Raw genomic sequence first — 72,089 nt, 5'->3', positions numbered from 1 at the left:
GGAAAGAAGAACAAAAAGGGAAAAGGGGTAAACAATTAAAAATGATTACAGCACCAACAGTTTGTGATTCCTTATTTATCTCATTATTTTGTGCCATATTTACAATTAATCTTTAGTGCAAATATCTAATTACTACTATTAACACTCCTCATTCACAAATTATTATTGTTGTTGTTGTTGTTGTTTTTGTTGTTGTTATTATTGTTGTTGTTGTTGTTATTTAAAGTCTATCTTCGATCAATCCACTCATACCAACAGTTCCAACTCATATAGTATCTGATACTTCTTTATTTTTTTAGTGCTAGAGTTAATTTATCCATTTCTGCACAGCTTGATATTTTCTGAATAATCATTCCCTCAGGTGGAGTATAGGGTTGTTTCCAGCATTGTGCAAAAGCCAATCTAGCTGCCATCAATATATGTAGTATTATATATTTAACTTTTGGGGGGAATTGTCTGTTGAAAATCCCTAACAGGAAGAATTCTGGTTTAAGTTCAATTTGCTCAGACGTAATTTCCTCCATCCATTTTTTTTATTCTCAGCCAATATCTTCGGGTACCACCACATGTGGTAGAATGTTCCTTCTTTCTTTTTACACTTTCAGCATTTAGGGCTCATGTTGGGAAACATCTTCGCTAATCCTGAAGGGGGTAGATGCCATCTATAGAACATTTTATAAGTGTTTTCTTTATATGATGTTGATTTTGTAATTTTGATATTGTCTGAAATGAATAGATGAATTTAGGGAGAATTGACATTTTAATAGTAGCAATCCTCCCTAATAGGGAATGTTGCAGTTTGTTGCATGTCCCTAGATCTTTCTTTACCTGTTGTAATAATTTGTCGTAGTTATTTTCCATTAACATCTTACATTGTGCCGTCACCCAAATTCCTAAGTATTTGATTTTCTTCACCACTTGTAGTCCCATGGTCTCTTCTAGTTCTGATTTCTGTTTTTCTGTTAAGTTTTTAATTATTAATTTCATTTTCTTTCTATTAATTTTAAGTCCTGCAACTATTCTAAATTGTTCTAACTCATTCATCAGTTTCTGTCCTTTTTCTATTGGGTCCTCAATAAAGAACATGTCGTCCACAAATGATTGCAATTTATACACTTCTTTATTAATCTTTAACCCCATTATTTCTGGATTCTGTCTGATTCGAGTTAGTAGTGTTTCCAAAGATAGTATGAAGAGCAGGGGAGATAATGGACATGTCTAACTCCCTTCTCTATTCTTACTGATTGAGTGTATTCTCCATTTATTATAATATTTGCCTTTTGTATGGAATAGATTGTAGTTACAATATTTTCAAACTTAGTGCCTAAATTCATATTATAGATTTGATGGGCTAGAAATTGCCAATTTAAATTATCAAGGGCCTTCTAAGTGTCCAGGAATATAAGGGCTACTTATTTGTCTGGATGAGCTTCATAATATTCCAAGACTTCTAAGACTATTCTTAGATTGTTTTTAATTTGTCTGTTGGGGAGAAATCCATTCTGATCTTTACGTATATATTCATTCAAGATTCTTTTTAGTCCATTTGCTATGATGGTAGCGAATATTTTATAATCAGTGTTTAACAAAGAAATTGGTCTGCAATTGTGAATAGATCGGGAATCCAAATCCTCCTTTGGAATCAGCGAAATCAGTGCTTCCCTCCATGAGCCTAGCATTTTAGCTGCAAGTAGAAGATCATTGTAAACTTCCATCATGAGGGGTCCTATTTGTTCTATTGCTTTGTAGAGTTTCCCTGGGATCTCATCTGGTCCGGGTGCTTTGTTGTTTTTCTGTTTTTTTATTGCTATTTCTACTTCAGACCAAGTGATATCTTTAGTTAGTATTTCTTTCATCTCCTCCCCTATTATTTTAGCATTTGTTTCACCCAAATAGTTCCTTATCCTATCCTCATCTACTTCCTCCTTTTTTATATAAATTCCCAAAGTATTTGTATATACGTTCTTTTTTCTGCTCTATCCCATGTTGGATATCTCCATTTCTATCTATTAATTGGTAAATTAGTCTTTTTTCTTTTTCCTTTTTGAGTTTGTAGGACAGCCATTTCCCTGGTTGTTGGCCTGTTCAAAGTATATCTGCTAGTTATATTCAAATTTGCCATCATTCCCTCTTGTTCAATTAGATTCAATTTATGTTTAGTTACTGTCATTTGATTTTGCAATCTAAGATCTTTTGGAGTACTTTGTAATTGGATTTCTAGTTCCCTAATTCTTTGTTACAATTTGTTTTGCTGTGCATATTTTTCTTTATTCCTCTTGGTGGTGTACGATATTGTTATGCCCCTTATTACTGTCTTCATGGTATCCCAGATATTTTGTTTCATGGTTACCTCATTACTATTTTCTTTTAAAAAGTAATTTAATTCTTCCTGAGTCTATTCATAAATTCTTTTTCTTTGATTAACAGAGTATTTAACACCCACCTTTTCTTTGGCCTTTTCCTATCTTTCCACAATAACTGAATTGGATTGTGATCTCCCTATTCATTGGGTAAAATTTCAATCTCTTTTAATTCATTCGCTATTTTTCCATTCATCCATGCCATATCTATCTGAGTCCAAATTTGGTGTGGGTTGTAATAAAATGTAAATTGCCTTTTCTCTTCATTCAGCTTCCTCCATATATCTATCAAGTTCAGTTCATGCATCATTTCCACACATAATTTTGGTACCTGTCTCTTTTTCTTCCCTTTCTTCCCCCCAGTGCTATGATCTTTTTGATAATCCACAATGGCATTAAAGTCCCCTAAAATACAAATGTTTCTTTTTTTTTAAATCCAATTATTCTTTCATGTAAATGTTTAAAGAACTCATTTTAATTTTCATTAGGGGTATAAATTACCACTAATAGCATTGGGATTGAATTGATCCAGATTTGCAAAACCAGAATTCTTCCATTGGGATCCATCAGGCCAAGTCATTTTCAACATCTTCATAAACTATTTAGATGAAGGAATAAAACTCAACACATTTGCAGACAACATCAAGTTAGGGGAAATAGTCAACACTTTAGAATACAGGATCTTGATGGACCTGACTTCTTGGTCCTATCCAACGAAAAGCAATTCACTGGTGAGAAAAGCAAGGTTTTACACCTAGACAAGAAAAGCCAAATGCACAGATATAAATTAGGTGGTATGTAGCTCATAAGCAGTAACTGTAAAAGGAACCTAGGGATCCTAGGACAACCACTTAACTATGTGCTGCAGCTGCCTAAAAAGCTAATGCAGTTTTGGGCTGCATCAAAAGAAAGATAGAATCAATATCACATGAAGTCTTAGTATCACTTATAATGATTTGGTAGGATCACACTTCGAACATTGTATTGATACAAAAAAGATGTTGAAAGGCTGAAGAGAAGATAAAGAAAAATGACTAAGGGACTGGGGGCTAAAATGTATGAAGAATGGTTTCAGGAAAGTGGTATGAATAATGAAGAGAAAGACTAAAGGGTAACATGAAAGCAATCTTCCAATACTTAAGGGACTGTCATAAAGAAAAGAAGGTCATCCTATTCTCCAACATATTTGGAGTCAGGACAAGAAGTAATGGATGGAGACTTATCTAGGAGACATGCAACCTAGAATTAAGGATACATTTCTTGACAGTGAGAAAAATTAATCAGTGGAACAGCTTGCCTCCAGAAGTTGTGGGTCTTCAATCACTGGAGGTTTTATTTTTAACAAAATATTGGACAACCATTTGTCTGTAATGGTATAGGATCTCCTGCTTGAGCAAGAAATTGGATTAAAAGATCCCAAGCTCCCTTCTGACTCTGTTATTCTGTTATTTACAATGGCTATTTTCATCCATTTCTACCAAGACAAGCAGATTCAGGTATCACCTGCGGGCAAATCTTTTTCAAATCAAATCTCAAAGTAGCTCAGTTTACATCTGTTTCCCCTTGAGTCTGAAATCACAAGCTTGGATCAAACCATGCCCTCTTCAAATCTCCAATTCAAATTGAATCAAGGCTGATTTGGGCAGAATTAATCAATATGAGAGATGCAATGCAAAAATGAATACTTAGCAATTGGACAAAAATAGCACAGATCCTCTTGCATGTCAAGAATGGGGAAGGGATATAATTTGTTTTTTAATCACTAGAAGAGCTACCCATGGTTTGCGAATCAATTGACAGGGTTATAAAGGATGCTGGCAGAATTATGACTGCTGTTCATGAATCTCCAGTGTATTGGGGAATTAGTAGTGCCTCCAGGAAACAGACACACAAATGGTTTGTTTGATGTCAGTTTTGCACGGATGGCAAATACTTAAGCAAATAGCAAGAGAGAAAGTGATGCATAATTAAAGGTTTATTCCAGTTAAACTCCAGCTTTATGTTTATTTTAGAGGTGGCAGCAAAAGACATTTGCACTCAGGTATGTTTCCATAGGTGTCAATTTCACACATCTGCACAAATAAAGCTTATACACACAATGCATCATTAAGTGGGGAATGCATTTCAAAGGGATGGAGTGTGCCAGGCCAAAAAAATAAAAATCAAACATTTAATTCGAAGAACATGGAAAAACCCTATGCAGTGAAACCTGGAATAAATTTAAATAAATGTCTTGCAGATGCATGAGTTCAAACTGTTAGCACAAGACTCAGATTCTTGAAATTAACAGAGAACCATTTCATACCTAAACATACTGGAGCAAATTGAAATGTTTCTAGAGTTCAAATCAAATGCCAAAAAAAGGGAGTTTAAGCACATTATATATAAAAGAGAGTTTTTTCAAAGGGTAATCCTGAAAAATCTATGAGCAGCTTGGAAATTGAAGCTGCTTATGAGAAAGAATAAGAGAAAACTGAGTTAGAAGGGACCTGTTCAGTGAGGAAACCCTATGCCATTTCAGACAAATGGCTGTCCAATCTCTTCTTAAAAGCTTCCAGTGATAAAGCAACCACAACTTCTGAAGGCAAGTCATTCCACTGATTAATTGTTCTAACTGTCAGGAAATTTCTGCTTAGTTCTAGGCTGCCTCACTTCTAGGTTAGTTTCCATCCGTTGTATCACCTTCTGGTGCTTTGGAGAACCTAGAACTAGAGGAAAATTTTCTTAAAGTTATAACAATTAATCAGTGAAATGACTTGCCTCCAGAAATCCTATCCTAGAGATATGTGTGTGTGTGTGTGTGTGTGTGTGTGTGTAGGTCTAGGTATGTTCAGGTCTTTTCCCATGTAAGGTTAAGAGTATCTTGGTGACGTTTCGGCGAGGTCCCACTCGCCATCCTCAGGCTGGTGCTTTCGGCTTCGTGTGAGTGCAAGCTTCCCCTCCCCACTTGAAAAGAACTCTGTTCCAATTGCAGTTGCCTTATATTAACATGCTCTGATGCTAAGGAGCTAGGAGTTCAATCAGGAGTAGCCTGGGACTCCTTCAGTACTAAATGTCAGTACCTCACCAAAATGTCTATGCCTTCCACTGGTTTTGGACTCAAGGAAGTTGGAGCGATAGTCTCTTATGTGTTTCAATCACTAATCACCACTGAGCCAATGGATTGATAGTGGCAGAGATCATATTTAGGAGGATTCACTCATCCATGCCACTTGCCCTTTTCAACATATTTTGGGTTTCAGTTACATCAGGCCAAAGAAACATGAATAAAACTAGTGAAGACTGTTGGCACTTGTGTCCTCAAATGACTTGTTGGACTGAGTCATCCTTCATTGCTTGGACATTATATCCTATATCCTGCAGCAAAGGATGGTAAAAAAATAATCATTTCAATCTGCTTTTCAAGCTTTTCTGTACTCCAAAATGAAACAATGAGCTATTATTTAATTACAAAGAAACAAGAGTTATAGCCCAAGCATAACTTACCAACAATTTTAAGACTGTCTTAAAGATGTATACATTTTAAGAAGCTCTGCATTATGTTTCCAAGCATTAAAATAGATTCCCTCTGAAGTTGTATTGGGCATAGGTCTATTTTTAGGAAAGAAATTAAATGTGTCCTTTTCTTTTGGTTTGCAGTTGACTACAGTATTCATAATTGTAGGATTCCCTGAAGTTCCAAAATTTGACAAAAACAGTTCAATCAAAGCATTCCTTGGATATCAATTTTCAAGTGGGTCTCTTAAAATCTTGTTAAAGTGGCAATAAACTTCCAAACATGACTAAATACATTTTGATCAACTCAGTTTGAAGCTTCATATTAGTCCTGATCTCAGGGTTGTCTTTTAAAAAAAAATGTTTTAAAATGTTCCTGTGTTATTTTATGCTATTATCGTAGTTTATGGTTGAAAGGCAGAGTAACAACTGAATAAATCCAACAAATAAAACTGGGAATGACAGTGACAGTTTTACATGGCTAGGAACCAATTGAGTTACTTTATATTATGCTGGTCCAGAAGGTACACTTATTTTATTTTATTTACTTAATTAAATTTCTGTACCACCCTTGCCACCTAAATGACTTTGGGCAGTATGATCATGTAAGCCAGAGAAAGCACTTTAATAGCAATTAAAGCTCATTTCTTGGATTGTCGTTCTGTTCTGCAACCAACAGAGAATGCATCATTTCTCCTTTCTGAGGCGCACAACCCAACAAAAGCTTTGTCTGAGAGTGCAAGGGGTCCAGGTGTGCAAACCCATGATTGTCACTTCTGATACCAGCAGCCTGCAATTAAAATTCAGTGTTATGGCTCTTCACTGAGGATTCAAAGCCTAGCCTTCCCTGCTTCAAATAGAGACATTTATTTCCAAATATCTTTTTGGCAGCTTTCCTATTCCCAACCAAACGGAACTCTTTGTTATATTTACTAGAGAATCAACAAGCTAATCAAGACAGCACTTGTCTGGACTGCCATTTGAATGCACAAAAGTCCCCCTGTGTTAGATGTCTAGAGATAATCAGAATATGAAACCAACTGTGTCCACAGGCAATGGCAAACAGAAAAGAGGGAGAGAGGGTGAAGGGGGGGGTATATTCTTTCTTCGTTAGTTCTTTGTTCATTTTTGGTGTTTATCATCGACCATTAAAAATGGGCTCAGTTCCAATAGATAATTACACATTTCACAATAAATAGCTGCCATGTGTAGCGAAAGAGGAAAGAAATGTCCCTTAAAAACAATCCAGAAATTCCTTCTTACAAATGTGAATGATCTTGCATGTCTCAAAAGTTTCTGAGGATTCCTCATTTTGGGTATTTTTTTTTGTTTTTTAGAATTACAGGGGGCATGATGTCTCAGTGGTTAAAGAAGCTAAACCTGTCACCTGGAAAGCTGACAGTCTGGGTTCGGGACCCAAGCACCATATGATGGAGTGAGCTCCTGCCCATATAGCAGTTTGAAAGTATGCAAATGTAAGTAGATTAATAGGTACCCTTTTGGTGGAATGATAACAGCTTTCTGTACACCTTTGGCATACTGGCCAATGACCATTGAAAATATATTTGGAGAATGCTGGCTCCCTCAGCCAAGAAACATAAATGACCACCATTCCCTAGAGTCAGACACAACTGGACGGGGTAATATTTTTTTTAGAATTACAATTAAATTGAAACGTTGCTCACCATTGGTTTAATTCAAAGAAGAAATTTTGTCACTTGGATCATGTTGCTCAAACTTGCTGTTATCTGGCACAATGTTAGCTTGTGAAATAAAGGAAGTGACATCAGCCATTTCAGGATGGTGTGAAGCTATGAGTTTCATTAAAATCATCTTCATCATCAGACAGGAAGAAAAAAGGAGAAGAAATATGGATGTCTAGTCAATTATTCATTGCTATTTCAATGATATCTGTCAACAGCAATCAATAGCTTACTTGGATATGGACTAGCCAAGGATACAGAAACACTGAAGGTTCGATTGCTGTTAATTCCAGAGGCTGTGAACATTTCCTCTCATTTACTGCTAGCAATTATCCAAGATGAATATCCAGCAAGCAAGCCAATTTGAGAAAAGCTGTATGAAATCTCCCAGACAAATATCATTATAAGGAAAACAAATAAGTGTTGTGGTGGCACAGTGATTAGAATGAAGTGTTGCAGGCTAACTCCCTGCTCACTCCAATAGTTCGATTCCAAGCAGCTCAAGGTTGACTTAGTCTTCTATCCTTCTGAGGTCAGTAAAATGAGGACTCAGATTGTTGGGGGCAATACGCTGGCTCTGTAAACCACCTAGAAAAGTCTATAAAGCACTATGAACCAGTATATAAGTCTAAGTGCTATTGCTATTAAAATATATCTTCTTTGCATGAGATGTTCAGTGCTTAGAAAAAATTACAAGTGCCATCATTCTGCCAAACAAATAATTCCCTCAACACTGCCCCCCAAATTTATATAAAATCTGCACTACTATTACTATTAACCTTCTCATCACTCCTTATCACCCATCTCCTCCCACTTGTGACTGTATGACTGTAACTTTGTTGCTTGTCTCCTTAAAATCTATATTGACTGTTTCCTAATATGATTTGATTGCTTATTGTACCCTATGACTATTATTAAGTGTTGTACCTGATGATTCTTGACTCTTGACAATTGTATCTTTTCTTTTATGTGCACTGAGAGCATTTGCACCAAAAGAAATCCCTTGTGTGTCCAATCATACTTGGCCAATAAAGAATTCTATTCTATTCTATTCCCTAGACTCTAATGACATAAACATTAAAATCTGACATTGGGGATAATCATTAGAACTAGGCTCACACTTTCCTGATGCTTGTATTTTTGGAAGGCTAGCAGAGTAGAGTGTGTCAAGAGGGAGGGTTTTCAAAGGACAAGGAGAGCCACCTAACCCTTTTACTGTGGCAACATTATTGATTTAACTTTAAAATGTTGACAAACTGCATAATTTTGTGCAAGTCTAGATTTGTACATGTATCACCTCTCTTTTGGAAGCTATCCTGATTGCTCATTTACTTTCAGATCCAATTCTAGGTCCTGGTAGTCACCTTTAACGACCTCCAGGTATACCTTGGGGCTAGGTTATTTGAGGAGCCATCATTTTTCAGTTACATCTACCCAATAAGCCAGAGTGAGGAAGCAAGACATGCTCTGGTTCCCTTAATTCATCTAGTGAAACCAAGAAAGGCCTTCTCTGTGGTGGCTCCCTCCCTGTGGAACATCATCCCTGCAGAGATAAGATTGGCATCCACCTTGATACTCTTTTCAAAAGCCCTAAATATATGGTTTTGCTAGCAGGGTAAGGACACAAGTTGTTATGGAGCCCATCAAGTGATTGGTTTGATTGTTGTTGCCAGGGAAATGGGCATTTGGGGGGGGGGGTTGTATTTAGAATTTTATTTCTGTAAGCTGCTCTGGGATCACCTTAGGTCAATTGGGTGGCCCTATAAATTTTCTTAATAAATAAACAAATTTGAAGGACTGGGATGCATCCACCTGATATGCTGAGATTTGGTACTTTCCAGTACATCATCTTTGGAATAATACCCCCCCCCAAATGTATGCGTGCATGTGTACGTGCATGCACATACACACACATAAACACACACATATATACATACAGAATTTTCTCCCTTATTTTTGCAATCCAGTGCACTTTTTTCTCACATTCCTCCTATGTAAATGAATTATTAAGCCTTATTTTCTGACATATTTGTGAAAGAATGCATGTTTACATTCTCTGCATTCTTGTTGTGATAACTTCATCACTTGACAGGTAAAAAGGAATCTGAAAGACCCCCCAAAAAATCTCCTTCTAAAACTATGTTCAAATAATCACTCTTTTGGTATGTTCCATTCTCCTGCTAAAGATTTACTAGTATCATTTCCAGCCACAGCATGTCCAGAGTTGCACTGCCAGCTTGGCAGGACATCAGATATCCCCAGGTCCTACTTGTGAGCAGAAAATATTTTCTGATTCACAGCCTAATGGGAACACAGAGAAGGTGGCTTTCAGCCAGCCACATATGTCACCACTTTGGAACTGCTTTCTCCCAGGCCTCATTGAACAGCCTTCCATCTGCTAGGTTGCGAAACAGACTTGATAGAGCCCCCTGTGAGGGTCCCACTTGTCCTTATGACTCATGAGTGGTTGAAACAATTGGGTGTGATCCTGTAATGCCTCAAACATAATATGGATCTCGGCAGGAAACTTGTGATGCTTCTGCCTGCAAATTTTCTTAGCTACCCAGATCAATCCTTCTCACCCTTTTAACTTGCAGACAGGAGGGCTGCTTTAACCTCTCAAGGAACAATGTTTTGTGCAGTGAGCTATAGAGTGTGGCAGCAGATAATAGGGGCTCTCCAGCAAAACAGGTAACCCCACTATCTCAACAATATTGTCCCATTGTTTTTATGAGATTATTTATTTTAATGTGCTAATATATCTTGACTATGCACTGTTGATTGTTTATTGCCTGGACATTTTACCCCTTGTGGGTTATTTTAAATGGCTTTAGTTATAATGGAGCATTCATTCATTCATTTGTTCCACCTTGCTTAAAAAAATACTCAATTGGAATCTAACTGTTGTATTGAAGCGATGTCTTCCTTACTGTGCTTGATGCTGGACAGCTCCTCGGCTAACCTGAATTATTTCCATTTCGGTGAAACAAATTTGAGTCACAAAATAGGTATGAACATGGAGCCACCTCTGTTTGGCATTCAGTTATGCATGTTTGTTTTATTTTTTATTTATTATGGATATTAAAGAACTAAAATAAGAATCTGGCTAATTTGCTTTTTTTCCAGTAGTTAATGATCTGAACAAATCTACTTAAGGAATGGGTGGAGTTTATGTTTTTGGCCAATGTTCTTGCTGGGAGTCTTAAAAGAAATCAAATCAGATTTAGAAATCAATCTAATAACCAAGGGGAATAAATATTTTGTCTCCTACAATGAAGTCTGTGCTGTTCAACCAAATGGCTGCTTTTGAAATCTGGCTTCTTTACCACCTGTAGTTCTGTCCAGGGAGACCCTGGACTTTAAAATTGAAGCATTATTGGCCAAGATTGCAGCACATTGCTAATTACATTGTTATCTTTATATAGGTTTTATTTGAACATATTGATACACATAGATGCCTATAAATAGTCCAGTGTTTTTCAGCCTCAGGAACCTTTAAGATATATGAATTTCAACTCCCAGAATTCCCCAACCACCAAGTTGGGGAATTTGGGATGTTGAAGTCCTCATGTCTTAAAGTTCCTGAGTTTGAGAAACACTAATATAGCCCTATGAAGATGAGGGATAATAACATTCAAGTTAAATGTCAGTCTCTCCAAGTTATTTATGGTTGTAGAGGGAAGAGGGAATGACCTTGAGGGATAGGAGGAAAACCTGCTACCAACAAAATGGCCTGATAAAAGAGGCCTGAGTCCAGAGCCAGAGTGTAGTATGAGTAAACATCTCAGACAAGCTCATTAAGATAAAGGGGTGGGAGAAGAAAGCTACTCAGACTTACAAGATTGCAATAATGCTGTTGCATTATTGTCATGCATTTCTTTCCACCAAATATATGCTTTTGTGTTTGAATAGCAATATTATTATATATCTCTGAACTGAAAATATGAATTTTAAGGTGTCTGTTTCTCTCTATCTCACTTTCTAGCCTTCTCTCTGTGTGCATGTATATGTGTTTTCACATGTATGTGTATCAGTGGTGGGATTTAATTTTTTTTACTACCGGTTCTGTGGGTGTGGCTTGGTGGGCGTGGCAGGGGAAGGATCCTTTAAAATTTCCAGTCAGAGATGGTATTTGCTGGTTCTCTGAACTACTCAAAATTTCCACTACTGGTTCTACAGAACTGGTCAGAACCTGCTGAATACCACCTCTGATGTGTATGCGAACATACACACACACATTGTCAACCTGGAAACTGACCTGGCTGTGGTCATTTTGGGACTTCAGTGCTGCCACAACTGGAGCCATCTCTGAAGTAGAGACCACTGGGGTGCTGTAGCCAAAATAAAATACTTTCTCCTGGGAACCAAGGACATTCCCACCAGGTGTCCAGAAGGAAAAGACTGGTGTCTTCTTGCAACTGGACTATATTCTGATTGGACCATGTGACTGATTGGAGAAAGTGAAATAACTTTTACTTTTAATTAGATGAAAACCACAGGAACAAAAAGAATTTATATAAAATGTGGAAAAAGAACTGACTTTTTCTTTAAAAAAAAACAACAGGAAGGAAATAAATTTTATGGGATACCATGAAGATCTATGCCAGAGGTCTGATTATAAACTATATGAGAAGAAGAAACATTAAAAAAAGACAAATGCAACAAATAGAGGAATATTACAAAAAAAATCAAGAAAGAGCTACAAAAATATCCACAAAGAAGAATATTAAAAGTCAATAGAAATAGTTAAACACAAAATGGGGTTGATGGTAAAAGAGGAACTAGCTCAAAAAATTAGGAGAGCTAAACAGAACTTCTTTGAAAATGCAAACAAACCAGGCAAATGGTTGGCATATAAATTGAAAAAGGAGAGAGAAATGAAAAAGATAATACATAATACATGAAGAAGAAAAAAGAAATAGTACAGAAATATTATGAGAAACTATATGATCAAGAGAATATTGAAGAAGAAAAAGTTAAACAATATTTGCAAAAGGCAGAATTACCCCAAATACCTGACCACATTAAGATAATGTTAGAAGGGAAAGTAACAATGATGGAACTGACTGAGGTGATATATAGACAAAATACTGGAAAGACTCCAGGCCCAGATGAGCTACCAGTAGAATTCTACAAGATTTTACAGGAATCCTTAAGTGTTACAATGCTTGAAGTAATGAATGAGGTTTTGTCAAAAACTAAAATACCTAATTCAAGAACAGAGACCTATATTACTCTTATACCAAAAGAGGACACTGACCTGCAGCAAATAAAAAATTACAGTCCTATATCCCTGCTAAATACAGACCATAAAATATTTTGCCTCAATAATGGCAGGAAGACTTAAAAGATATTTAAACTACTTTATACACACTGATCAAAATGGATTTCCACCTAAAAGGCAAATTAAAGACAACATGAGAATAATCTTGAATACACTGGAATATTATGAAACATATCCAGAGAAGCAAATGGCCTTGGTATTTTTAGATGCGCAAAAGGCCTTTGACAATGTAAATTGGCAAATGGAATTGATGGACTTTGGAGAAAGATTCATTAAGGCAATTGAGACAATCTATTATAAACAATCTGCAAAAGTGGAGATTTGACAAATAATATTAACATTAAAAAAGGAACTAGGCAAGGATGTCCTCTGTTGCAACTGCTGTTTGTATTGACTTTGGAGGTATTAAATAGAAATGTCAGGGATAACAGAGAAATAAAAAGAATGAAAATAAAAACAGAAATATAAATTACAAGCATTTGCAGATGATTTGGTCTTCATATTAGATAAATCATTGGAAACAGTGTCCAATTTCATAGAAAAGATTGAAGAATATGGACAGGTGGCAGGATTAAAAATAAATAAAGATAAAACTAAGATTTTAGTTAAGAATATGATTGAAGACAAAGGAAAGAATTGACAGACGGGCTGAATATTCCAGATCACAAACGAAGTAAAATATTTAGAACTGCAATTAACAGCAAGATGTGGAGCATTAAAGGAAAATAATTATTATAAATTAAAACAGATTGTGACAGATTTGAAAAAGTAGGAAAATTTACAACTATCTCTAATAGGGAGAATATTTACAATCAAAATGAACATGCTACCAAGGATATTATATTTGTTTCAGATAATTCCAATTAAATTAGGGAAAGAATAATTTGAGGACCTAAATAAGTTAATATTGAAATATATATGGCAGAGAAAGAAGGCAAGAATTAAATTAAAAGTATTACAGGATGCTAGAATAAGAAGCAGCTTTGGTCTACCCAACTGGGAATTATATTACCAGGCGATAACATTGATGTGGGTGAAAAAATGGATTGTATTGAGGAACACTAGATTGTTAACTTTGGAAGGTCATGATTTGCAATTGGGGTGGCATGCATTTTTATGGTATAAAGAAAATAAAGCACATGGGTATTTCAGGAGACATTACATTCAAGATGCTTTATTGTCAACTTGGGAGAAAATAAGGAAACAACATTATATGAAAATACCAGTCTGGTTATTAACTAGAGGCATTTGCGTATCCAGTTGTTTTTAAAATAGATCACATAGTTAGATATAGTGAAATATTAAATGAAAGGGGTGAGCTCAAAACAATTAAAAAATTATATGGATATTTACTTGGAGTGAAATTAGAAGAAGAATAAGTTAAAGAAACTATGATTGTTCAGGGAGAAATTTGGAGGAAAATTTTTGGATACGGGATAGATTTAGAAAATTGGCAGAAACTATGGATTTGAAACTATAAGTTGACTATGTTGACAGCATATAAAGAGAATTTGTATAAGATGTTTTACAGGTGGCATCTACCCCCAGCAAGAATGGCAAGGATGTTCAAGGATAAATTGGTGAAATGTTGGAAATGTCATCAGATACCTGGATCATATTACCATACGTGGTAGACGTGTGTGGAAGCCAAAAGATACTGGACTAAAATTCACACATGGCTGGAAAAAATGACAAAACAGCATATAACCTTGAAATCAAAGATATTTTAATTGGGTATCTTACCTGAAGGATATAATAGAGAATTGACATATTTGATTATTAATATTTTAACTGCAGCTAGAATTGTATTTGCTCAAAACTGAAAAAATCCCAATAGAAGAGGAGGTGATTAAGAAAATAATAGAATGTGCAGAGATTAGTAGATTAACCCTGGCAATTAGAGAGCAAGAAGAAAAAGAACATTATAAAATATGAGATTTATTTTATCAATGGCGAGATAGAAAAATGAGAAATGAAATATATTATAATATAAATATAATACAGTAGCAAATATAATAAAATAGTAATGATATGTTATAATTGATTAATATGAAATGAATTATAACATGAAATAGAATTAGTTAAAACTGAGATTTGCTCTAAAAGGGTAATGTGAATTTATCTAATCAAAGTCTAATGATGATGTAATAATAACATAACTTGACCTGAAAAGTTGATTAATATAAAATGAATATAAATCTAAATCTAAGAGGGAAAGAATATAGATACTATATTCTATCATAAATATAGAAATACTGTATGTACCAATTGACACACCATACAATTGAAAGAAGGTTTTATTTGTTGTTTTTTGTTTATGTTTGTTTATGTTGTCAAAAAATAATAAAAAATCTTTTTTACAAAAAAGAAAAGAAAACCACGGGAACATTCAGAGTCAATTTTCACCGGCTTCTTTCAATGTGACATATCCAATAAATTTATTATTCGAGGAATCGAATTGCCTCAGCATTTTGATTGCTATGGATGTGTTACCTGGAACCCTGACAAAGAATACAGAATATATATTTTTATTAAAACTACAAACATAAACCTTGCAATTGAGCAGTATCCATAGAATAAATGCTTCCCAAATCATCAGTTGGCCAGAGAAGCATGAAACAGGCCAATTTGCCTAAAGTTGCAACCAAATCTTTTTATTCTTTCTTTTGATTGGTTTTCCCATTTAAAATAGATTCATTTACTACAGAAGATCATTTGCATTAAAACAAGGCATATGGCACACGTGGAAAGAATAAGTATAATTATTACTATTATTTTCATGATAGCATCATTTTCATTGCTACTTGTTATGTTAATTTGAATTGGGCTATGAATGCAATATAATACATATTAGTAGAGTGAGAACAATTGCCAAGCACCCTGTAAACTGCTAGGAAACTTAATCTTCTCTGAAACAAGATCATCTCTGCAGGGCATTTTGGTGAGGGACATCCCACTTCCAATTCATGTCTCCGCCTCACCTCGATAGGCCTTCTTTTATTCAGAAAGAGGAAGAGAATGATTACACCCGTAATCCTTATTTTTGCTTCCTGAAAGAAGTATTGTTCCTTATTCTTTCTGTATGGAAAAAAATATTTTTCCAGGAAGGCAGGTATTTTTTCAAGGAAGGATGAAGTTCATAGAAAGGAAATTGGATCGGAATGGCGAAAAGCTTGGTGTGAAAACTGAGTCCTGTTTTATTTGCAGATTGAAGATTTATGATCCCTGCTGCACCTTTCTGGGATGCAAAGAGAATAGGCTTGTTTCATAGATTCTTTCAAATATACTTATGAGTGGCGTAATAGTTAAAATGCAGCATTGCAGGCTAACACTGCTCACAATTGCCAGGGGTTCAATTCCTTTCATCCTGGCCAGCTCAAGATTGACTCAACTTTCCATCCTTTTGAGGTCCTTAAAAGTAGGACCCGGTGTCAGCATTCCAAGTAACAACCTCCTTGAAAGAAGACTCTGAAGCTAGCAATTCCTCAAAATTTCATTTTATTAGAGATATATTGACACATCTGGGAAACCCAAATTTGAAAGTTCCTAGTTTCCCCTCCACTGAAAAGAAAGCCAAAATCCAATCCTTGTACCCATAAATCCATCACCTGGTCCAATCACATTGTCATCCCTACTGGGGACTACCCCCAGTCACTCCTCTCCAGGTGCAGAGTAAACACGCTTGACTCCCAGAGAAAAGAATATTGTTGTGACTAATCTTCCACTGTTCCATGCAATCCCCTCTCCCAATTTCCCAGGCACTAATTGTGGCAGACTTGAAGCTCCAAAAGAAAAAAAATGGCTTCCAAGGCTGACACTCAGATTGTTTGGGGCAATATTTCTGTAAATTTCTTAGAGTGGGGCTGTAAAGCATTATGAAGTGGTATATAAATCTAAGTGATATTGCTATTGCTAATCTATTAGCTATTAATTAGCTATTGCTAATTATTAAAATATTGTCCAAAGATTTCTAGTACACAGATACTACCATAATGTGACCCAGATACTTGGTTCATTTTTCATAATATGTTACTGAGGTTCAAAAGGTGCTAAGTTGCTATTTAAAGTGGTGATGGACTGGATCAGGACTGTTAAGTTTGCTAGATGTGTTAGGTTCAATTTGTTCTTTGCAATCTTTTCACTAAACAAAATCCTCCAACATCACTGTTTCCCTGGGATACTTAACCTGGACGTAGCCTTAACAGCTTTCTTTCTTCTTCTTATTTTTTCTTAAAAAGCTTATTCTCAATCATGTTCTATCTATTGTTACTTTTGCTCTGTCAGTTTTTATTCTCTCCATAATCTGGGTTTTATTTATTTTTTATTTATTTTTTGCTCTTTATGATGTTTACTCTTGTGTTGGACTATTGTATTTTTAATTTGTTATTTTTATATGGTGAGCTGTCCAGAGAATGTCTTGTTATTTGGTGGCTTATGAATAATATAAATAAATAGACAAGTAAAGAAACAGCAAAGAATTCAGGAAAATCTCAACCTAGCATGTTATACAAGACTAGGAGACCATTATTTCTTTTTATCTGTCATTTAGATATGAATGCTGCTGACATTTAAATTTTCAGAGGTAATCTTTGGGGATCCCTCTTGAAGGGGATGATGCAGAGAAATTGTATCTCTTGCACTGTTTTTGTTTTAAGAATAAAATTTTTGATGATGAATTGCCCAGGTGATGTTCCATTGAGCAACATATTTTCCAGTGACTAGAGTTGGAAAGTTATTGACTTCACACTTCCCCACACTGTGAAATCAACCACTTTTTAAGTGCATTTTGGAGACTTGCATAAAGAAAAGTGGCAATAAAAGTTGCTCTCCTTGCCAGCATCAAGGTGTCTTTGATCACTGCAATAGGACAAAGGATTAGATAATACCTTGGACAGCATCATATTTTATGTCTGAAGCAGTACATTAATGAGACAGCTTAAGAAAAACGACAAAATTCTCAGCATTTGAAGTCCATAAAGGGATTAACATTCTTGATGGAATACCAAAACCTTTACTCCAGTGAATCTCCCTCCTTCCCTCCCTCCCTCTGTGTGTGTGTGTGTGTGTGTGTGTGTGTGTGTGACTGAATGTTATTAATGATTCTGCTTTGTTGGGTTGCATATTATATTTCTGAAATTTAGTTTCTGAAGAAGTCCAGCAGGAAGGGGGGAAGACTTCCCCTGGAGCTAGACATGACGTTCAAGTCTATGAGTCTTATTTGAGGGAGGCAAGTTCATTTCCAAGCCAAAAATAGCAGATGGGCAACCCAAACAGCTACCTCAAACCTAACAGCTCAAAAAGAGCTTATGTTCCTTCCCTTACACATGTACTCGTGTACACACATAAACACCATGCTTGCAGTCTTTGCATTAGGACTGAATTAGCATCCAAATTATCCATTCAAATCTTAGTGTTAGAGCATCAAACAATAGAACTTTATTTTGGCCAAGAAAGACACTGGGTGCTGGCTCATACAATTATTTATTTATTTTTATCCCACCTTTACATTGTTTTTGTAAGTAACTCAAGGTGGCATACATACCTATTAGTCCTTCCTCTTGCTTTCCTCACAACAACCCTGTGAGGTGGATTGGAAAGAGAGAGGAGGGAGGGAGGGAGGGAGGGAAGGAGGGAGGGAGAGATTGGCCCAAAGTCAACGAGCCATGCATAAGATGAGATTGAATTTCAGAATCTCCTACTGGTAGTAATTAGTCCAAAGTCCCAGCCAGCTTTCAGGCATAAGGCAGGATTAGAACTCACAGGTTTGTGGGTGACTGACCCAAAATCATCAATCAGCTTTCATGCATAAGGCAAGATTAAAACTTTCAGTCTCCCAGGTTCAGGTTAAGTCTGGTACCAGAGTTCCCCAATCTTTCCAGATTTTGGACTGAAGGTGACGGGAGTGGGGATGGTTCCATCTGAGCAGCGGGCAAGTGTGCAGATGTGGGATATGTGGATGCACTTGCCCGCCATTTCTCTAGCCCAGTTCCAAACCTTCCAAGGACTGGTAACGGGCCATGGCCTTGCATTAACTCAAAGCCAGCAAATACTTGAATGTGCATATATACAAGAGTTCACACAAAGCCTCTCAAATTATTGATAGATCATCATCTCTGATGCTAATGTGGTACTTTTCTTCTCAGATTGTTATTTCTGAGAAGGAGAAATAACAATCTGTTGCACCTATTTGAAGGGTGTGGAGGAAGAAAAAGTGCCCAAGAGGATGGAGCAAGAAAGACACGCAGAACACCATTTCATAAAATGAAGTCTAAATTTTATTCTTCTCAGTGAAAAAAATGTGAACATTTGTCAATTCTTTTACATGACTAATGCATAAAAAATGATCTGATAATGTCTCCTGACATTGAATTTGTAGTTGCCTTCATATTCTGGAACTTCCAATAAAGAAAGTTAATATAATTCTAAAGGAAGCAAAGGTTAACAAGATAAAAATGAACTTATGCTAAAAGAAGACATGAAAGGGGAGGGAGAAAAATGCACCTTTCTTGATACATGCAACAGAACTATGAGCACTAATTTAAGTTATTATAGAGGATCAGTGGATTTGGAGATTGGAAAATAATGCTCCCATCAAGCTACTAATGATGATGTACAAGACTTAAAATGAAATCTTCCCTAACTGACCGTGGGCTGAATGATGTTTGAAAGTTGATGACAAATTAATAGGTTCCAGGATGCCTTGCCAGAGACACTTTTTTCCTGCAGGGAAGTCCTTAATTAACTGCCAAATTGCCCATAGCCTGACTCCTGTTGACCACTTTTGCTAATTATTTACCGAGAAACTGTAATTGTTCTACTTTTATTTGAGCTATATGGCAAATTTATCTGCTGTTTTAAAACTTCTCTTTGGTTCCTTCCATGAAAAGATCTTGCACAATCATATACTTTGCGCACACTATGCTTATTATTAAGGTATATTCTCTTGCTTTTCCTACCCTTATTAATTAAATTGTCAATTTTTAAAAATTTCCTTGTCAAAATTTGAACCACAAACTCATTAAGGCAAATTCTTATATATATTTTTCCCTGTTATTCTGTACATAATTAGATCCAAGGACTTCTGGGGATGTGCATTTCAAAATTTGTAAAATGAAACATTCAGACTTGACCTCTTCTGAACACTTGTATGTAACATCACTGCACATTCAAAAGGAGTGACCTTGAATCAGGACAGTGTGCATATTCTGCCTGCCTGCCTGCCTTTCTATCTATCTATCTATCTATCTATCTATCTATCTATCTATCTATCTATCTATCTATCTATCTATCTATCTATCTATCTATCTATCTATCTATCTATCTACCTACCTACCTACCTACCTACCTATCTAGCTATCTAGTTATCATCATTTAGCATTATCTATTTAACCTATATGCCATCTTCAGTGTCTCCTGGTTACAGTGACTCTGGGTGGCTTTCAGAATAATATTAAAAAAGTTAAAAAGATAACGCAGTTATCTCAAAGTTAGGAAAATTAAATATGAAGTTTAAAAACTAAAAGGACAAGTAATATGTCTAGAGAGATTTTCTCTCTAACCCCATCAGCCAACCCCAGCCTAGAACACCCTTATCAGAGCCTGAAGCCAACTTTTTACCTTCTCTGGGCAGTCAGGAGTGCAGGAGCTGACCTCACTTCCAACAGAAGAATATTCCAGAGGGCAGGAGAAAGACAGGATCCAAAGTAGGCCTTTTTTTGCTAGACGAAGTGGAACTGGTCAGTCTCCTTAGATATATACATACAGCAATGCTACTGACTGGATAATGTTATACTATATTTAAAAAATCTGGGTTTTTTTGTACTTTCTCAAAAAAATGTTTTCATTTTCTACCTTCTTCTTACTCAACATATTCATCATTCACATTTCTCTTGGAGGTGCTATTGATGTAAGTGAACTGTTGGAAGTACTACTAGTGTTAATATTCTTTTCTGTTACATTATGAGCATCTACTCACTTTATGGGAGGAGTTCCTTCATCTGTCTCCCTACAGAAAATAATAATATCCTAACACAAATGAGAAAAAGTACACAATATTTATAGTGATGACATATAGCATAATATAATAATACAATAAGAGATATTTAAGACTAATATATACATAAATAACAGAAAATGTAGCAAACATCAATTATCTACTGGTAGTTTGCTTTGCTTTGTTTTTACCGTATAAAAGTTAAGGCTCAGTTTTAGATAGGGCAAATTAGATTAGTGCTAGGAATTGAATTTGGATTTTTTTTCCCTATCATAAATAGAAAGGGAGTTGCGTACATTTAAAATATTTTTTGTCCTGCAGCCCTGTGCTGGAGCTGACCATCTATATGTCATCTTTATGAGCATGATTTGTCCACCAGTGTAATTTAATTCTGTATAATCAGATGAAGAAGCATCAGGGAAGACTAACAATTGGGAAATAAATTCAGCTGTAAATTCACAATATCATAAGAGTGAACACAGGGTACAAAACTTTTGGAGTAATATTTCAAGTTTCACCAATTATTTCCTCACTTGTGGAATATTTTTTTTTATATAGAACTATCCTATATCACCAGGGATAAAGGCAACATTTACTGACTACAATTTAACTTAAAGGTCATTTAAATTAAATAAATTAAAATAATGTTTGCTATGAATGTCCAAAGTACTGTAAATAATCTTTCTCTTCAGTGAGCATGGAAACTCAGGAAAAGTACCGGTGAAGACTTTTGTTTATATGATAATTTCCTGTATCTATGCTATTTTTAAGAGATTGTTTGAAGAGAGAGAGAGAAAAAATAAACTACCTTCAACTTAAGCTTTTTAACAAGGTGATGTAGATAGAAGGAAAGAGTAAATATTTGTTGCAAGTTTTATCAGTTGAAATTTAACTACAGTTTCAAACTTGTATGGTTTTATCACACTAGCTTCCAAAATTGATATATTTCTATGTTCTCCATACATACCAAAAAATGTCATACAGTAGTATTAAAGTAAAGTGAGTTTTAAATCAGCAGTGTAATATTAGATTAAAAAGATTTTCTGACATATTTATAAATTTCCCCCTACCAAAATAAGTGATGAAGTTAAACAGCTATTTTCTCTGTTGCAACTTCTTCAGGCAAGCAATATCCCATCTGCTGATCACCAGGAATTAGTGAGACCAATTATTAGAAATTCTGTTCCAATAACATAAAGGAATAAAGCAGAAGATTGAAAATGGTGAATTAAGAGAAACAAAATGTTTCTTTACACAGTATTTCTTCACAGCAATATTTATTCACCAGATTTATTATATTACATATTTTCTGTAGTTTAAGGTCAGAGCTATCATATCTCCCCTGGTCCTTCTCTTCACTAGACTAGCCAGGCCCAGGTCCTGTAACCATTCATCATATGTTTTAGTCTCCAGTCCCCTAATCATCCTGGTTGCTCTTCTCTGCATTCTTTCTAGAGTCTCAACATCTTTTTTATAGTGTGGTGACCAAAACTGGATGCAGTACTCTAGGTGTGGTCTTACTCAGAAGAGATCCTCCAGGAAACTAATGGTTCCTAAAATACCTTTCAAATTCTTGTAGGACTGCAGCCTCATCCATGTGTCCCTTAAGACATATCTTGATTCAAAAGCCACATAGAAAAGTAACTGTGTTTGTAACAATAATATTATGAGCTTATGTAGTTTAATTTATATTTACTCACTGTGAAGTTCCTCTGAAGAGCAGGAAGATCAACAAGATATTGTCAGTATTCCATTCAGAGAAGGAACTGGATTATTGAAGGATCTGGCTTTTCTTTGTTATGCACCATACAAGTCCTCATTAATGCTAATCATGTTCAAAGCTGCGCATCGAAGAATAAACCACAGAATGTTGTAATGTGATGCTGTACGTGAGAAAAATACTAGAAGTTTTAATTAGCACTTTAAAAACTTGTTGCCACAAGAACGACTGCATAAATCATGAATACTCTTACTGGGACAATGTAAACCAGTGTTTAGTTTAGTTTATTTTTAATTGCACCATTTGGATAACTGAGTAATTTGTCTTGGGCCTTCTGGGATGCAGATGGGAAGAGTCAGATTGGTGCTAAGGGTTCCAAACCTTGGTGGCTGAATTTTCACATATGTTTCAGCTTTGAAAATGTTGGCCAGCTCTGAAGCAAAAGCATGATGAACTTACCGACTCCCCATATGTTAGCAAGGGTTTAATATCAAGACATCAATAACAGCTGAGGACAAGGGAGATTGAAATTCTGGTGCATATTTCTGGAGATAAAGAAAAGTTGGTGCCTAGTGTAAGTTTTGAAAGGACAAACATTTGAAAAAAATCTGTGCCCATTTATTTATATAAGAGCATGTTGAAGAATTAGGGCATTTTCAAACAGCTGGAGACAAGGGATGTAAAGCTGTTATGAGATCCTTTCCATTTTTTGGAATGGTAAATCTTAAAGGCCTCACCCTCACTCTTACCAGCTCTTTGTTAGGGTACAGCTGAGCTTTTAATTCCCTGAAAGAAAATCCATTTAAATACATGTCATAACAAGAAAACTAATGCTCCATAGCACATTGGAAAGTGGAATTTTTCACCACTGGCAATTGCTATTTTTACACTTATACAATTCTCTTTGTCCTTCTCCAACGTGCAATGCTGACAAAGTTGGGAATATATGTGTATAATTCCCCCTTCTTCTTTTATTGACCCAGTGTCAATAAAAGTTATACAATATATGTGTATAATTCCCCCTCCTTCTTTTATTGACCCAGGATGCAGCAGCAATGCCATTGGCTGACATTTAGAAACTTGGATTACAGATGAAGTCTATGGAGATTCTCAGTCATCCAAGGATTCCCAAAGGTACTTTTTCAAGAGGCATCTGGACTTTCTGGTTTTTCCTTGAAGACTTTCCATTTCTCATCTGAGAATCTTCTTCAATTCAGTTATCCAAGTGGCACAAAGTAGAGCTGAAGAAGCTTTTCAGATGAGAAGTGAAATATCTTCAAACAAAAACCCAAAAGTCCAGTTGCCTCTTGAAATAAGCATCTTTGGAACATTACAAATGAAGGATTCACCATTCCCAGACCTGCTTGCTTCACCCACTTACCTTTTACTTGTAAAAGAGAATATTTTGTAACTGAGGGTTAAATTGTGAGATCCTTGGTGTTCTCTGAGCTTGGAGGTTTTCTTGCAGATGTTTCATTACTCAACAGTACTACTAGCCTGATGAAGTTACTTAGTTTGGTAATAGAAAGTATCTCACAGTTAGTTGCCTCTTATATTCTTTGAGGTCCCAGCCCTTCTTAAAATACTGTATGTAGTTTGAGTCTATTATATGTTATAAAAAACATGTAAAGTATTAAAGTGGATAATTATGTTTGATTTCATTTTTTCCCCTATCGACTAAGTCTCTATGTGTGGATGTCTATCACAACAGTTTTACAGTTCTATACATTTCTTGATATAACATATTAATTTATATTAAAAATTAACAAATATTGAACAATTTCCTCATGAAAGAAATATATTAAGTACATGGTCCACTATGCTTCCAAAAAATAAATGTGAGGAAGGGAGCAAATTAAACATTAATACTTTCCACATGAAATTAAACATTCATGAAGCTTTAAAACTGAGGGGTCATGTCAGTCTAAAAAAAGGAAACCAAGCTTTTATTTTACTCTTGACATTTAAATTGTAAGGTTGGTCTACATACTTCTTTTGAGTTGCCTCTGGATCCGCTAATTATCATGCTGTAGATTTCTTTCTATCTTTTCGCACCTGTCTCTTGTACTAAGTCAGGGAGCTGAGATTAACTTCCCAGAGTGTCCTTTTATAATTTAAGAATGAAGTTATTTTAAGAGAAAGAATTATTCTGAGTTTATTGGGCTCTTCAATTATGTTTATAAGAGTTGGAGATCAGTTTTCTTAAGGTGATGTTGTAAGAAACTTGAGCATAGTCTGACTCAAATGCTTTGCTCATACCCGGTTATGACCCCCATTATCTTTCTGCTTATAATATATGTTAATACAATCTTGAGAAAAATATGGTAGATGTTGATTTAAGCTCCTAGAATACGAAAGTTGACATTTTATGAACAGTTTTAGGTTTATGAGCTTAGAACACAGCAAAGTGTGAACCTGGTGAGATTTGAACTGCCAAATTGCAGGCAACCAGCAGTCACCAGAAGTAGCCTGCAATACTGAACATTAATCATTGTGCTACCAAGGCTCATTTAAAGATATGTATCCTTTATCAACTGTTGAAATATCTTTGTGGTCTAAAACTAAGATAATAGAACACTATGTTTTTAGATTTAATAAGAAGATTGAGATCATTAATCTTTTCATTCTTTCATTTCTTAACTGTAATTTTAACAAATCAGGACTTTTTTTAAGGAATATCTTCTTCAATAGTGTTATCTTGCTATGGATTTTACCATGCCACTCAGAACTTGGCTACATCAAACTTGTGTGCCACATGTTTCTTATTATCATAGGGTTGGAAGAGACCTTGGAAGTCTTCTATCCAATCTTTTGCCCAAATCCTTATATCATTCAAGAAAAATAATAGTCCAGTCTTTTATTGAAAGTAGGTTAGGAATGGAGGGAGGTCCACGGTAGACAGTTTAAGGTTAAAGTAAAAGTTAATGTTTAAGGTTAAAGTTTGCCAGAGCTCTACTGGCATAAAGGCCTGGCAGAAGCAGCACAGCCAAGGGAGTCAAACAGATCAGGAAGAAAAGGCGAAGGCCAAACCCACCCACCCCATCTTTTCCAATGCCTTTCAAGGCCGTTTCTGCCTCGGAGAAAAGGGCATCTCCCTGCGCCGGGCGGCGTTTTACTCAAGGGAAGGGAAGGGGAAGAGAAAGAGGGGTGGGCGGCCCATTTTCTCCGCTCCTCCGGGGAGCGAGACCCTCAAACGACCTTCTCCAGCGACTGAGGCGCCCGACGAAGAGCGCCAGCTCGCCTCTCCCCGGTAGCCTTTAAGGCTAATGAGCCCCATTATATCAATCACTCCGCTCAGCGCGGCCCTATTAGCAAACCTCCAGTAGGTTACTTCAGGATTCAAGCTATTCCACCACTTAATATTTCATACTAGCTGGAAATTCCTTCTTATTTTGAAGTTGGATCTCCCTGTGATAAATATCTGCTAAACATTCCTAGTTCTTTTTCTGTTTTTCATATAATTTAGCCTTCTGAACCTTTATCATCTTTGTTGCTCTTCTTTGCATCCTTTCTAGAGTCTAAGCATTTGGGGGATGGTATTGTGGTGACTAGAACTGGATGCAGTATTTCAAACATGGTCTCACTAATGCAATATTCAGCTGTAGTATAATTTCTTTTACCTTGATACTAGTCCTCTGTTGATGCAGCCTGGATCTGCTTGGGTTTTGGGGGGATCTGCAGCACCACACTGTTTCAAACTGAAGTAGTGGTCCACCAGGACATCTAGATCCCTATCACAGGTACTACTGTTGAACCAGGTACTCTCTGTCTTGTACCTGTGCTTTCCTGCCAAAGTGTAGAAACTTACTTTTGAATTCCTCTTCTGTCTTTCACAGTGTTGCTTTGGATAGGTTGGATTTTTTTTTCATAAAGACTGATGTGAAAAAGAAATTAAGTCATTCTGCCTTCTCCTTTCTGACTGTTACCTTCTTGCCATTTTCTTCCTCTAGTGTACCAATCAGTTCCTTGACTTTCCTCTTGCTCTTTTGATATCAACTTTCTTTGGTATTTTTGGCATTTGTTACAAGTCTTCATTCATTCTGAGCTTTAGCCTTCCTTTAATCCATCCTTGCAGATTTGGGCTATTTGCTGTTATTCTACTCTAGTTAGAGTAATTACTTTTTCCATTCTTTCCATTTGTCCTTTCAGCTCCTCAGCATTCATCCATCTAGTCAGGTGTCTCTTTTTTTCTTTGTCTGTGTCCCAAATGTGCTTTTTCAGGAGGCAACTGGATTTCCAGAGAAAAAAATTGTAGACTACAGGAACACTACTCAGGCGACACTACTCCAAGTGCTTCAATGGTCCTCTAAAATGATGCAAATGATGAGTTGCCTGCAAGGAGTATAAATCCTTCCATTCCCCACCATCTGTCAGAGCTGAAGAAGCTTCTTGGGTGAGAAGCAAAATGTCTTCAAAAGAAAAAAAACACGAAAGTCTAGTTGCCTCCAGAAAAAGCACTTTTGGGACAAGCATGACCTGAATGACTGAGAATCTCTACAGATGTTCTTCTTCTGTTACATTCTTGTTTGGAATTTTATTATCTCATTTTTCAGAGTTTGCTCAATTATATTTGCCTCTATTATGGTAAATTCTACCATATGACATAGTAACTCTCTCCCAAAGTTCCTACCATTTCCATTTTCTCAAGCACTTGATGCCTATAAGTAAGTATAGTTGACCTCTAGCTTTCTCTCATCCACCTTTCTGACAATAAAGTTGTCAGTTATACACATTAAAGAACCTATTAAATGTCCCACTTGCTGTTTTCTAATTGATGTCAGTATATTTAAAATCTCATTTACTACTGAATTACTTCACAGTTTTGATCACTTGATAGGTTTTATCCATATGCATATAATTTTGTACATCCGATTTGTCAGGAAAAAAATGAAGGCCACTCCAGAACATATAAAGAAAATATAGATTAACCTATGGAGGGAGGGAGGGAGGGAGGGAGGGAGAGACAAAGAGAGAGAGAGGGAAGAAATTTTCAATTAACGTATTTTTAAGAAGTGTCATTGTGTTATAACACAAAAAACATAATTTAATATATGGATAATATCATTATTCCTGGCCTTTCTTGGCTTTACTAGTAATATTTTTTAAAAGGAGAGTGAGACAGGGTGCAGGTTTTGTAAACCTTTTCATGTATTCCCTCCCAAACTGCTTGTCATTCATGGAGCCTTTAAACTCGTCTTTAATTTTTTTTAACAATGTGATTAATTTTTTACAGCACCCTTTTTTCCTATCTTAAGGCAGATTGGTGTCATGCATGAGAAATGGATTAATCCATGCTTTGATGAAATAAAACATAACAGGAATTTTCTCAGATGCTAAGTGTGGCTAAAATACTAGTATTATTAAATTAAATTAAATTAAATGAACATATTAAAATACTATGACTATAAAACCCAAAGAATATCCCACAGAAATTAAAATTATGATGAAATATTAATGGGCCTGTATTAATGTCTTTTGGTTAAATGTTACTTATTTTTAGTTCTTATCTCTAAATTCATCCAATATATATTCTTTTCATTAATTCTTTGTATAATTTTCCCTTGTCTACCAGGCACATAAAGATGTATTTGTCATAGCAAAAAACAAAAATGATAGCACTGTGTACATAATTTCCAGATGTTCTTAAATAAGACCAATATCAATTATGCTAGTTAGGGTGGGTAGGGTTTGAGCCCCCAATTTCCAGAGGCCCACACCATCATAAAACTGATGATTGGAGTACATTAGGGTTATCAAACTCATGTCATCATGGTGGCATCACGTGACATATCATGACTTTCCCCCCCTTCCCTAAAATGGGTGTGGGCATGGCCAGCACATGACGCATCTGGTCCGCAGGCTGCAAGTTTGACAGCCCTGGAGTAGATTGTGGAAAATTCCAAGGTAAGATGAGATTTTTTTAAAAAAGGAAAAAGGAGGGAGATGTCAAGCTTGTCTCAAAGGTGCTTTTTTCTTCAAAAGGCAACTGGACTGTTTTTTCCCTCATGTAAGAAAAAGAAAATGTTTCGCTTCTCATCCAAGAAGCTTCATCAGTTCTGATGGCAGGAAGATGGAAGGATAGGTACTGATAGTTGAGACTGGATGATGGGGTGGAGGATGAAAGCATAGGTTCAAATGGGATGGTGAGGAGGATGGAAGTATTGAATTTCTTTGTGATCAGATATCTGGCCATTAGCATTCTCTAGAGGTATTGAGGTTAGTTGGGTGTTTATCTGTGCCCTCACCTGAATCAGGGTGCTATCTTGGAACTTTTTCTGCTAGGGCTGTGTTGTAAATTGAAGATAAGTGGTCTCTTATTCTTCCTATATAATGATGGAGAGGTGTTTAATTCTAACATAGATGGATTATTTTACTCTCTTTCAAACCAATGGTCCTCTCTATCCAAAATGTGGACTTTCTTCTTTCTTCTCCATTAAGGAAAAAGCAATCTGGTTGCCTTTTGAAGGAGGAAAAAAAACACCTTTGAGACAACTATAATCTGGATGATTGAGAGTCTCCACAGACATGATGTCAAGCTTGGTTTGATCTGTCATATAATTTAGCAGCATCATTATATTGTATCTTCTGTATCCACCCCAGCCAATTATACAGAAGCTAACAAAGCTTTTGAGATGTCCAGAAAACATCTAGTCATAGTCTCTCCAGCTATTTTGTGAAGGAACTCATCCATCAAGACAATCAGTTCCATTTCTACCTAAGGCCTAACTTGATTCATGCTCAGAAAGAATGTGTGATGAAATAACCAGACCAAGTACTGTAGCACTGCTATTACTTCTATATAATTTTCCTTGGGAAGAAGATCAAGCTGTTACTTAAATATATTTAAATACATTATTCATACTTCCAGTGATAATGATAAACAATATGGTGGGGGTATCTGTTAAAAAGCAGTTGCTAGTGCCACAGAGCCCTGTGAGTTAATATGCTAAGGGATGAAATCTATTCAGCATTATTACTGTGTCACAGCAGGACAAATGTGCTATGCTAATTCAGCTGAATGAAAATCTGATGGTTTCGACAGCAAATAATATTGCTGAAGAATGAAAGCCAATAATATTAGAACAGTGAATTTTATATACAGTTGAAAAAAATTCATCCCAGGCTGAGGTAGCATCTGAATTGTAACCTGACAGGATGATTTCAAAAAACGCAGGCTTTAAAAGTCAATAATGCAAAGAAATTAGAATTGTGTTTGCAGTAACGAAATGTGTTTGCATTGCAGAAATTTGAAAAGCCTGGTCAAATTTTGCAATATTTGACCAATTTTGCAAGATTTTGAAAGGGTATCACAAGCTTGGGTTTATCTAACTTCTAACATGCACATGTTTGTAAGAAATCTTTATCTATATTGATAGATAGATAGATTTTGGATAGATAATGTTATTATTCATTTGATTGATAATAATTTTGTATGCATATTTTCCTAGGTGAGTGAACTTATTTGAAAGACAAACTTTGGAAAGTTTAGCTGCAATTGCATTTTGGTTCATGTATTAGTGGTCCCTGGCCACCCTCCCATCTTCAGGTAGCCATGGTGGGCATGGTACCTCCATTCCAGTCCCCCATCTGTTTTCCCCCACAACAGCCAGACAAACCTAGGCAAAAAGCCAGCCAAACAAGGAGTGGCTGGGAGGAGAGGGGTTGGGGCAGGACCAGCCAATGGTGTTAGCTACCGGTTCATGTGAAATGGTGTGAATGGACTGAATTCCACCACTAGTTCTAACAGTAAGTCAGGATGAGATCCATGCAGAAAATGAAGAGAAGAGGCTGGGGAGTTACAAAATGAATATCCCACAGTTTTTTTAAGAGAGGAGGGTCTAAAGTGTGATATGGGGGAAGTTCATCCATCCTCTGTATTATTGCTGATTCCGAACCATCTGTTGAATTGAAAAAGCAAAGATTAACTACTTTCTATGAACCGGACTCAACTGGCTAAATGGCATCCTTGGCCAGAGTGAATACTGTGCAGGATTCTTCTCTATTAGATAACCTTTCTCTCCCACTTAGATATTCTATTCACTCTGTGCAGCAGGCAGCTAAAAAAAAGCAAGAAATAATAATTGTCAGAGACCTAAATTGGTTGCAAAGGGGTTTCAGAACTAGCTCGAAGTTCTATTTAATTAGCTTAAGGGCCATTGGTGGTCATCAAGACACAGGTTGCTAACTTCAGGAAAGATTTAGGAAGCCCACTGAATTTGAGTTTTTTGCATCCCAAAAGGATAAAAGAAATTATCTGTTTTAGCAGCAAATCACCACCTGCAAGATTGTGGCATTTACTCCTTTAGTTTTCACAACAAAACTCATCCTGTGATAAAGTCTGTATTGTCCATGGAATCAAAAGAGGCATGTTAAAAAAAGGACTACCTTTCATTGCACAGATTATTTATAGCCAGATTATTTTTTTGTTTGTTTGTGTATGGGGTGCAATGGTTTGTTTATGGGGTGCTGTTTATGAGGTGCAATGGCTCAGACAGGCTGACTTTGAGAGCCGCGCATGGCACAATGGAGTGAGCTCCTGATGCTTGCCCCAACTCCTACCAACCTAGCAGTTCAAAAGCATGCAAATGCAAGTAGATAAAGAGGTACCACTTCAATAGGAAATCAACAGCATTCCATGTGCTTCAGTGAATAGTCATGCTGGCTACCGAAGCATCTTTGGACAAAACTGGCTCCCTTAGCTAAGAAACAGAGATGGACATTGCCTCTTAGAGTTAGACATGACTAGATGGGGAAAACCTTTACCATTGATTTGTACAAGAATTCCTATCAATTTTTAAAGCGGGGAAATAATAACAAAAGTAATTTTGCTTAGTACTGTGCTAATTCCTCATATTTTAAAAAAGTATAAAAGAAAACTAAATTGAATATTTTTTTAAAGACAGGCTTCAATACACAACCCTACAACTCCTGCTCTCATTTGAGAGAAAGGTCCCTGTTGGCTTAATCAATGGTCAAAAGCTTACACAGAGAACTTATATGTGATATCTTCTCCATCCAACTGATGTAGACTACTACCACTATTATTAGATTGATTTTTATCCTGCCATCTCTCTCTTTCTATCTCCTTCAAATATTCATAATTCTCTTGCTAGTTAATAATTAATTTTATTTTTCCTACAACAGCAACCCTGTGAGGTGAGTTGGGCTAAGTGTGACTGACCCAAGATGATCTTCATGCCTAAGAAAAATCTAGAACTCATAGACTCCTGGTTCCTCCTGGTTTCTAGAGTGGCAAATTTACCACTATGCCTAAGTAGCTTTCTTTCTTACACCAAACTATGTGTTCTTTCGTCTATGTATTTTTGTTTGCATTTTTTAAAAAAATCTTCAGCTTGGTTTTAGAAATGTAAAAAGTACTTACAGTAAATACGGTAGCAGTGTCTGACAATACTTCAGTTGTAGGTTTCCTTGCCAGAAGAAATTTCTCTAAAGTAAAGAATAGTTGTTGTTTGAAGGCTAGATGTTGATAAGCCATGTACAGGAGAACAAATTATATCACACCAAGAAGAAACGAAGAGACATTACAAGAAGAAAAATTAAGCTTTTATTTTTTCTGTTTGCTACTTATTCCTCTTGAGTGTTATATACTTTGAATCAACATGATTTACTTACGTGTTTATATGCTTTGCATCAATTTGTCAGTGGCAGATATTTGGAGAACTGGGAGAATAACCAAGTTTTCACATATCCATTAAAGTGGCAATAAATCCAGAGTTATCATAATATTATGTCTGCAGACATAAACTTCAAATTTCCAGATGTTTACTCAAACTGATAAATAAAATTAAGGATAGAAAATAAATTAGATCTTTCCCTGGTTGAACTTTCAATGTATGATTAGGATACAGCAAGATTTATTGCAAATAAAATACTAAAACCCATGGCTGCATGCTTTTCTGCTAGAATTAAATAAGATTGTTTGGCCCTGAAAGTTTTCCTTGTTTTATCTGGATGTGTTTAAATCTGACATTTGACCAGTTTCTCAATGTAGTTTCTTTCATCATAATTTATAAAATATTTAAATATCATAGACAAGGTGCATTTTAATCAATTTATTAATATATACAGACTTTATATATTATCTAACCTGGTTAATATATTCTACATAGGACTTACTCATTATAGGCAAGAGACTGAAAATTATTACCAAATCTAATTTCTTTCCAATAGAAGATAATATATGTAGCTTAGGGTTTAACTGTGGATTCTTAGTACACTCTTAGCTTGATACTTACTTAATGCGGAGAAGAATGTTGATAAATAATCCACTGAAATAAGAAGGTAAATTTTCAAGGACAATTCATCTTAAAGATTTCAAGAATAACTCTACGAAATTTTCTTGGTAACGCTAATTTTTTTCACTGCTTCCCGCCATGATGATTTTATTATGGCCTTAGATTTTCTTACAGAATAATAGAGTTGGAAGAGACCTCTGAGGCCTTCTAATCTAATCCCTTGCTCAAGCAGGTGACTCTGCATCATTTCAGACAAGTGGTTGTCCAGTCTCTTTTTAAAGCATCCAATGATAAAGCATCCACAACTTCTGAAGGCAAGCCATTCCACTGCTTAATTATTCTCTCAAGAAATTTTTCCTTAGTTCTAGATTGCTTCTTTCCTTGATTGTTGCATCTCTTGTCTTCTGTTGCTTTGGGGAATCTTCTTGTCTTCTGGTGCTTTGGAGAATCTACCAGTTCGCACCTATTCGCTAGAACGGGTTGTTAACATTCTAAGCAGTTCGGAGAACCGGTTGTTAGAAGAAATTACTGGCCTAATCCTGTAAGGAAGGCAGGAAGGAAACATTCTGGTGTTGCTTACAGAAACTGTCTCTCCGTTAACCCTTATTACATTCTCGGCAGGACTAGATTTCCTGTCTCAGGAAAGTCTCTGGAGTTTTTTTCCCCTTCTTTGCTGGTACTTTGCTTGTGTGGAGTGACCATTCAAAGTTACAATGGCACTGAAAAAAGTGACTTAAGACCATTTTTCACACTTATGACTGTTGCAGCATCCCCACAGTTATGAGAGGCCAGGTGAGGAGATGCATGCCTCGATGTGAATAATATTGAGTTGGCCACACCCAGCCAATAACATGACCACCAAACCATGTCCCACCCAGTCACATGACCACCAAGCCACACGTACCACCTAAGCCATGCCCATAGAACCGGTTGTTAAAAAATTTGAATCCCCCCTGCCTTTAAATATTGGAACACTCTATAATGTCACCCCTTACCATGTCCATATTTTGTTAGGTCTATTGTTCAAGTCTGCCAAGATCTTTTTTGATCCTGAGCTTGTCTTCTTGGGTGTTGGCTATTCCTGACAGCTTAGTGCAGTGATGGCTAGCCATTTCATCATCAAGTACCCAAAGCACACGTGTGCACATCCCCAAAATGCAATGTGCATGTGCCTTGTCCCATGCATGCATGCGTGCCCCTCCACATGCACCCCCCCCCGCATGCACGACAGAGATATGAAGACTAGCTAGCCAACAAGGGGCACATATGCATGCCCAGAGAGGGTTCTGCATGCCACCTATGCCATAGGTTTGCCAACACAGGCTTAGTGTCATCTGCAGATTTGATTAATTCCACTTCTATTTCCCCATCTAAGTCATTTATGAAGATATTGAAAAGTATTGGGTCTAAGATGGAACCGCTGCATGTTTTCCTCCTTGTACCGTGTTTCTCACAAAATAAGGCCAGGCCTTATTTTTTTTGACCCCTGAAAAAATGGCTAGGCCATCTTTTCGGGGGTGACTTAATTTCCTCCCCCACCTAGAGTGGCCCATACACACATACCTCTCCACGAGGCCATTTCTATTGGCCAACAAAAGCTCCCCAAAGGCAGACTCCCCAGCTGCTTCAGGGCGAGACGTGGCTGCCCATGTTCCCTTGCCTTTAGGCAGTCGCTTTGGGGCGATGGAAGCTCCCCAAGTGCAGTCACCAGCCACTTAGATCAGCCGATAGAAGTGGCCTCGGGGTGAGCGCACATACACACACACTCCCCTCGCCGCGAAGCCACTTCTATTGGCAGACGAAATTTCCCTTGAAGGCAGAGTCCCCAGCCGTTTCAGGGCAAGGCATGGCTACGAGTGTCCCTCGCCTTTAGGGTAGTCTCTTTCAGGTGATGGAAGCTCCCAAATGCAGTCACCAGCCACTTGATTGGCCGGTAGAAGGGGCCTCAGGGTGAGTGCACACACAAACACACTCCCCTCGCCACGAAGCCGCTTCTATCGGCAGAGAAAAGCTCCCTTTTAGACAGAGTCTCCAGCTGCTTCGGGGCGTAGTATAGCTGCCCATGTCTCCTTGCCTTTAGGGCAGTCTCTTTCGGGCAATGGAAGCTCCCCAAATGCAGTCAAGAGCCACTTCAATCGGCCTCGGGGAGAGTGCACACACAAACACATTCCCCTCGCCCTGAAGTCGCTTCTATTGGCAGATGAAAGCTCCCTTGAAGACAGAGTCCCCAGCTGCTTCGGGGCGAGGTGTGCCTATGCATCAGGTTTCCAACTGCAAACTCAATGCAACTGCAAACTCAATGCAACTGCAAACTCAATGCAATGTACATATGCTGTTGTCAGAATAAATATCAGATGACCCCAAGATTCCTGCTGGATTTCTACTTCCGGAGCCAGCCGCTCTTCTTCATCCCCTCAGATAGCCCTATTCCTCCCCACCTCAATTTCCCAATGCAACCATTTGGATCGCAGGAGAGTTGCTAAAGAAGCTTTTGTCTTCTCCTGTCCTACTCTTTTAAACTTTTCTCTGCAGCCTTGGAAATCCTCTCCTGGAGACTCCATCCCAGCTCCAACCCTGTTTAGTTTCCATCCTAGACAAGTCCCCTCGCAGGTGCGCTCTGGGAATCCAAGGCTTGAAGATCATCCTGGTGGCTCCAAAGGGTGGTCTGTCAGATTGCTTTAATGATTAACAGGACACTTCCCTGAACCCCCACCTCCCTCCCTTGCTGGGCCCGGGAGAAATGATGGCTGCATTGCAGGAGAGAAACACCCCCCCCCCCAAAAAGCCCCTTGGGGAAATGTAAATGAATGAATAAACTCAAAGGGTCTTGGGACAACCCCCACCCCCTCAGGTAAAAAGAAAGAGGTGGCGGAAGAGCAGGGACCTTCAGGTTCAGAAACTTGGTTAAGCACAAGCTGCTACTTCTTCCCTCCCTGCCCTCATTTCACGTTGCCTTTGATCACAAAGCAGATCTTAATGATAAACAACCCTTTTGTAACTTACCACCTTCATGCCAAATCCCAGCCACCACCCCCAGGGAAACCACAAAGCAACACCCCAATTTATTAAAGATCTACCATTTTAATAAAAATAAATAAACCAAGCCATTTATTCAAATATAAGAACAATTTATTCAAACACAGGAACAATTTATGCAGACATACGTAGGAACAATTTATTCAAAAACAGTTATGTCATCTTCTTCTGGAACATTGTCAACACTCCAAAGCCTGAATTCTACCTGGCATCTCTTGTGATTCCATTGCCTGTAAAAGAATTGGTCCCAATCACTGATGTTTAGCAATAGAGGTCTCCTTAAAGGAGTATCTCTTGTCCATGTATCCTGCTCATAGTGCATTGGCAACACAAGTGTCAGTGATGGTATCCCATGCCTTCTTCACCCAACTCACAACCTCTGCCAGGCTAGGCTTCACAAAGTTTCCTTGTTGGTTTCTCTCCATGCGATTCTCAATATAGTCCTTGATTTGTACCTGCAGATTGTCCTTGAATGGTTTGTTTACTGCAATGTCTAGGGTTTGGAGATGTGCTGTCATTCCTGCTGGGACCATTATTTGATCCACTCTTCTTTGTGCAAGGAAACGCCTCATGTCTTTGGCATGGAGAGTGCTGGCTGCATCCCATATCAGCATGCCTCTTTAGCCACCTCGCACAACAAGTGGCAGTATTAACTCGATCCACTTCCTTATAACAACCTGTGTGCACCAAGCCTTTTCAGTTTCAAGCACATAAGTCCCTGAAACATGTTCAATTTTTTCTTTTTTGCCCTTAGCAATGACAAGAGGTGCTACTTTTGTCCCATCCAGGCGAATGGCCAAGATGCATGTAATACGTGCACTTTCATATCCAGTTGATGAAATGTAAATTGACGAGGCACCCCTCTTATCAATTGTTGTTTGAGCCTCTTGGCCCCAAAAAACTGCAGTCTCATCCATTGCAATCATGTGAGAGACATTATATTTGGAGAAATCAATGGTATAAACAAATGATTTAAAAGCAAGTGCCCATTTGACAATTTCAGCATCTTCTAGCTTGAAGAGCAAGGTGGATCTCCTCAGAGACAATTCATATCGCTGAAGGAAGCCATCCAGCCAGCGATGAGAGGCTTTGAATTCTCCTTGCGTAATTTCAAATTGTGTTGCCATTGCAAGGGCAAATGTTTGAATATCAGCCCTGTGTACAACCAAAGCCTTTGCTCTCCTGTCAGCAATCCATTGAGAGATGGTGTCTTCAAGTTCAGGATATAATGGATGTCAACTTGATCCACACCTGCGCTTCTTGGCATTTCCCTTCTGCACCTGTTGACTGAGGTTATCATACTCAGTTCTCCATTTTCGGACCATACGGAGATGCAACATATTCTCTTTGCAAAAAGTGGTCAGATTCTTACCACGAGAATCCTCCACAATTGCTTTCTTGAATTCCACAGAGTAGCTCTTTCTTTTTAAACTCATCTTCTCTCTAGACCAAAATAAAAATCACTTTAGATCGTTAACTCAAATTAATCAATTAACCGAAACACATTATGCCACCTTGGGGTGGTGGCTGGGATTTGGCATGCAGTTGGTAAGTTACAAAAGGGTTGTTTATCATTAAGATCTGCTCTGTGATCAAAGGCAACATGAAATGAGGGCAGGAAGGGAAGAAGTAGCAGCTTGTGCTTAACCGAGTTTCTGAACCTGAAGGTCCCTACTCTTCTGCCACCTCTCTTTTGTTGGTGCAATTTACCTGGGGGGGGGGGTTGTCCCAAGACCCTTTGAGTTTATTCATTCATTTACGTTTCCCCAAGGGGCTTTTGGGCGGGGAGGGGAGTGTTTCTCCCCTGCAATGCAGCCATCATCTCTCCCGGGCCCAGCAAGACGCCGTCCTCCTCACTGGAGGGAGTTGGGGGTTCAGGGAAGTGTCCTGTTAATCATTAAATCAATCTGAAAGACCACCCTTTGGGGCCACCAGGATGATCTTCACCCAGCTCAGGCAAAAAACCCAGGAGCCCCTCCACTCCGCCCCCTCCCTGCCCACCCAGTGCCTGCTCTGCTCAAGTCAGAGATGGGGGTGGGGAGGAAACAAGCCTCGGATTACCAGAGCGCACCTGGGAGGGGACTTGTCTAGGATGGAAACTAAAGAGGATTGGAGCTGGGATGGAGTCGCCAGGAGAGGATTTCCAAGGCTGCAGAGGGAAGTTTAAAAGAGTGGGACAGGAGAAGACAAAAGCTTCTTTAGCAACCCTCCTGCGATCCAAATGGTTGCAGTGGGAAATCGAGGCAGGGGGAATGGGCTATCTGAGGGGATGAAGAAGAGCGGCTGGCTCAGGAAGCAGAAATGCAGCAGGAATCTAGGGGTCGTCTGATATTTATTCTGACAACAGCACATGCACATTGCATTGAGTTTGCAGTTGCACTGAGTTTGCAGTTGGGAACCTGATGCACAGGCACACCTTGAGCCCTGAAGCGGCTGGGGACTCTGCCTTCAAGGGAAATTTCATCTGCTGATAGAAGCGGCCTCGCAGCAAGGGGAATGTGTATGTGTGTGTGCGTTCACCCCGAGGCCGCTTCTATTGGCCGATCAAAGTGGCTGGTGACTGCATTTGGGGAGCTTCCATCACCCAAAAGACACTGCCTAAAGGTGAGGGGACATGGGCAGCCTCGCCATGCGCTGAAGCGGCTGAGAACTCTGCCTTCAAGGGAGCTTTCGTCTGCCGATAGAAGTGGCCTCGCGGCGAGGGGAGTGTGTGTGTGTGTGTGTGTGTGTGTGCGCGCTCGCCCCAAGGCCGCTTCTATTAGCCGATTGAAGTGGCTGGTGACTGTATTTGGGGAGCTTCCGTCACCCGAAAGAGACTGCCCTAAACGTGAGGGGACATGGGCAGCCATGCCACGCCACACCCCAAAGCAGCTGGGGACTCTGTCTAAAAGGGAGCTTTTGTCTGCCAATAGAAGTGGCTTCGCGGCGAGGGGAGCTTGTGTGTGTGTGTGTGTGTGTGTGCGCTCACCCCGAGTCCACTTCTACCGACTAATCAAAGTGGCTGGTGACTGCATTTGGGGAGCTTCCATCGCCCAAAAGAGACTGCCTAAAGGCGAGGGGACACGGGCAGCCCTGCCACGCCCTGAAGCATCTGGGGACTCTGCCTTCAAGGGAGCTTCTATCAGCTATCAGGCTATTCTAGCCTAGGCTACCTGCAGGCCACTCCTAAAGGCAAGTTTTCTCTCCCCCCCCCCCGCTCTTCCCCCATTTCTCTTCACCTCATGTAGTTCTAACGAACGATGTGAGAAATGGCAGCGAAACGCATGGTTTAAATAGGCCTAAATTTTGGGGGCGGGGCTTAATTTCACCTCATGCCTAGAAATCATGCTGGGCCTTCTTATTGGTGGAGGCCGTATTGTTGGAGAAACACAGTAGATGCAACTCCATTACAGATTATGTTAGTTGGTCAGTCAATTACAAATTCATTTGGTTGTTGTCTACTTTGTTGAATGCCTTACTGAACTCCAAGTATATTATGTCCACAGCATTTCACTGGTCCACTAGTTTAGTCACTTTGTCAAAAACTGAAATAAGATTTCACCTGATCTTTTTTTGACAAACCTGTGTTGGCTTCTGTTTGTAAATTTATATGCTTCTAAGTGATCTTCTTGTGGTCTTCCAACCATTTACAAGCTGATTCCACTCTTTATAAGCCTTTTCAAGCTCAGCTAGGCACTGCCACCTACTGAATTTATTTGTATCATTAGAAATAGTAGCTGATTAGAATAGATGAGTGGCACCTAAACTGAATATCTGGGTTAAAATTTATATCTTAAAATTAATACTTTGGCAATGGTATAATTTATATTGTATGTGGCATTCCTTTATATACGCCTGAACTATTTTAATATGCTGAAACTATTCATACAGTCTTCTAGAATGTTATTTGAGGAATTTCTCTTTTTTTTTTTTCATTCAAAAAACTTCAATAGCCAAAGAAGCAAATTTTGATTTTCTAGCTCAGAGTGTCAAACTCAAGATCTACCCATAGGATCTGGCCTGGGGAGCGGTCCTGGAAACAGGACGGCTCATGATTTCTCTGCTAGTGAAAATGGAGGGCCATGTACAGCCCTGTTGAACTCCATTTTCCCTAGCAGGGGGCTTCAGGAGGCCATCACAGCTAAAAATGGGGCCTGGATGGGCTGCCTGCAGCCCACCCCAGCTCTATTTTTGTTGGCAGAGGGCTGGCTAAACAAAGTAAAAGCAAAACAAAACAAAAGGAGAAATGTTTCCACTTTTGCCTTTCAGCATCCAAGAAGGGACAATAAAGGAGAAGGGGAAAGATAAAAGAAAAAAGAAGGAAAGATGGGAAGAGAGCAAGGAAGGAAAAAGAAGGAAAAAGGGGGAAGGAAGAAAAAGGGAGAATGAAGAGGGAAGAATAAGTAAGTAAAGAAGGAAGGGTCTGAGGGAAGTCCTGCCTTAAAATTTGGCCACAAGCAGCCCTGCTTCCCCTTTCACCATTCCCTGGTCTCCTTCTCTTGATCTCTCCTAATGGTCTCCCATCTTATCACTGAGGATGCTTTGTTTAAAAGGCCAGGTCTCCTCGCATGGAGATAAACGGTTCAGAGGTAGTAGTCAGCCAGTTCTGACAGGTTCTGGAGAACCGGTAGCAGAAATTTCGAGTAGTTTGGAGAACCAGAAAATACCACCTCTGACTGGCCCTGCTTCCATCTATTCTCTGCCTCCCGAGTCCCAGCTGATAGGCTGGGTCTTCTTGTGTTGCCCTGCACAGGAGAACAGAGCTGGAAAGCAAGTTAGTGGGGTGGGGAGAGAATGGGGATTTTGCAGTAATCTTCCCCTGCCATGCCCACTAAGCCACACCCACCAAACCACACCATGCCCAGCAAGCCACACCTACAGATCCGGTAGTAAAAAAAATTAAATATCACCACTGGGGTGGGCCTGCCTCTGACCCACACACTTTACCCTCCTGCACATACTATGAGCAATCTGGCCAAGGACAGTGAAAACAGCAGCAGCAGCAGCCTTGAGGAGTAAGTAAGTGCAGCTGGACACCCCCCTCAGGGAAGCATGACTGGACTGGGCTGATTTGTGAGATGGATGCTCTAGGAGCCCGAGGACTGGGTTGGGCACTTGCCCTCCACTACCTAGGGCCCTGGACAGTCTGCACCGCCATCTGGGGGCCCTCTCTGTGACCTGAGAAGGACAGCAAGGCTCTTCTGGAGGACAAGGGTTTGGCGCTCTCCCTGGTCCCACCTTCCTCCATTGGAGACAGTGGATTCCCCAGCCCCACCTAGGCCAACCCAGGTGCTCCTGACATGAGTGATGTCAAGCTTACCATGCCCATCCCAACCAAGCCCACCTGACCATGCCCACCTGGCTTCTTGAGGTCAAACACAACCCTGATGTGGCCTTCAATGAAATTGAGTTTGACACCCCTGTTCTAGCTATACCCCAACATATTTTAAATCGTGTTCTCATCTTTGAACTGGTAAATTTAGCACCCTGAACAAGTTAGAAGGACCAACCATTAACTTCATCTTCCATTAGATTATAGTTAGGGAAATCCGACATGAGCTAACACACCAAATATAATTTGATTTTTATGGCTATGTTAAATTATCATATTTAAAAATGCAGCACAGACCAAATATATAAATATGTTGTTGTTGATTGATCTACAGCAGTGTTTTTCAACTTCGACAGCGTTAAGATGTGAGGACTTCAGTTAAGTTCGCACAAATCAATTAACATCAGCTGTATTTATTTATTTATTTTGGTGTTTTGCAGTATCAATATCCATTTACCAAAAAGTGCAGAGAGGCAATATCTTAATTGGAACATCTTCTGACACCCACATGTGAGTTTGCAGCCATAAATGTTGCAGAACACTTCCTAGAAGAAGAGGATTTAACGTGTTCTTTAAAAAATAATAAGCACATAATCATTATTTATAAATGTTTGATAGAATACATTAAATTTGATGTTCAAGAGCATACAGTGCGTGGAATAAAATTTGGAATATCAGGTATATGAATGATAATACAAGGTCATGTTGCAGTCTGAACATCACATTTTTATTAATTCAAAATTACAATTAATGTAATGAATTGTTTTATGGTCAACTTCTCTGTGTGTGTTTTTAAAAAGATGATCCAGATTCAAATATTTTAAATAAGTAAATGAAGTTCATTCAACATGTTATTTTTATTTATTTATCAAATTTATTTGCCACTCAATTCATGGTTCAGGCAACTCTCAGCAAAATAATATTTTGCACTGAAATTGATAGCTATAGCTAATTACTGGATATAATGCTCAAAAAGCCGTGCTCAAGTTTGTAAGATAGACATTTGTTACTCTAATTCTTATTTGAACTGATCTTATTTCAGATATTAATCTATTTCTTTTTTGTGGGGGGAAGACTCTCAAGTTTTTGGTTAGCATTGATTGCCTTTTGATCTATGTTTTAACAGAAAGAGAAGAGAAATGAATATTCTGTGCTTTTTGATTGCAGGAATATTGATACTTCAAGGTTGAAAGGAGACTAATTTTTCAAGTCATATAAAGTCCTGATTATCACTTCTCTCCCTACATTTGAGCAAACATTTGCTTTATAGGAATCATGTTTAGAGGATTATTTGGAAATTTGATCTACATTTATAATATATATGCTTCATTTTCCACTTCCCCTTACCATTAAGTAAACTAATTTAAATGTTAATAATTTAATTGTGTTATGTTCCATGAATTTTTGTGTTCAGTACATGCAGGATGCATGTTTTAATTAGCTTTTCCCCCTGTATTATACCCACTTTGCATATAATAATTAAAAAAATAACCATCTGTGAAAGTTATATCATGCACACTTTTCTTAAAGAAATTCATAAGGGAAAAATATATTTTTAATATCTTTTCAAATTACATTGAGAAACAGCACCATGACTGTAAACTATTTTACTACAAGTATTTACAAGCACTTTGTTGTAACTCCAGAAAAATTATTAGGCTCATCCAATCTGGTCATATGATTTGCCATTGCTGTTTACAAATTCCATATTACTGAATCTATTTTATTTATTTATTTATTTTTATTTATTTATCAATCACTTACAAGATAATAGGCATAAGTATAAACATGAGTAAGAATACAGAAAATAGGTACGAATAAATGGGGACAATAGGACAGGGCACTTATGCACGCCCCTTACAGACCTCTTAGGAATGGGGTGAGGTCAATAGTGTATAGTTTGAGGTTAAAGGAGTGGGAGTTTGGGGATGTAACAACAGAGTCAGGTAGTGCATTTCAGGCATTGACCACTCTGTCGTAGAAGTCGTACTTTCTGCAATCAAGTTTAGAACAGTTAACATTGAGCTTATATCTGTTGTGAGCTCTTGTATTGTTGCGGTTGAAGCTGAAGTAGTCATTGACTGGTAGGACATTGTAGCAGATAATTTTGTGTACTATGCTTAAGTCCAATCATAGGTGGCATAGTTCAAGATTGTCCAAGCCCAAAATTTCAAGCCTGGTGATATAGGGTATTCTGTTGCGAGCAGAGGAGTGTAGTACTCTTCTTGTGAAATACTTCTGGACTTGCTCAATTATATTAATGTCCGATATGCAGTGTGGATTCCAGACAGATGAGCTGTATTCGAGTATTGGTCTAGCAAAGGTTTTGTATGCCCTAGATAGCAATTCAATATTTCCAGAGGAGAAGCTTCATAAGATTAGATTTACAACTCTTAATGCCTTTTTGGCAATGCTGTTACAATGAGCTCTAGTGCTTAGATCATTAGATATGAGTACTCTGAGGTCCTTGACAGAGTAAGGATCAACAATGAGGTCATATCCGCCTAGCTAGTATTTGGTGTACTGATTTTTTTTACCAATGTATCGGACAGAGCATCTGTTGGTCGAGATTTGGAGTTGCCAAATGTTTGACCATTCAGACACATAATCAAAGTCACTTTGAAGAACAGTAGCATTGTCAGTGGTGTTGAATAGAATCTATCCTTAGCCATCCATCTGTCCTTCCGTCCATCCAGGTAAGCAACCAAAAGTAATAATACTAAATTTCTAAAATTTAGCGGGTGCCTTGGATTTACTGCTTTACAAGGATATCTTCCATTTTGAAGACTTATTACATTATCACTTATCACTACATTACTGCTTGTCAGTCTTCCCCAAGTAAGCTAGATAGAAAATACAGCTAATAAGCTAATTCTATTTTATTATAAGGATACATTAACAGAATCTTGCAAGAATGAAGATACAAACTTTCCACAATCACATTAAACCCTTTCTTTCTTCTTTTCTTCCTTCTCCCTTTCCTTCCTTCCTTCCTTCCTTCCTTCCTTCCTTCCTTCCTTCCTTCCTTCCTTCCTTTCTTTTTTTCTTTTTTTCTTCACCACCCATCTCCCTTAAGTGACTTTGAGCAGTTTCTAGCAACATAGTAAAACAATATAAGCACATGGCCAAAATTACAATTAAAAGATTTTTTTAAAAAACAGAACTAAGCAGAAGGTTTATAAGTTAAAAGTAAAACATCAAAATTATAAAATTCAGAAGACTAAAAAGAATCAGGTGAAGATAAATTTCCTGAAGGTTTCAGCCTTCACGTTCTTAGATTCCTCTGCTAACTGGCAGAGTGAGGTTTTAGCATTTTCCATAAAGCAGGAGATTGGTGACTAGCTCCAAACTGAAAACTTAGCTCAAAGAAAGCTTAAAGTTAAAGAAAATTTAAATGGTTAATCCTTTAGGATGGATCCTTCCTAATTTCATCCCACTGTTAATCCATTCCTTTTCTCTTGCCTGATTCTCTTTCCTGAGCAGCATCTCTTCCCTTAATTTTCCAAGGTTATCTACACATTCCATTGCACTGGTAGATTTGATGGTGGGCCATTTAAGCAATGGACTGGAGGAAGATAAGTGAGGGAAAAGGCCCATTTTGCTTCCATCGTTCTACATGTTCCATCAAGCAAGATAATATGGTACATTTAACCAAGACACAAACATCTGGTATAGACTTCAGAAATAAATAAGCATGGTTTTGTTTGATTCTAATGTTAAAAGAGACCATTTAAGTCATCATGTCCATCTTTGGCTCCACAAAGAGGCCATGTTAGAGCATTTCAGAGCCTAGCTGGCACTCTTCAACCAAATCAATAAAAATATTGTACAACATGGAACTTAGGAGTGATCTTCCTTGAAAGCCCATTAAAACCTCTCTCTGATGTACATCCACAGATTCCTCATTGTAAACAACTTCGTCTGGATATAAAGTTTCTTATTATTCCATTAGATATAGCCTTAGTCTTTAATCTTATTCAAGGACTTTCTGTGTGAAACCAGGATTAGAGTGCATAGAAGGTAGCATATTAGCATTTTCTTTTCATACTATTTGATTTGCACTTCCCCTTCATTCTGTGAAAAATTCATGCCAATTAAAATCTAATAGAATTCACACTCATTTCAGCTGTTGGGAACTTAGCATACCATTTATATAACTGTGTTACGTCTAGCATACAAAAACCAGGACATTTGATCATTGCTAGGTCTGTGGCTTGTATTTGAGATGCTCCCTTACATGGTTATTATGCTATTTTTGAAAAGTGTGTGGGTTTGAGAATGGCAGGAAGATGGTAAATGGATGAAAGAGGGGAATGAAAAAATATAGATCCACCATTCTACATGTTCCAGGATCCTCCATCAAGTAAGAGAATATGGTACATTTAACATATGGTACATGCATAGTAAAATAATAAAAATCAATAGTTTGCAAACTGGAAAAATGTGTATTGATGAGAGGGACCGATGCTATCACTTCACTGTAACATCCGATGGACTGCATTTAGATCCAGTTTTTTATATGAAAATTCAACATGATTCACATACAAGTCTCTCTCATTTTTTCCCCAACAACCATCTGTGATACAAGGATCAGACAAGAAGATTCCCAGGGAATTTTGCAATTGAATTCCAACTCAACCTCAAGTCTTGCATCCAAGTCCAACACCTTAATGTAATTATTAATTGGTTAACATTGATTAAAAGTAACCTCCCTACCCCACAGAACATTTTGTGAACTGAGGTCCAGGTTTGCTGTAATTGTGTTGTTGGTTCTTTTTGGCATTTCTCCTGCTTAATTGCAAGGTGTTCTTAATTTTGCACTGCCCTAATTCAGCAACACAGTCGTTGACATATGATGAAGGGTTGCATTTATCAGCTATTTTGTTACATTGATTTAGGTTGAGAGGTAGTGATTGACCACAGATCACCAAACAGGCTTTTGTGTTCAAGGGGGAACCAGAACTGGATTTTCTATTCCCAATCCAGCATTTTAACCACTATGTGATGCTGGTTCTTATCCCAGCATGTAGGAAATATAGGAAATCATTCCAGAAGAGCTTGCATTTATGTTATGTAATCAAAGAGCTTCATGCATATTCAGAAAAGATTGGACAACCATTTGTCTGAAATGATATAGGATTTCCTGTTTGAGCAAGTTTTGAATTAGAAGACCTGCAAGTACCCTTCTAACTTTGTTATTCTGTTATTCTGTTATATTTAAGATCATCCAAGTACTTGCAAAGAAGTATTCATCGTTGGAATTCTATAGCCTGGTTATTGTGAACATTCTAATTTAAAAAGGATTCAGACCAGCTAGAAAAAATATTGAGAAAAAAGATGCTTCCTAAGAAATGAGTACCTCACTGGAACTATAGTTTACAGCTAAGCATCTCACTGACATTTGTTATCAAATCTTTTTTTTCAAATTCATGGGTGGATGGAATAGTGAGGATTGGAGGGGGGGACTCTGAGTCCAAGTTTTTGAACAGAGATAATAAAAATAAAATATCAAGTTCACTTGCCATAGAACAGTTGTAAATATCTGCTTTGGAACATCAGGTACTGCCTTTCAGGGAAGTGCAGAGTTGAGTTAAGCAGTATTCCAGCTCTTTGCAGGAATGCAAGAATGTCAAACATCTGCTGGACAAGAGTGGGGGTGGTTTGCTTGCTCCACCATGGTGTGGTATTCACTTCTGAGTTTTTCGTGCATTAGCATCTTTTTCCAAAGAAGACGTTTGTTTGATATATCAGCCAAGAGGAAGATGAATAGGCCAGTCAAAAAAAGGTTCATCGGGGAGTTTAAATAATGGGTGAGGTGAGCAAGAGACACTTCAGCAGAAAAACAAGTGTACTGTGGCTCAGGCACCCAACGATTTAAAACATCTCCAATCATCAAAAGAACTTATAGCTGATATCTTTGATAAATTTGTTCATGAAAATCCTGAATGTTTCATGCAGAATAAATATGAAAAATTATTTATATAGGGCAATTCCAATAATCTCTGGTCACAAAAAATGTATGGAGGGTTTCTTTCAAATGAGGCTCCCTTTTAATGGCCTATGCAAGTCATTTTAGAAGATTTGTAGCATTTTGAGAGTAATTTGGTATTTTTACAAGAATAGAACCAGTTGGACATACAATTACTGAGGTAATAATTTGTGATACAATAATAGCTTATGAGGCAATTATTTATGATTTGATAATAGCTTATGTTTACTCATCTTCTCTCCCTCTTTTTTCTATAAGCACTGGTTTTGTTGCTGAATTACTGATTTATTTAAATTAAACTTTTCAATTTTACAACAGAAAAAGAACTATGATTTAATATTCTACTCATAATGTTAAACCAGGATCAATTTCATAAATGTTCCAAACTGGTTTGTAATGAGAATAATTGTGCAACATGATATAAAAATGCTATCACCCATTATAATGTTCCTTCATTTTCAAACTTGATTATTAGTTTTATATAAACCATTGGTGTTGTTGCTACTATTATTTGGATAAACAGAGAACAAAGTCTGCCAATTGATCCCTTTTCTGATTATTGGGAAATTGAGGTCAACTTTTTTGAAACAATACTGAAAAGCTGCTGTTATTCTGCTGTAATCTGCATATTTGCACAGGATGAGATTTGAAAATAAAAGATAAAATAAGCTTGCCACAGACTGAAATCAATTAGGACAATATCTGTGGGGCTAATGGATAAATTAAAAGAAATATTCTGATATTGGTGAAGGATCACAACATCAGCTTGTGAATAAAATGTGGCAGCCATCACTCTCCAGCCTAGAAGTTCTAGGATCAAGAGGTGAAAACAGAGCAGACTGGAGGAATGGCACAGGCAAATCTCCGGAAACTTGAGATCTTTGAAATTGAAAGCTTTATCAATTTCAGTCCCAACATCAAAATTAGAATGGGAACAGATTTAGGATAATGCCTTTTCCCTTTCCCTTTTGGGAATTAAAGGGAAAATGAGACAGAGAAATAAAATACTGATCCTTCATAATATCTGCCCTTCTGATCTTGTGCAAGATTTTATTGAAGCTTAATGTGAGCATTTTCCAGGGAGAGTATCTGCCAATAAGACAGTGATTCACTGCTGACATTTTTCCTTGCCTTTTGCCAGTTGTTTAAATAAAAGAGATCTTAAAAACAGGGTGTATCTCTCTGATGTTCTGTTTCCGAAGAAGCAGCTTGTCTTTCTGGCTGCTGAATTTGGCCATAGCACCTGCCAAATAATGAATCAGTTTATTTAAACAGATATATAAATGTGATTGTTAAGAAACAGCTAATCTGGACCGTTTTTGGCATATGACCCAGGACATAATTTTAAACCAGCCCAAACTCTTGCAGGTATCCGGAAGAAATTCATTTTGTTGCATTTTTAAATGAACTGATTTCCACTGATGACCATTTTTCAAATTAACATTCAGGTTAGAACAGTCTGAGCCTTATACACCCCTGAATTTTGAGGCACAATCATTAACAGAATGACAGAAAAACAGAGTCGGAAGGGACCTTGGAAATCTTCTAGTCCAACTCTCTGCTCAAGCAGGAAACACTATACCATTTCAGACAAATGGCTTTCCAATCTCTTTTTAAAAACCTCCAGAAGCTTTGATTGATGAACAAATATCAAACTAGATGCATTAGGAAAACAATACTAAAAATATTATTCCTGGGAAAGGTTTAAGATGTATGTTTGGACTTCAGGTCCCAGAATTCACACAACCCACAACTCTGCATTAAATGCCTTAAATGCAAGCTACTCAATGCAAGAAGCTTTGTAAATAAAATACCTGAATTTCTCCTCTTACTAAATATGGCTAAATTCAACATCATATTTGTCTGTGAAACATGGCTCAACACATCTCTCCCTGACTCCATTACCACAGACTAGAACCACTAGTAACCAACAACACTAGACTTAACTGCATCAATCTCATCTTCTGCAATAGTTTGAATTCAATTTATGGAATACAAATTAAAGAATCCTTTTCCAACAGTGATCACAACATTATTGACTTTTGTCTCAAGATATGTCCACACAAAAATCATCACAATCACGGAATCCCCAATTATAGCTTCAAAAAAGGCAACTATGATCTTATAAACAACGATCCCTCATCTCTTGATTGGCAATTTCTGTTCTCTGGAGGCAATCCTGTAGAAGACCATTACAACATCTTTTTACTTGAAGTCAAAAGAGTCATCAAAATATATGTACCATTAACAACTCCCAAAACCAGAAAAAAACAAATTACCCAAAACAATAAAGAAGCTTCAATCCAAAAAGAAATCACTTTGGTGGAAAAACAAATCTGGTCACGTTGCCAACTTCAAAAGCCGATACAAAAATTTATGCCACCAGATAAAAACTGAATGCACCAATTATCACATTAAACAAGAGGAAAACCTTCTATGCACCAATTCCACCCACGCTTTCTACAATTTTGTAAACAACAAGCTAAAAGACTCAAGGTCCATCCCACCCCTAAAAGAACCAAAAGGTAAAGACTGCAAGGATGACACCATTAAAGCCAACCTCTTTAACACATTTGGCTCAGTATTTGTAAACAGCAATGGATCAAGCCCAGTACTTCCTAGTCGAACCACAGACAACTACAATGATCTACTACATATTGATTTTACAGAAGACAACGTTGAAAAAGCACTACACAATCTAAAACCATTTCTATCTATTGGACCGGACAGAATATGTACCTACTTCTTAAAAAAAGCTATCCACTGCCATAGCCAAACCTCTAAGCATAATTTTTGAAAAATCTATCAGGACCAGCTCCTTGCCAAAACTATGGTCACAAGCACAGTCATCCTCATCTTCAAAAAGGGAGACCCCAGCTAGTTGAAAATTACAGACCAATCTCTTAATGCCGCATCACCTGTAAAGTCATGGAATCAATTATTAATCAATCCATCATCCTCCACTTAGAAACAAACAACCTACTCTCTAATAGACAATTTGGTTTTAGGGAAAAACTATCATGTAATCTGCAACTCTTACACTGCAAAAACATATGGACTAGACAACTAGATCAGGGCAAAGCAATTGACTCAATCTACATAGACTTCTATAAAGTCTTTGATTCAGTGGTACATGACAAACTATTCCTAAAACTAAAATCTTACAGTATCTCTGGGCACCTGTATAACTGGATAGAAGCATTCCTATCAAACAGACAACAAATGATCAAAATTGGGAGCATCCTATCAAATTCTATACCTGTCAACAGTGGTGTCCCCCAAGTATAGTATATAAAATCATACATTGCAATGTCCTACCAGTCAATGAATACTTTAGCTTCAACCATAATCACACAAGAACAAACAATAGATATAAAGTCAAGGTTAATTTCACCAAACTTGATTGCAGGAAATACGACTTCAGCAACAGAGTGGTCAAAGTCTGGAATACTCTACCTGACTCTGTGGTTTTTTTCCCCAAACCCCCAAAACTTTAACCTTAGACTGTCTACTATTGACCTCACCCCTTTCCTAAGAGGTCTGTAGGGGGTATACATAAGCACACCAATGTGCCTACCATCCCTGTCCTCTCGTTTCTTTTATATTTTTTTATTTTTCTTATATGTATCCATGTATTCATAACTATGTTTTTACTTATACCTATTATCTTGTAAGCAATTGACAAATACATAAAATAAATAAATAAATAAATAAATTCCCTGCTAGCTGGTTCGGGAATTCTGGGTATGAAGTCCATGTATCTTAAAGCTGCTGAAAAAAACCCACTGTAATTGAAAAAGTATACTACCTGTATACTACTAAAAGAGGGCTGTGAAAATATTTACAGACCCCTCAAACCCTGGACATAAATTGTTTCAATTGAAAAAGCTGCATATAGACATTTAAGACATGTTTGATTGTGTTGCATATTGCAACTGCATTTAATGTAGATTATTCCAAAACACATTTATTTGTCAGTCCCTTCATACAAATGATGAGTGAGAGAACAGATGAAATCCAAAGAACATTTCACAAACACCTCTATTCTAAGTATCTCCCAAATAATGACATAAATGTTCAGGAAACTATAACACAGCATTTGAATGCTATTGCTTCTTCACTCATCTTTCTGAGATATCTATGAATCAGAATTAGCAGGGCCATGTCATCTAACTTCTAAGCAAACAAAATGATGTTATGCTATAGCTGATGGTATGATTTTGTCCAACTGTGGTAAAGCCAATGCAATGAGTCAAATATCTTTCAATCCAAATTATTTATGCAATGATATCCCAGCCATGAAGTTTAGAGGAAGACAGAGGGCAAGAGAGAACAGCACCACATAGGATGGTGGTAAAGATTAGAATCAATGCTCAAAAAGATCTCAACATGCTTTTCATTGAATCCAAAAACAGGACTTTAAAAAATGTTTAATTTTTTTAAATAGAAAAACATTTCTATTTATGGGCCATTTCTAAGATTTGACAATGGAAAGACCTATCTGTCGGTGGAAATGCTGGAACCATGCTTTATTATTATTTTATCCATCTGTCTGCCTGTCTGTCTGTCTGCTTGCCTGTCTATCATCTGTCTGTCTATTATCTATCTATCTATCTATCTATCTATCTATCTATCTATCTATCTATCTATCTGAAAATAACTTTTTCATTTTGAAACACTAGTAGATCTAAATGTTCTTGTGAATGAAATACACCATCTTTATAGAGCTGATCTGGCACTGTTATCTGATTTTATGCAATACAGACTAAAACAATTACATTTCCCAGTGTATTTATTGTCATACATTGTTTTCAGTTCATGACCTACCTCTTTAAAACTCAAATTGCTTATATAAACCCTTTTATTTGCAACAGCATTAAGTCATTATCACTATTTTGATCACTCATTCCACAGGACTGACCATTTTGAGATTTTTTTTATTATATATCTCATGAAAAGAATTGGTCTTATACCAGGCAGAAAATCAAGTTATGGGGGCAAGTAAATGGTTTCTAAAGATTAGTATAGAATAGCAAAAGCAATAGCACTTAGACTTATACACCATTTACAGCCTACTCTAAGTGGTTTACAGAGCCAGCATATTGCCCCCAACAATCTGTGGTACTCATTTTATAGACATCAGAAGGATGGAAGGCTGAATTAACTTTAATCTGGTGACTCTTGAACTGCCGAACTGCTGGCCAATTGGCAGTCAGCAAAAATAGCCTGAATGCTGCATTCTAACCATTGTGCCATTGTGGCTGTTAGAATATTACCTAACAGGGTATACATAGAGATGTTATCTAAGTCCAACATAGTTTAATTGTGTTAGCATCTTTAGATAAGCCAGATTAAGATATCAACTCAACAGGAATACTTTAATAACAGAATCTTGTTATGTCTGATAATGCTGAGTCCACTTTCTTATACCTTTGTGAATTAGGGAGTAGTCTAACCCTAAGCTATGTATGAAAATTGTCTGCCCTACTATAGATCTATATTTTTACTCATCACATTGATAATCAAGTTCACGTATCTCCATCGAAGTCAATTTCCTTTCTCTTTACAAGTAGATACACTATTATATCTCTAGAAGATACAACAATGATTAGTCACATTCGAGACAATGATGAATCCACATACAGACAGGAGGTTGAACAACTAGCTTCATGATGTGATCAGAACAATCTGGAACTGAACATAGACTAAACCATAGAAATGGTGGTAGACTTTAGGAGAAACCCTCCCATACTACCACCTCTTATAATACTAGACAACACGATATCAGCAGTAGAAACCTTCAAATTTCTAGGTACTATCATATCTCAAGACCTAAAATGGATACCTAACATCAAAAACATCATCAAAAAAGCACAACAAAGAATGTTCTTTATTTACCACCTCAGAAAGCTCAAACTGCTCAAGGAGCTGCTGAAACAATTCTACAGAGGAATTATTGAGTCTGTCATATGTACCTCTATAACTATTTGGTTTGGTTCTGCAACCCAACAAGACAGACACAGACTTCAGAGGGTAATTATGATTGAAGAAAAAACAATTACTACCAACCTGCCTTCAATTGAGGACCTGTATACTACAAAAAGAGGGCTGTGAAAATATTTACAGACCCCTCAAACCCTGGACATAAATTGTTTCAAAACATTTGTATCCATACGATTTATATTGATTGTTTCCTAGTATGATTTGATTGCTTATTTGTATCTTATGACTATCATTAAGTGTTGTACCTTATGATTATTGATGAATGTATCTTTTCTTTTTATGTACACTGAGAGCATATGCACCAAAGACAAATTCCTTGTGTGTCCAATCACACTTGGTTTCAGCTTTGGAAGCCATATTCCATGCTGTAGGCCTGTAACATTAGAGGAATACCCAAGACTTTGCATGATTGATATGTAATGTCCCTCAGGCTAGACAGGGAAATCAACCCACAGGAAAAAAAAAAAACCTACCTGAAGGCCCTCCTAAGAGAACTGTAGCCAGACAGGCTCTGACCAGACCTGCTGAAGCTGCTCCTACTCAATCCACAAGAATGATAAAGTGCTATCATTGTGGCCAGGATGTCCATAGAGCAGCCAACTGTTTGGTTCCTGCATCTGTTCCACAAGCTCCACAAGCAAGGCCTAGTACAGTCACCAAGGGTTGAAGAAATCCAAGGAAGCCTCCAGACACTAGCCGGTTTGCTATACATACCGTAGGTCCCCTCCACGCAGATGGAAGCAATGTATCTCCAACCCAAGAAATTCTCCCCAGAGAGGTAGATGAAGAAGATGACCCTATGGTGAGTGCTGCCATCACACTTTTTTCAGTCAAAGTGAAGTTGATGGTGCCTGACACGGGGGAGGCAGGGGAGATAGAAGTTGTAATAGATACTAGGTGTTCTAGATGCCTTATTGGCCTCCCCATCATTGAACAATTAGGAATAAAAACTAAGAATCTGAAATGCCCCATCAGGTTTGAACAAATAGATGGGAATTTTAATTGGGGGAGTCCCAGCCACCCAAATGACATCAAATTAGAGATGGGCAGACACCATGAACTCATACATTTTGTAGTGGCTCCAAAGACGTCAGAATCTGTCATATTGGGACTTGCTTGGATAAATGGGCCCCTACCATCAAGTGGGAGGATGGATACTGAAAAATCATTATTGGGAATGCTGCACTGCCTCCCCTTCCTCCCACAAAGAAACTGCCACCTAACAAAGATCCCCAACGTGAAGCAGCAGACACCACTTCAAACTCTCCTCCAGGTGCATCCCAAGTCCCCAAACAATACAGGGACTTGGCTGAAGTGTTCAGCAAAGAGGAATGCAATGTTTTATCTCCCCATCAAGCCACTGATCGTGCCATAGAATTAGAACCTGGGGCAAAACTGCCAACACTAAAGATGTATTCCATTACACCAGCTGAAATGACTGAGTTGAGAAAATACATGGATAACAATTTGGACAGAGGTTTCATTGAACCTGCCAAATCTAGGTTGGGGGCCCCAATGCTGTTCAAAGGGAAAAAAAAGATGGCAGCTTCATATTATGAGTTGATTTTAGAGGCATGAATGCAGTATACATAAAAAACATGTACCTCCTCCCCCTCATGAAAGACTTATTAAATCACCTGTCTAAAGGCAAGGTCTTCACCAAACTAGATCTGAGAGAAGCTTACTACAGAGTCCACATAACGGAGAGAGACAAATGGAAAACTGCTTTCAACTGCGTTCTGGGTAGTTTCTAATTCTGAGTCATGCCTTTCAGACTCCAGCCCCACCCGTCCCCCCAGTATTTATGCAATTCATCAATGAAGTCTTACATCCACACCTATACAAAGGGGTCCTCGTCTATTTGAATGACATTCTTTTTATATATATATAAAATTTTTATTGGTTTTTAAAACAAACATAAACAAACAAAACATTTTTTCCAACCACATGTGGATTTTAGTCCAATATTTTTTAGCATCTGCACAAGTCCACCACATATGGTAATATGAGCCAGGTGTCTGATGACATTTCCAACATTTTTCAGATTTATTCTTGAACATTCTTGCTATTCTTGTCAGGGGGAAATGCCACCTGTAAAACATCTTATACAAATTTTCGTTATATGCTGTTGACATTGTCATTTTATAATTTTGAGTTCACAATTTTTGCCATTTCTCTAGATCAATCCCATATCCAAAATTCTTCCCCCAAGCAATCATAGTTTCTTTAACTTGTTCTTCTTCTAGACAAATGTTGAATGCATTTTGGAGTTTCACTTTTCCACACCACCTCACTGAAGACCCTGCCCCAATAAAGGGGAAAGGAAAAGAGAAAAATAACTTTCTTTTTCAACATATTGGAATAATGGGCCCATTTGGGATGGGGTGGGATAGGAAGTGTGAAAAAATTGCTATTTGTTAAAAAAGCTTGTTTCTTCATTGTAGTAAATTTAGAGGGCAAATATAAGGAGGTGAAATTCCATAGGGAATCCTTCTGAATACATATGTATATGATTGGGTGAAACCTTTCCACTTATTCTCCTGGATCTGTATATGAAACTCTGGCATTGGCTTTTAAATTAGACTCCTAAATTCTAGCAGTCATAATCTGCAAAGCTGATTTTCTATTTTCAGACTGTTATAATTTTCATTGTTTGCAAGAATTGCTCTTGTATGTAATTGTTAAACAGTGGCAAAACAATCAGCTTAATAAACAACATTTTCTATTTAAACTCATATGTTTTACTTAATGCACATTACTACTTATTCCAAAGAACAAATCTGTTTAATCTCAGCGGTATCCTTTTAGTATTACACAATAGGCTAAACGGCACAATTTGCAAATAATTTTTTTTCATGGATTGGTGGAGACTATTTTTAAATCCGTCGTTTGTTTAGGACACAGAGAAAATTTATTTGCATTTATGACTCAAGAGGCGAACATATTCAACCCACCATCCTTCTCCTATTTTTCCCACAACGTTTATACATCTCAGATAGGCTGTGTTGTTTCTCTGTGTCATATAATGTGTGTGTGTGTGTGTGTGTGTGCATATTTATTTATTTGTCATGTTTATGTGGTGTATATTGGAGATGATAACCCTTTGAGAGTTGTATGTAATGAAATTTCATTTTAATGCATGCCAATTAGTGTACCTTTGAAGGGACAATAAAGTTATTCTATTCTGTCCTATCCTATTTTATCCCACCCTACATTACCCTACCCTACCTTACCCTATCCTAACCTATCCTAACCCTTTGAGGTCAGCTGAATGGAGTGTGACTGGCCCAAAGTCAACCAGCTGGCTTTCATGACTAAGGTGAGGACTGAACTCAGGATCTCTTGCTTTCTAGTTCTTGTACCTTAACCACTGGACCAAAACTGGCTCAAAATATAATACACAGAGGCATGCATTTGCCCATTTAGCATCATTCTAGCAAAAACAGATGAACTCTGTCTCGTAATGAAACAGAGAATAGAGAGGAAGCTCAGCAATGACCACAGGTTAGCAATCTCAGATTACTATGTTGCTCTGACTAATGGATCATACTTAAATCACACTAAGATCACTTACATCACTTACAGATTACAAGCAAACGTGTCTTATATACTGTGTTTGAGAATGCATGAATAATCACTTAAGGTAGCAGATGACTAAAAATAAAATCATAAGTAAATTAAATAAGTAATGTAGGATTTGATCATTTCAAGGAAACAGGCTGAGCTGACTTTCCAAGATTTCATTTAGATAAACTGGATAAACTTCTCCTAACTGAAAGACAGACTTTGTGCCACAGATTTCCTAAAAACCATGCCTATCTTTTGTTCCTTTGAAAGATGTGCATTCATTATGGGATATTACTGGGGAAATTAACCGTTTATGCATTTCTGTTCACACAACAAAAATTGCTTCTGTAGGGGAAAAAAGCAGTACTCTAGTATTTGAGGGGCTGCCACAAAGAAAGGTGGGGTCAGCTTATTTTCTAAAGCACCGGAAGGCAAGATGAGAAACAAGAGATGGAAATTAATCAAGGAGAGAAGCAACCTGGAATTAAGGATAAACTTTCTACTAGTGAAGACAATGAGCCAGTTAAGACAATTAGACAATTAGCTAACCCACCCAGAAGTTGTGGGTGCTTCATCACTGGAGGATTTTAAGAAGAGACTAGACAGCCACTTGTCTGAAATGGTATAGGGTCTCCTGTTTCAGCATAGAATTGAACTAAGATGACATTGAAAATCCCTTCCAGCTCTATTCTGATTCATTGAAAAAGCTGCTTTTAGGTATATCCTCACTTCACTCGGTCACCATGCTGTCCCTTCTCATTTTACTCCTAATGCTTAAATATGCCATCAAGTAATGCAAGCAGGGACAAATTTTTCCGCCTCCTCCTCCTCCTCCTCCTCCTCCTCCCTCCTCCTCCTCCTCCTCCTCCTCCTCCTCCTCCTCCTCTCCTCCTCCTCCTCCTCCTCCTCTTCTGACATTTAGATCAGACAGAATTCAAGAGACATCAGGTAAAACAAAGGGTGGAGAATTATGTTTATATATCAACAACAACTGGTCTCAGAATATAACTATAATATAGAAGTTTTGTGATGAAAATTTAGAGTCTTTACAAGCCATTTTACTCTCCATTTAGTTCACATTTTGGAGGTATCTCACATGGGTGACCTTTAAAGTTCACTGGCAACCCTTACTGATTCTCTCCTTGGTCCCTTGGTTTGAATTTAGGTTATTGTGGTCTGTGAGGTTCTCTGCCATCTCTATTTTATTCTGTAAGAGATGAAGAACACGGATAAATCTGTGGGATTGATGAAGAATTCAGTCCTAATAAAGAAATTTAGACTGAGGCAAATTATTTGGCTGAAACAGCATTAGTTTGCCTTCAGAAGTTGTGGAAGCTTCATCACTAGAAGTTTCAAGAAGAGATTGGACTGCCACCTGTCAAAAATGGTGAGGGTCTTGGGTGCGGGGTTGGAATAGATGACCTACAAAGTCCCTTCCAAGTCTGTTAATGTGTATCTGTATCTGATAAGCAAATGGTCACTTTGTTTATGTGGGCACAAGGGTTAAATTTTGGTGTGCTAGAATTGCACAATAAGAATGGCCTTATAATGGGACAAAGCCTTAAATGCTACTATTGTGATACACATGTGCAAAGAAAAATATTTTGGGCACTTCCATTTGCTTAAGAATACATAAATGACCAAATACTGTATGCTTATCCACTTGAAATGTCTTGTGTGAAATTGACTGTATAAGCATGTATATTTGGTATCTTTCACCTGGAATATTACTTAACACCTAGTTGCATACCTCACCAAGGTACTGCAGACTCTAAATAGCATTTTGGAGGTTTCTTAATCCATGTCCTGACAAAATAGAGAAATGGATCTTAACCTTACCACAGATGGCAAAGAAAAAAGAAGGGTATTTTTCCAACCACCTGTTCCTTGTTTTTGTAAATCTCTACATTGTCTGGATCTTGAGTAATGCTATTAGTTCAAGCTGGAGATGCTGACATTATGAACTGTGCATAGAGAAACATCCTATTATTTGACTATCTGATCACAATTCATGTTGCATTGTGCAATCAGAGACTTAGTTTTTCCATATATCAGAATAGCTACAGTAAAGTTTATAAATCTGTCCTTACTCTTTGGATAGACTTGTTCATATCATGTTTGAAGTTTAATCTTTTGAGACTTAGAAAGTTCCTTAAATTATTTTTTAATACTTTTATAAAACTAGAAGAATTATTTTTCTTGATTAAAGTACCAGACACCAGTATAAATTGTCGTAGTGCTTAGGATAAATAATGGTATATGCAATAATGATAAATAGATGATAATTAGATAGCTGAATAGATAATAGCTAGATAGACATACAGATAGATTGTATACAATGCTGTGGATTCTATTGTTATCTGAATTTAGCTTGATATAGATGGTATAGGAATACCACTAATATCTACAATATGATGTCTTGAACCTACAATATTCTTAACTAAAATGGTCTCTTTTAAAAAATTAAATAAATTATATCTTTCAAATAAAATATGTGGGAAGTCATTAACACCAAATCTAATTCACAATCTCTGCTGATAACACCATTCAATGGTATGTCCCATATACCCCATGGTAGTTTTAAAAAATTTTCGAACAATGCCTCTGACTACAGAAAGTTTGGATGGACTCATTTGAGGATTTTATTCTCAGTAGCTGAAGTACAAAAAAAGGAAATCCAGAATTATTAGAAACATATGTTTTTGCTTTCCTGTAGACAGAAAAGGCAGCATCATTAGAATACGAGAAAGTCAATGGTTTTTGAAGAAGCAAGATAGAAAGAATATTAATTATTTTTCATTTTGGTGTTGATTGGAGATCATGGACATTTAAAAAAAATATCATCAAAGAAATGGATCATCAAAGAAATCATTCCAGAGTTCTCACTTAGGCACAAGTTACTAGGGTCAAAATAGCCTATTTTGGATTAATTATGTGAAGACTTAATTCTCTGGACAAGGCTATAATGTTAAGAAAGGTGGTAGGAAAGAGAAGAGGGTGACCGACAGCAAGATGGATAGATTCAGTTACAGCAGCAATAAGTGTACCACGGGAACACCTGAAAAACCAGGTTAGGAACAGATTGCCATAGATAAAATCTCTATGTGGTTGCTAAGAGTCAACAATGACACGAAAGCACAAAATCAATAAATCATTCATTCAAAGGAAGCCAAAAGACTGAGGAAAAACTAGCACTGAAGATATTTTTGCGATTATGTAGGAATGGGGATACCAATGAGCAGATTCTGTTTCCTATGTCTGATAACTAATTGGCAATGTCACTGCCTAAGGTGGAATGCTGCAATGGATCCTAATCAAGAAATGAAGGAAAACTTTAGAAAATTGTTAAGAAAGCCACAGTCCTACTTTGCCATTGATTTGTGTCACAGCTATTGGTAAATATTGATCTCATCACCCCAACATGAAGTACCTTAGTGACAATTGAAAGCATTTGATGGCTGAGTAACAAAGCATCCCTACAGGAAATTCAGCAAGCAGCAGCTTGCGGTCTCTGCATAAAGGGAAAAGCCCTCCCTAGTGTTTATTTTTATAGTGTTGAAAAGCTGGGAAGCATCACAGAATCCCTGTGAATAAAGAAAACATAACAAATTTTTTCCCAATATCTCAGGAACTGTAGTTGCCTTTTTAGCAAGCAAAAAATAATAGCAAACTAGGGCAGCTAAGGAGGCTAAAGAAGAAATAAACTGAAGTCATGTGAATGATCATTTTAAGAAAGGAATGACAAAGGGGGGAAGTAACTGCAAAGAAAATAGATCTTTCTCCTGTTTTGTTCTTGAATGTACACACAAACATTCACAGAAACATTTTGCTATAAAAACCTAAGAAGAAGTTAAATCCAATTTTTTGCAAGGTTCAGATTTCAAGAATTCCCAATTTTAGTCAACTTAATGTGTGCAATAGATAAGTGGGTAACACATGATATTACCTAGTTTGGTAATGAAAAGTCTGCAAGAAAACAACCAATTTTCAAAGAACATCAAGGACCCCACAATTTAACGTATTCAAGATTTCCTTCACTTTTGAATGCCAGGCAGTGAGGATGACATTTTCTATTTTGTTGTTGTTGTTTTCTTTGAACACCGGGCACAGAGATAGACCTTTTTTAATTTCTAAGCAGTAGAAGTCTTATTTATAACACTGATTTATTGACATCTGAATTTGGTCTTCTGATTAATTCCATCTCAAGGTGATATCTGCAATAAATATACCTATTAGTACATTTGGAATTTAAGGAAACACCATGGGTGACATAAAATGGCAATTCTGGAGTGTGTGACCAGGGCTTGTAGTCCATTACAAAATGTCAAGAAGATGAAAATTATCTTTGGCTAATGAAAATGAACTGTAATGACCTTTTGCATATGGCAATCCACAAGGACCATCATTACATAAATCAGTACATTGCAGAATATGTGCTTGCTATTGCTGAGAATGCAAAGTTTCTTTCCTTTCTCTCAATCTCTGGGTGTAAGGAATTCCAGGTCTCCACTGAGGAGATGTAGAAAGGGAGAGCAGACTGCCACTGGTATATTAGGGCTGGTAGGAAAGGATTATTGGTTTCATGTCCTGATTGGGAGTTTCTGTTGGGACCCAAGAACCAAGAAAGAGTTATTTCTGAGTAGTTTCCTTTGAGAAATCTTGTCATACTGAAACAACTATTTGCATTACTTTAGATATTCATTACTTTGGGAATCACTAGGGAGGAGTCTTCTTAATTCTCTTTCTCCCAACCAAACTACATAAGTTTCGTTATCTCTTTCCTCTCTGAAATGCAGTACCTCCTGTGAATCCAGACTATGTTCCACTACAGTTTCCCATAGACATAATTCTATATAGCAGGATTCTGGTTGACTCTCAGGTAAGATGTCATATAATATTTCCATTGGTTGTGGTGAGATCCAATGATGCTCTTCCATTAATTCCACCTTAGCCCATTTAAGGTACATTGGATCAAAAATTATTGACCGGTTAAAGGTCATGATGAGAGTTTTACTAGTATATATAGTATATATTATAGCAATGATGGTGATTAAGTTGGGAGTAATCATGTCTGAATTATCTTTTTAGGGTTATTATTTAATGAATTTATTATTTATTCTTTGGTATATTACATGGAAGCATTTTGGCCACTGTAGGGTAAAAAGATTTTGAATGACCTTCTTCAGCATTGATTTATAAGTCTTTGAAAGGGAATTATGTGACCTTTTCATTTTTTAAAAGCAGACCAGTCAAAGGCAAATCTTTCACTATTATTATTATTATTATTATTATTATTATTATTATTATTATTATTATTATTATTATTATTATTATCTTATTTCTGTTTTGGTACAATACTTCTGGATAAATTGAATAAGTCACTTCTACAGTTTCAGAGGACATGTAATATGAGGCAATGGATCTAAATAGCATCCAGATTCAGGGTGACATATTACAAAGAAATATCAAGTATTCAGTTATTGGACTGGTCAATATCTAAGCTGAAAGAGGAATAAAACTTGAACTTGTTGAATGGAGCCAGTTTTCATACTCTGTTTTGTCTAACTCTTTAGCTCCATACACACCCATGATGGCTTCACCCCCCAAAATGTTAGTAAGTCATTATCCCAATTAATTCAGAGGCAATTTGGAAATCTTTTATCTTGAAGTATTCCAGAGTTTAGGCTGTGACTTTATGTGTATTTCAAGGAAGTGGGGAAAATGCCAATGATTTTGAACTAATTTTGTTCAGGACAAATTATGAACCTTTAAAAATGGAATTGGGGTCATATAACTAAGTTGTCCACCTGGTTTATAAAGAATTGAGGGGGGTGGAGCTGGCATCTCAGCAGTACAGCATGCGATCTTGAAGCTCCAAGATCGCTGCTGATATCTCTGTTGCAGGATGGTCCCACTGGACCTAAACCGTCCCATAGAGATGGTGACTGAGAAGGGCACATCCTTGCAAACTCCCTGGTTGATCCAGGAAAAGCCCTTTTGCCGGCAGTAGAGAGGCAGCCATTCAAGCTGCTGAAGCTGGGACTGCTCCGGAACAGAAGAAATTGAAGGAAAGTATGTCAGCTTGGTGAGATGAACTTTTACTTATTATTACTTGAAGAGAACATCCTTAAAGATTTAAAGTGAAATTAAAAGTGAAGAGAAAAGAGTGTAAGCGGTGAAATTAAACTAGTTAAAGGGAAAGTTTTTTTCTTTTTCATTTTTTATTGGAACTTTGAATTTGGTAAAGTTACTGAAATTTAAACTGGACTGGTTTCTTTTAAATTTTCATCCTTGTTTTTATTTTTATTTTTTAACAATTTTTTTGAAAGTCTGTTTTGATTAAGACTCTTCTTTTGGATTTGAGTTGTATTTTTTTCTAAAAAAAGAGGAAGGATTCCATTTTCTCTTTTTGTTTCTGGTATTGGATACAAGAGGGGGAAGTGAAAGTGAAGGGGGAAAAAAGTAGCACTGCCATTTAGAGGCTTGGACATATTGTTTCGTACTTTCTCTGTTTATGTACTTGCTATACTCTGAGCTTTGCAATGGAAAAGATAGCGGGATGAGCATGGTAGATTGTTTATACAGGTGCTTATCTGTGAAACTAAATAATTAGAGCTTTGAGCTGAAGTTGAAAGAAAGAAGATTGAAGTGACTTTGAAAATACCGGAACCAGAAACATTGGGTTTGATTTATTAAAGAGCCTTGGATATTTAGTGGCAGCAGCTGGCTTAACTTTAGATTATTTTCCATCTCCTTTTCTACTCCACCCCAGTCCCACCCCAGTTTGGAATTTTATATTTGGATTTTAACCTTCTATTCCAGAAACTAGGATGTATTTTTTTATATTTTTTTCATCTTCTTCCTTTTCTCTTTTTTATTAAGAGAAATAATTGGATTAAGGTACATAAGTGCCTGAAGATTTTTCTTCTCCCCCCCCTTTTTTTTGAGTGGCAACTGCCTGCCTGTACTCCTTTTTTCTTTCTATTTCCTTTTTCTCTCTTCCTCTCTACAGGTAAGCACAAGATGAGCAATAGCCTCTTCACCATTCGGAGGACAACGGTCAATACAGACAATTTTACAACAGGAGAAAGAGAAGGAAGTGACATTACAGATGATTATGCAAGGAATCCAGAAGATTGAAAAGAGAATAGAGAATATTGAGTAAAGAGCTGAGAATATTGGGCAAGGAACTGAAAACACAGATGAGAACATTCAACAGATGATACTGGAATATGAAATATAACAATGATGGAATTAACAGGAGCTTTAAAAACAGAATGTTGGAAAAGCACCAGGTCCCTATTAAATTCAGATTATAAAATCTTTGCTTCAATCTTGGCAGAAAGACTAAAAAGATACTTAAATAACTTTATCCATATTGATCATATTGATTCCTGCCAAAGAGACAAATCAAAGACAATGTGAGAATTATTTTGGATACTCTGGAATACTATGAGGCACGTCCTGTGAAGCAAATGGCTTTGATTTTTTTAGACACACAAAAAGCCTTCGACAATGTGAGTTGGCAATTTATGTTATTGCAATTGGAACAAATGGGCTTTGGTAAAAAAAATCATTCAAGCCATTGAAACAATATATTATGAACAAACTGCAAAAGTTATGGTAAATGGAGAACTAACAGAATCTATAGATATAAGAGGGACCCAGGCAAGGTTGTCCCTGCTGTTTGTGTTAACATTGGAAGTGTTGAATAGGAATATTAGAGAAGACAAAGAAATAAAAGGAATGAAAATCCAAAAGGAAGAGTATAAATTGTAAAAGAGTATAAATTGCAAGCTTTTGCAGATGACTTGGTATTTATATTAGAAGACCCATTGGAAACAGCACCTAAACTAATAGAAAAAATAGAAGAATATGGAAAAGTAGCAGGTTTGAAAATAAACAAAGATAAAACAAAGATACTAACAAAGAATATGCTAGTAAGACGAAAGAAAGAGTTGGAAGAAGTTTTAGAAATACAGGTCACAAATAAGGTTAAGTATTTAGGGATATACATTACATCAAGATGTAGTACACTGAAGGAGGATCATTATTTTAAACTCAAACAGCAGATTGCAACAGATTTGACAAAATGGGGAAACTTACAATTATCATTGATTGGGAGAATATATACAATTAAGATGAACGTATTGCCTAGAATTTTATATTTATTCCAGACAATTCCAATCCGACTAGGGAAGGAGTTTTTTGAAGATTTAAATAGAATTGTGTTGAAATATATTTGGCAGGGCAGAAAAGCAAGAATAAAATTAAAATTGTTACAAGATGCAAGAATAAGAGGAGGATTTGCCTTGCCTAACTGGAAGTTGTATTACCAAGCAACAAATTTGATGTGGGTAAAGGAATGGATAACATTAAGGAACAATAGACTATTGATCTTAGAAGGGCATGACTTGCTCTAGGGATGGCATGCCTTCCTTTGGTACAAAGGAACTAAAACATAGGGGTATTTTTGAAGACATTATATTTGAGAGGCATTGTTTTTGAATTGGGAGAAGATAAAAAGACAATATTATTTAAAAATTCCACTATGGATATCTACCATTGAAGCTTTTTCTTATCCAATAATATATAAAAAGGAACAAACAGTTAGATATGGTGAGATATTGAATGAAAAGAGTGAACTTAAATCTATGCAAGCACTGGAAGAACAAGGTGTAAAAATGAATTGGTTTTCATATAGTTAACTGACTTAGATAAGATTTTGATGGGTACTGATGAAAAGGTGATTAAAAAACTTTATGGACATTTATTAGAATTTAAATTGGAGGAGGAACAAGTTAAAGAAACGATGATTGCTTGGGGGAAAATTTTGGATATGGAATTGATTTAGAAAAATGGCAATATTGTGGTCTCAAAATTATAAAATGGGAATGTCAACTGCATATAAAGAAAATTTGTATAAGATGTTTTACAAGTGGCATCTACCCCCGACAAGACTTGCGAGAATGTTTAAGAAGAAATTGGATAAATGTTGGAAGTGTCATCAGATACCTGGTTCATATTACCATATGTGGTGGACATGCTCAGATGCAAAGAAATATTGGACTAAAAACCACACATGGTTGGAAAAAATGATAAAACAACATATACACTTTAAACCAGAGATCTTTCTATTGGGAATTATACCAGAAATATACAACAAATAGTTGAAATATTTGATTGTAAATGTACTAACAGCAGCTAGGATTGTATTTGCTAAGAATTGAAAAAATGTTAAAATACCTATGCAGGAGGAAGTTATTAAGAAAATTATGGACTGTGGTGAAATGAGTAAATTGACATTTGAAATTAGAGAACAAGAAGATAAACAATTTTATATGATATGGGATTTGTTTTATCAATGGTTGGACAAAAAGACATGGTAATGTAATAGACTAAATAATTTTATGATAGAAATTTAATAGATTAATATAAGAGATAATATAGACATATATAACCATTGGTTGAAAGTATAACATAAAATTTAAGATAAAACTTGGAACATCTCATATAAAATGATGGAATAAATAATTTAGTAATGGATGATTAATAACTGATAAATATACAAGCATATGTTAGTTCAACAATGTGAAAATTGATATAAATTGTGAGTAAATGACTACAAAAGGATAGCACAAAAGATTTGTAACCAAGTGACACACTGTATGTATATATATAAAAAACAAAATCATTTCTCTTGGTGCAAAACTATTACAAATCCTCTGTATTTCCCTTTTGGGTAAAAGACTCAGATCAATCATTTTTTATAAATCACAACAACACTGGGTGTAGATAGTTTTCTTATATTGCCAGAATAAGGATTTTTAATGGAGCTTCATATTAATGTTTATGTTTATTATTCAGTCAAGTCCAAATTCACTAGCCATAATTGTATCTGCGTGAAATGAAAATTGCTTGTGTTCCCATTCTTTCTGCTTTCTCTGCAGTACTATCAACCAAGATTTGGGGCCAGAAATTCTATGTAATGTTTTTTTCAATGTCCTGTTCCAAAAATAAAACAGTCCCCAGAGAAATTAGATAATGACTATAGAGTAAGCATTTTGAGAGTTTCAAACCTCCTACTCTGACAACCAGTAATAATGAAAGAAAAATCTCCCAGGCCTGGATTTCTCTATGCAACCAATGGTTAGGAGAGAAAGGAAAACATGTGAGCTCATGTGGTTATCAAATTTAATAAAGATAATATGTCAACAATGTTTTCCAAGTGCTGTAAAGACCAGATGCTGGATACATTTTTTTCCTACTTGGTGACCTCTCCCAGAAGGTTATTTAAATATCCCAAACCACAGAAATGTTTTAAATGCATAGATATGTAAATGTGTGCTTAACACGAACACAAGTTATTATGAAGGTTGCACTTTATCGAACAAAGGTTATGCATTTTGAATAAATCTTCAATCAAAATTTCTAAACAAAGTGCCTTATTTCCAAACAGATCACCATGGGAAAAATATATTCATTGAACAGGGCAAAATGAAGCATGTGCTTAAGTGGTTCTCTGAAGTGAGATTCAAAAGAGAAAAAGAAATAAACCAAATCTGATTGCTTGTTTGGGGCAGAGAATAAACAGGAAAGTGTATTCCTGAATTGATTTTTGGGAGAATGCAAACAAATGGGTTGAAAAAAATAATAATGAGCTTCTTAATTGTTTTAGTTTTGTCCATCAATGTAGGAGATGACAGGCTGAGGGCAAAGTCAAATGCATCATCAGTCTGGAATCCCTATTCCCATAAAAGGGAGCTAAGTCCACCCTCACAGTTGACTCTTATCTCATGCCAATTTGCCTTGACCATTATTAGATCAGATTCTTGTAAAAACTGTGTAGAATAAACTTGTAGTGCTTTTGAATTCTGTACTGATTCCTCGTTTCTTATGCTTGCAATTGGTTAATATAATTTATAGCATTGCTTTGCACCAAGACTTTTCATCCTGTCCATGGACATTTCCCATTTCTTGGGAGCCCAAAGAAACTTGTTATTGAACAGCATTATTTCATTTCACCCTGATTGTTCCCTTGATTGTATTTGCACAACTGAGGTCATGGTATAATCTCAGGAAAGTATCTTTTACAACCTTAATATATTCTGCAGCTGTTCCTGAGCAGGTGGGAAAGCATTATACTGTATTTGTCCTAAGAAATGGCAGCTAGGGAGACCTTAAATAATTCATTTCTGTAGAGTTCATTGATTTAAGTAAGAGATTGGAATTCAGTTAAAAAATAGATGAAAAAGAAATGGCAGAAATATTCTGAATTAGAAATCCAATAGATATTAGGATAACTTTAAATTGTCCTGATATCGCCCTGTTCACTCCTTTTAAACACCCTACAATGCATTTACACCTTTATAAGAACAAAGCTCAACCTGAGGTTTGTTTAGGTGTATAATATGCTATTTTTAAAAAGGGATGTGGTGGCTCAGTGGCTAAGATGCTGAGCTTGTCAATCAGAAAGGTTGGCAGTTCAGCGGTTCAAATCTCTAGCGCTGCATAATGGAGTGAGCTCCTGTTACTTTTTCCAGCTTCTGCCAACCTAGCAGTTTGAAAGCATGTAAAAATGCAAGTAGAAAAATAGGGACCACTTGATGGGAAGGTAACAGCATTCTGTGTGCCTTCAGCATTTAGTTATGCTGGCCACACGACCACGGAGATGTCTTTGGATGGCGCTGGCTCTTTGGTTTTGAAACAGAGATGAGCACTGCCCCCTAGAGCCAGAAACGACTAGCACGTATGTGCAAGGGGAACCTTATTTTCCTTTACTTTATGCTATTAAAGAACCATTTTACTAGTTTTCTTCCCTAAAATTTTACCAATATTCTGAAAGGACAAGCATAAAGATTACATCTGGTTCTGAGCATGTTTCCCAAATAATCAAATAAGTAAGTATATCTAAAATCTTGAAAACCAAATAACCAAACCTTATCCTATGAAATAGGGTAGATGAAATTAAGACCTTGGCTTAATTTTTAAAGCCTTCATCAAATGTAGATCTTTAGTAAGTTGTCAAACCTTTCCTTTGTCAGAAAAAACCTAGGCATTAGGAGAAAAGGAACATGAGAAAGATCTAGAATAAGTATAATCTTCATCTCTAGGCTTATCTGCCATTTTATTTAGCTTGGTTCATTCTTAGCAGGTTTCGCTTAATTTCTTATTCTTGTGAGAATGGAACTCGGAGTGCTGCACAGATTGTTAGTGTGTCTATGAAACAGAAAACCCACAATACAAAGATAGTTTGAGATAATCCACTGCAAAAAGAATCAGAAATAAAAAAGAGAATAGGTGCTCTAGGGTTGTATTGATAACAGCAGTATCTGCCAGGATGAGAAGCTATACTGGAATGTAACCTGAAAGGGTTCTGAAGGCACCTGATTGGGTAATCATCAGGTGAGCTTTCTTGCACTCTGGAACAGAATGGCAACTATCACTATTCCTTTTCCACATCAGGAATGGATAATCAACATGCCCAGAACCTACATGGAATTGTAAGTCCATCTGATATCTCTGGCTGAAAATCCATATTTTCTTCTCCTTTTTAAGGCAAGAAATAGGTATACTACACAGCATGAACATAAACTAGATTAAAATATTCATAAAAATAATCAAGAACACCACAAAATTAACTTTCCATCCCGCTCCTGAAAGTGTTCAAGTAAATACACATACACAAACCCTAGTTTTGAACAAATATGTGGCATCTATTTTGCATGATTATCTGTCCAGGCATAGAAAGAGAGCTTGCGAAGATTCTCTTCCCCCATGCAGTGAAACAGATTAACATCACAACACTGGAGATGTTCATTTGTGAAGTTACAAGCAGCTTTAATTTTTCCCCAGGCAAGTATCTGAATCAGAACACATATCCTTTACATTTCCCATTTTATGATTTTTGCAAGTCGGAGTTCAACAAGCACTTGTCTGATTGATGATTCAGTTAATGTACATTCTTAGCAACCTCACTGACAGATTTTTCTCCAGAATGATCTTTTACCAACCTTAGGTCTCCTAACAGTCTCATTGCTGCTGTTACTCATCTATCCCAGGAGCAACCATTCCCCCATCTACCCCAGCATATGAGATAGCACAGCAGGATTCAAGGGTGGTACATTTATTTACTTATAGCAATATCCCATTTCTCCAATAGGCAATACCAAAATGATTTGTTAAAAGTTTATATCATACAATCCCTACAATTAAAATGTCAAAACATATAAGCAGTAAAAGCACTATTATCATTATTATCAGAGCAGCTTGAACTTAGAAAAAAAGGTTAGTGCAAAAATCATTCTTCTTAGCATTTAAACTGGCACACAGGAAAGTATTTTTCTAATGAAAACAAGGACTCAAAGAGATGCCACAAAAAAAGAGGAGGGTCATACAATCTAGATTTGATAAAGATGTTAAAACAGAAGGCATCTATGATAAGCTGACTGCTTTAGATAAAATTTGGACAGGTACTGATGAAAAAGTCATCAAAAAACTTTATGGACATTTGCTAGAATTTAAATTAGAGGAAGAACAAGTAAAAAACAAAACAATTATTACGTGGGGGGAAAATTTCAGATACGGGATTGACTTAGATAAATGGCAAAAATTGTGGTCTTAAAATTATAAAACTTCTACAACTGCCATCTCAATCTATTACAGGGGTATCAAACCCAAGGCCTGCGGGCCAAATCCAGCCCACAGGGTTAACTCCAGCCCCAAGGGCCAGCCTGGAAATATCAAATGACCAGCCCGCGGTACCTCTGGCAGCTAAAATGGCTTGCGTGCAGCCTTCTAGGGCCTTGTTTTCACCCTCCATGGCCTCCAGCACTCTGCCAGATGAAAATGCCCCCCAAAATGCCCTGAAAAATGGACCTAAATAGGCCCTAAAAATGGCCAAAAAATGGACCGTAAACAAGCTTAAAAAAGCCAAAAATGGGCCCCCAAACACCCCTAAAACAGCCTGGAAAATGCTCCAGAAAATGCCCTGAAAAATTGGTCAAAATGGGCTGAAAATGGCTCAAAGTAGGTTCTAAAAATGGCCAAAAATGGGCCATAAACAGGCTGAAAAAGCCAAAAATGGGCCTAAAACAGCTCCAAAACTGCCCCAAAACTGATCCAGAAAATGTCCTAAAAATGAGTCAAAATGGGCTGAAAATGGCCTAAAATGAGCCCAAAAATGGCTGAAAAATGGGCCAAAAACAGGCTAAAAAACAGCGAAAAATAGGCCCCCAAACCATCAAAAACAGGAAAATGGGCCACATGGCCTGTTTTTAGCTGGCAGAATGCTGCAGGCGGCATCCACCCCCTCCTCCGCCGCCCATAGAGGAGAACTATAATACTGATCCAGCCCTTGAAGAAATCCAGTTTGACCCCTGATCATTAGAAGTTTTCCCTCTTAATACATCTGAAACAGTGGTGGGCTTCAAAATTTTTTTACTACTGGTCCTGTGGGCATGACTTGATGAGCATGGCATGGCTTGGTGGGCATGGCAGAGGAAGGATACTATAAAATCTCCATTCCCTCATCCCCCGCTAACCTGCTTTCCAGTTCCGCTCTCCTGTGCAGGGTAACAAAAGGAGACCCAGCCAATCAGCTGGGACTCAGGAGGCAGAGAATAGATGGGGTGGGGCCAGTCAGAGGTAGTATTTGCTACTCAAAATTTCCACTACCGGTTCTCCAGAATTGGTCAGAATCTGCTGAATACCACCTCTGAAAAGCCAAGAAATGGGGATAGCTAATTTACAGGAATTGGAATGAAGTCTTGGAAAATTCCATAGGGAAGAGGGAGAACACAATTTTTTGGAATGAGAAAGTATATCAAGAGCATTCCATCCTTTAGGAAATCGTTTGGACAAATGGCAAACAGGAGGCCTTCACTGGAGATAAAAGCAAAGTGTCAAAACTAGAGATCTCCCATACAGAGATATGAGGCAGTTTTCACATCTGCTTTAAAGGGGCTTCCCCCCACCATTTTCCTTCATATGTCCTTAATTACATCAAAATGAGAAAAGTATGAAAAGTATGAAACAACCTGGAACATATGAGCAAAATGTGGCAGATCAGCAACCATAAAGCCAGTGGGATGACAGATTCTCTATCCCAGTTTGTGTGAGATTCTTCAAGGAAAGATCACAAATGGTAAAGTATTAGGAGGGTGGGAGATCAAATCTGAAACCTGGAATGGAGGAAACCCCAGAGAATAGATTAATCTCTGATACATTTATGAAAGCCTGTTTGGGGAAGCAAAGGGAAATTTCAACCTTTCTCAAAGACATGGAAATAGTGGGAAGCAAATAAGGAAAAGGATAACCTGTTTTGCAACAGTGTGATCGCAGGTGAAAAGTGCCTGAGCCTCCTTGATGTAT

The sequence above is a fragment of the Pseudonaja textilis genome, chromosome Z (assembly GCF_049901715.1).
Source record: "Pseudonaja textilis isolate UNSWEBS1 chromosome Z, rPseTex1.2, whole genome shotgun sequence".
In the NCBI taxonomy this organism is placed as follows: Eukaryota; Metazoa; Chordata; class Lepidosauria; order Squamata; family Elapidae; genus Pseudonaja; species Pseudonaja textilis.
Note: the sequence above shows the minus strand (reverse complement) of the source record.